This window comes from Haliotis asinina, chromosome 9 (genome assembly GCF_037392515.1).
Source record: "Haliotis asinina isolate JCU_RB_2024 chromosome 9, JCU_Hal_asi_v2, whole genome shotgun sequence".
NCBI classification, from domain to species: domain Eukaryota; kingdom Metazoa; phylum Mollusca; class Gastropoda; order Lepetellida; family Haliotidae; genus Haliotis; species Haliotis asinina.
In genome coordinates, this window is record NC_090288.1 from 16,838,775 (window position 1) to 16,910,863 (window position 72,089).

A 72,089-nucleotide genomic window follows, 5' to 3' on the forward strand; every position below is an offset into this window, starting at 1 on the left:
CTATCACGATGAATCGAGCCCAGGAGTCAAAATCTGGAATACTCTCGTCAGAAGAAATTGATTCTAGATGCCTGCGTTTTGAAACAGTGTGATTATGAGCCATGGTGACATATATATAAATTCAACAACCCTGCTCCCCACCCACCATGGAGTGTCAACAGGGACGGTGTCTAACTGCATCGGATTTCCAGCATGCAAACACCAGGGATACAGTGTTGCTATACTCCAGCAAATATGACTTGAATAGCAATACTTGTTTACTAAAACGATTGCCAGGCTGGTTCTACCCATAACAACTATTTAGAAACAGAGAGTATTCAGCGGTCAACATCGCCAGATTGGCCCATGAGCCACCGCCTTCTGGCATAGGACTCTAGGCAAACGGATAGTTTATAAGTTCAAATACAAAAACAGTCAGTTTCAGAAAAATGCACAATAAGATGCAATAGGTGCATTAATAATGTTGTCCATGCGCAGGGCATGGCGTCACCAGCCGATTGATAGAACCGGGCCAGTTCTACCACCCGTCTAGGTGAAGCTAGGGCCAAAGTGGTGTGTTGGGCAATAGGAACACAGTTGCAGGCTCCTATTACCCTCAACCACCAGGATCCCCTCCTCCACCGACACAGTGCTGCAACCCACGGCAACCGGGTTGGTGGACCAAATATACCCCGGGTCCACAACGGGGGTGTTGGCGAGCTCTTGGCGTTACCCAGCACCCACCACGAGGAGGTGGCTCGCCACGGGTGCCACATGAGTTTAAGCTGCCACATAGGAGCATGTGATGTTCTGAGATGTCTGTGCATATCGAAGGTAAGCCGCAGCACCAAACCCATGTTGTGAAGCATCAGAGAAGATGTCCATCTCAATTTCTTCAACCGATCTAGTAAGATCTGGATGATTTGGCAATTTTTTAAATCATCATGCCTCCACAACATTCCAACTTCGTAGTGTCCATCAATCAAACGTGTGGTTGAATCAAGAATAGCCTGTGCCCTTCTGTCTTCAGTAGACGATGGATGCTTACTGTCTCGTGTTATTCCAAAGGACTCTGTCAACCAGAAAGTTTCAATCTGATCACGTAAACACTTGTCTTGAGTCTGAGTATTTTGTCTTTTACACTCATCTCCAGAAACACCCATTAGTGACCAACCGAGTGATGTCCGTACTGCATATGGCTGGTTATCAAGGCCAGAAACAATACCAGTTTGTAAACGTGCTTCTGGGACATTAAGCCCTATTAAAAACTGGCACCCGTGGCGAGCCACCTCCTCGAGGTGGGTGTTGGGTAACACCAAGAGCTCGCCAACACCCTCGTTGTGGACCCGGGGGTATATTTGGTCCACCAACCCGTTTGCCATGGGTTGCGGCCCTGTGTCGGTGGAGTACGGGAGTCAGGGGGGTTGAGGGCATTGGGGGCCTGTGGCCACGTTCCCTTTGCTCAACACACCCATGCGACCCATACCTCACCCGAACGTGATGTTGAATGGGACCGGTTCAACCAATCGGCTGGTCACGCCAAGCCCTGAGTGTTACATTAAGGGACGTAAAAAAATTATATCCTTGTAAGTCTTGGCGAACTTTTGGACCTTTGTAATTTCAAATATACACCTTCATTTTTTTGCCTAGAGTCGTATGCCTAGAAGGCGGTGGCCAATGGGCCAATCTGGTAGAATGAATAAACTTTAATTTTTCTGCTGGAGTATATCATCCGGGTGTCCTTGGTGCTGCAAGCTGGAGATCCGCTTGTTTTTAGCAGTGTCCTTGTGATACTCTGTGGTGGGTGGGGAGCACGGATGATGAACCAATAAATACTAACCATGAAATACCAAACCCCTACCAAAAAGACAAAACGTCCACTTGACATTGATTCTGAAAATACTGAACACAGATCCACTAAATCAATTGACTACTGGCCGCCCGTTATCGTAATTGAGACTCTGGATAAGACACCATTGAAATTGAACCCTTTTGCGTGTCAACTGCAGTGGTGGCCATCTGACATCATCAAAAGCATGTCCAAAATTTGAGTAAGAGAGCAAAATCCTGAAAATGAAATGCACTGAAAATATCTCATACTTTGAAGCTTTAGAACTTGTTCTGGCTCAGTCAGGACCAGTTACAGGTCTCACATATTCTGCTGCGGTTTCTTCTCCTGTTCCTTTTGTTAAACAAAAACCCCTGCAACTGCTTCATTTTCTTGTCAGACAGAAATGTCTTGGGTAAATGACACTCATCTAACCTTTGATGACACAACTCAATCATCACAAGCTTGTCAGCGGTCATCTTTTCTCAGACAGTGAGGAGACCCACCCAGCACAAACTTTAGACATTGCTTCAAGTCCAGATACTCAGAGCGTTGCTAACCTTACAAACAAAGAAAGGAAAAAGACTAGAGCTCTTCAACATATAGAAGAGCATTCTCCTATAACACCTCCTGTGGCGGTTCAGAATCTTTTTGGCCCGCATGACATGGAGATCACTCCTTCACAAACTGGGTATAGGAGTGGCGCTGCCACGCGCTCATGATCTCCAGTTGCAGCTCCCTAAGCTTTTCTATGAAACTAATACAATGGAATTGCAGAGGCCTTAAGAACAAATATAACGACTTAAAACTATTATCACAAGATTGTACGCCATCGTACGCTTTTAGTCTACAAGAGGCATACCTGTACAGATCGATTTGAATTGCGTCGGTATAATGCATTTCATTCATTCTCACCTTCAGGTGACAAAGCTACTATCGGTGCCTCTATTTTCGTGAGGCAGGGTGTTATCCATAATCCGGTTGCTCTTAAAAGCAATCTTCAGGCTGTTGCTGTCCGTCTAACTCTACAGATAACCTTTACGCTTTGCTCTTTGTATACTGCTCCTTCTTCAGTTCTTCAGCAGTCTGATCTTCAGGATCTAACTGATCAACTTCCCCAAAAATGTATTATCATGAGTGACTGAGTGAATGAGTTAATATTTAACGTCACGTTCGCAATATCTCAGCCATAACGTGACGAGAACACTTAAATGAACACTTAAATAAAATATATGCATATTGTGAAAATCTGCCAAAGAAGGACAGTAAAACAACTAGAATATCACAATTTCAATTAAAACTAGCATACAAAGTTAGAACTAATATCACTAATATACTATGTACACAATACAATATAAAAACAGGCTATAGATCGCCAACAACAGAAGGTAGATCACCATACTAAGGACCATAGGGACTTACAGTACCTTCGCTACCTGCATGGACCCTAGCTGGATTTACATCATCCCTTCAGCTGCTGGCGAGTGTACAAAATGCTAACCAAAATTAAAACAACAAGAATACTACATTTAAAAACCTGGTAGATTTAAATTTACTGTGAATGTTTTTGGACTTAAGTATCCTCTTAGGAGGACAATACTTTTACAATACTTCAACTTCCCTTGAGGGTACAGGCACCCGTGGCGAGCCACCTCCTCGTGGTGGGTGCTGGGTAATGCTAAGAGCTCGCCGACACCCCCGTAGTGGACCCGGGGGGATATTTGGTCCACCAACCCGTTTGCCGTGGGTTGCGGCCCTGTGTCGGTGGAGGAGGGGATCCTGGTGGTTGAGGGCAATGGGAGCAGGACCAGTGTTCCTATTGCTCAACACACCACTTCGGCCCTGACGGGTGGTTGAATGGGCCCGGTTCAACAAATCGGCTGGTCATGCCAAGCCCTGTACATGGGTTTTATGTCATTGCACAGAATTTGATTTGGAATTGTTTACATTTTAGTCTTGGCTCCCTTTGTTCATAGAATATTATTTGACTTGATTTTTGATTACATGAACTTTGCCTGGAGTCTCATGCCCAGAAGGTGGTGGCTCATGGGCCAATCTGGTGGAACTGTTAATATTTTTAATGTTTCTGCTGGAGTATATCATCCGAGTATCCTTGGTGCTGTAAGCTGGAGGCCCGCTTGCTTTAGCATTGTCCTTGTGATACTCCGTGGTGGGTGGGGAGCTCGGATGACGAACCAATATACCAATAATCATGGATTACCAAACCCCTAACAAAAAAACAAAACAAAACGTCAACTGGAAAATGATGATCAACATCGACCCTCTATACAAATTGATCACTGGCCACGTTTTTTTGATCATTGAGACCCTTGACAAGACTCCTTTAAAATTAAATCCCTTTGGAATTTCAAAAGGTATCTCTGGCATTGCAGGTGAGGTAAAAGATATCAAACGATTGCGATCAGGTTCACTGCTGATTGAATGTAGCAGAAAACAACAAGCTACAAACCTATTATCAACTGATATGTTTGTCGGAGTTCCGGTACTAGTTTCTGCCCACAGAACACTGAATACAAGCAAAGGCATAGTTCGAGACCGTGAGCGTCTTCTAGCAGACATGACTGAGCTCGATATAATGTCCGTGATGAAAGATCAAGGAGTATCTTTCGTCAAACGTTTCACAACACGGCGAAATAATGAGACTGTCCAAACCAACACATATCTGTTTTCATTTTCAGCTCCAACACCCCAAAGTCAATCAAAGCAGGTTACTCCAATCTCAATGTTGACATATATTCCAAATCCTCTGCGCTGCTTTAAGTGTCAAAAGTACGGACATGGTGTTAATTACTTACACTGTTACATGTGCTCACTGTGCTGAGAATACACATGTAACCGAAGATTGTGACAGTATTCACAAAAAATGTGCAAACTGTTCAGGAAACCATTCATCCTTTTCGAAAGAATGTCCCATTTCGAAAAGGCAAATGGAAATTAACAAAATCAAATTTTCCAGGAACGTCAGTTTTGCTGAAGCAAGAAAGATTGTACAATCTACTGAGCACACTGAAACTTATGCCTCTGTCACAAAAACATCTGAAACCTTACCAAAAGGAACAACTACGCCAAAACTAACTTCGTCAAGCTCATGTCAGACTGACCTGACATGGGTAAATGCAGATATTCCTCAGTCAGATCTCTCCTGATCTTCCACAGTCTATCTCAGAACAGTCTACTCAGACAGACACAGCTCAGTCTACACAAAAGACCGTATCTCCTTCATCAAAGTCTTCTTCAGATCACAAATCATCATCATCACCATCTCAGTCACACTCAAAGTCTCAATCGACAGCTGATAGTCAGCCACCTGTTAAAAGTAAACCGAAGCCTAAGCCTGATGCTTCAAAACAACAAAGTGGCAGAGCTCCTAAAGGGTCACAGAACAAAATTCAATTGTTCAATAAATATGGGTCTCTTGAAGATATGGACGTTTCTGAAAACGTCCATTCTAGGGCACATAGCTTGTCGCCCTCCAAAAGAGTGCGGGGTAGATCCCCAATAAATCCCCCCAAAAGATAGTTTATTCCAATAATATTGTACAGTGGAACTGCAGAGGACTGAGGACTAATTTACATGAATTACAGCTATTGGTCCAAGATTTTACACCTTCAGCGTTATGTCTCCAAGAGACATATTTAAAACAAACAGATACATTTGACCTTCGTCAATTTAATGCATATCATTGTTTTTCACCTCCGGGTGATAGGGCCACTGGCGGATCATCCATTCTAGTCAGACAAAACGTTATTCAAAGCCCTGTTCCACTTATTACTAATATGCAGGCTGTTGCTGTGAGAATTACTTTACATGTAGCGTTTACGCTATGCTCTCTTTATATTTCACCGTCTTCGACGTTCACTAAAACTTATCTTCAAGCTCTATATGACCAACTCCCGAAGCCATGGACACAACCCACTCTGGGGTAGTGTAACTACAAACACTAAAGGTAAATCGTTGGACTTTTGTTCTGACAGTGATTTATGTATTTATAATGATGGTTCCAACACATATTTACACCCTGGTACAGGGACCTATTCTGCTCTTGACTTGTCATTGACAAATTCAGAACTACTAAATAAATTTGAATGGTCAGTCCACGATGACCTCTGTGGAAGTGACCATTTTCATACTGTATTAAAATCTGTAACTCCATCCGATGTTCCTCCATCATCAAGACGAAATTTTAAAAAGGCTAACTGGGCTTTATATGAAACACTGTGTGCTGAAAAACTTAAACCTGAACGTTTTATTGACGTTCCTGATGCTATTAAATGCTTTTCTGAAGAACTTAACTCCATTGCTGATGAGTGTATACCAAAGTCCTCTGTAGTTCCACACATAAGAAAACCATGGTTCAACGATGAGTGCAAACAAGCTAGGAAGGCAAGGAAAAAAGCAGAACATTATTTTCGTCGCCGTCCTATGGTGCATAATGTCAATAAATTTAAGATTTTAAATGCTAAAGCACGGCGTACTTTTAAACAGAACAAACGCCAATCTTGGCAAAATTATGTATCCAAAATAAATTCTCGGACACCCATGTCGAAGGTATGGAACATGATCCAGAAAATCAAAGGTAAAGGTACTAAATCTACTGTCCATCATCTTAAACATGGGGATCAATTGCTTACTGGTAAATCAGATATTGCTAATAAACTAGGTGAAACCCTTGCTAAACACTCTTCCTCTTCAAATTATGTACCAAAATTCCAGGAATATCAAAAACAAGAAGAAAAGAAAACTATTAATTTCAACTCAGATAGTGGGGAAGATTATAATGAAATGTTTTCTGTTCATGAACTCCATACTGCTCTTGATCAAGCCCATGACACTGCTACTGGAGCTGATAACATACATTATCAACTCCTGAAGCACTTACCAGAATCCTGTTTAGAGACGCTCTTGTATATATTTGATGATATTTGGACTTCCGGGAAATTTCCTTCTTCATGGCGTGATGCCATAGTAGTACCAATACCTAAATCTGGACGTGATCATACGGATCCGTCCAATTATCGTCCGATTTCATTAACAAGCTGTGTTTGCAAGACCATGGAACGCATGATAAATAATCGACTGGTTTGGTATTTGGAAACTAATAACCTTATCACAGATATACAATGTGGTTTCCGGAAAAACAGAAGTACTGTCGATCACTTAGTGCGTTTAGAATCATTTGTAAAAAACACAGTAATTAACAAACAACACGCTGTGTCTATCTTTTTTGATTTAGAAAAAGCATATGACACTACTTGGAAATATGGCATTTTACGAGATTTACATGACTTCGGTTTGCGAGGTCGTTTGCCTCAATTTATTGCCAACTTTTTAAATAACAGACAATTCCAGGTCCGTGTGGGTTCTACCCTGTCTGATCATTACAATCAGGATCAGGGTGTTCCAGAAGGCAGTATTTTGTCAGTCACTCTTTTTAGCATCAAGATCAACAGTTTATCAAAAGTTTTAAACGATTCAATTGATGGATCGGTATTTGTGGATGATTTTAATATTTCTTGTCGTGGTAAAAATATACATACCATTGAACGGCAATTGCAGTTGAGTTTAAACAAGATTAATAAATGGTGTCTTGAAAACGGCTTTAAATTTTCTAAATCGAAAACTAACTGCATAAATTTTTGTCGTAAATACAAACGACATAAAGACCCTGAACTGTCTCTCGATGGGACACCCCTTAAAGTTGTGAAGGCAGCCAAATTCTTGGGTCTAATCTTTGATTCACATTTAACGTTTTTACCACATATTAAATCACTTAAAACTAAATGCCTGAAAGCTCTTGACTTGTAGAAAGTGGTTTCAAATTCAAAATGGGGAGGGGATCAAGCTACCTTTCTCCATCTATATCGATCACTCGTTCGTTCTAAACTTGATTATGGCTCCATCGTCTATGGTGGAGCCTGCAAAAGCAATCTTAAACTTCTTGATCCTGTCCATCATCAAGGTCTAATGCTTTGTCTTGGGTCCTTCAGAACTTCACCTATTGTCTTTACGTTGAGGCCGATGAACCATCTCTTGCACAACGCCGTATCAAATTATCTTTACAATATATCACAAAACTATACTCTAACGAATCTAACCCTGCATATAACTGTGTCTTCAATCCCCTTTATGAGGATTTGTATAGCAAAAAGTCTTCTCTTGCTCCACCTCTTGGGCCAAGAATAAAGTCGTTGATTGCTGCTGCTGGTATTGAGCTGAACAATATAGCTCCTTCCCGTCTTCTTTCCTCTCCCCCTTGGCAGTTGGTTAGGCCACAGGTTGACCTAACATTAAAATCAGAAACTAATGAATTACAGTATAAACAAGAATATAATTAGTTGAAACATACATATAACAGTTACAAATCATTATTTACAGATGGGTCCAAAGACGGTGGTGCAGTTGCTTGTGCTACTGTCAGTGGATCCAGAACAATATCTTCTAGATTACCAGATAATAGTTCCACTTTTACAGCTGAAGCTAACGCCATATTAACAGCCCTTAAATATATTCAAAGACACCCGAAACGTAAACAGTATATAATATATTCCGACTCTCTTTCTTGCCTTCAGGCTATTAAAAATATCTCTTGTAAACATCCACTTTAAATTGAAATTATTGAACTGTATAATACTCTTGCTACTGGCCAATACGACATCGTCTTTTGTTGGTTACCCAGTCACGTAGGTATTTCCGATGTTGCTGCAAAAGCAGCACTCAACAAATCTGTAACACCACTTCTTCTTCCATATTCAGATTACAAAGCTTGCATTAGAACGTATATCCGTGATCAGATTCAGAAGAAGTGGGACACTCAAGTAGGTATCAATAAATTACATGAAATAAAACCGTATATTGGTTACACCTACTTGGGTTGTCAGTCCAGATTTGAGGAGGCCATCATGCGACGATGTCGTATTGGCCACACAAGATATACACATAAATATTTGCTTAAAGGTGAGGATCCTCCGTTTTGTATCCCTTGTGATGGAAGATTCACAGTCAAGCATATCCTGCTTGACTGTGTTGAGTATTCCATCACAAGGGATCAGTATTTTAATTCACGAACTCTTAAGGATCTTTTTAATAACACAAGCTGTCATTTAATCATTGCATTTTTAAAAGAATTAGATTTATTGACTGAATTGTAAATAGATAAATATTTTATTATTGGAAGTTTAAATTGGTAACTGTGCTTGTTGGTGGCTGTATCCTCAAAGGGGGTTGAAGTACTGTAAAACTATTGTCCCCCTGAGAGGGTACGTAAGTCCACAAACATTCAAAGTAAATTCAAACTTTCACGTTTTTAATCGTAGCATAAGTGTGTTTTTATTTGCATGGCTAGATTTCCCAAATTGCTGACGGCTGAGGGGATGATGTAAATCCAGCTAGGGTCCATGCAGGTAGCAAAGGTACAGTAAGTCCCCATGGACCCTAGTATGGTGATCTACACTCAGTTGTTAGCAATCTATAGCCCATTTTTATCTTGTATTGTCCTCTATAGATAAACTGTTTTAGGTATAGTTACTAGTTTTATATTCTCATCTGTGATATTCTACTTGTTTTACTGTCCCTCGTTGACAGGTTTTATATAATAGATAATTATATATATTTCATTTTAGTATTAAAGGTTCTCGTCACGATATGGCTGAGATATTGCCGATGTGACGTTAAACTTTAACTCACTCACTCACTCACTCACTTGAGGGCACAGCCACTAACAATTCGAGTTACTAATATAAACTACCAATCATTAAAATACATCTATTTACAGCACATACTACTCATAATTCAACCAAGAAATCAATTTCCTTTAAAAAACCAATGATTAAATGAGAATTAACAGTGTTAAAAAGATCCTTGACAGTTTTGACATTGAAATATTTATAATATTTATTTATATTCTTCTGCATCAGATCACGGATGTAAGTTCTAATGTCACAGATTTGTTGAGTGCTGCAAGATCGGCCATTGTGTTACCAGAAATGCCTACGTGGCTGGGTAACCAACAGAAGACGATGTCGTATTGGCCAGTACCAAGATTATTATACAATTCAATTATTTCAATTAAAAGTGGATGTTTACAAGAAATATTTTTAATAGCCTGAAGGCAAGAAAGAGAGTCAGAATAGATTATATACTGTTTATGTTTCGGATGTCTTTGAATATATTTACGAGTTGCCAGTATGGCGTTAGCTTCAGCTGTAAAAATGGAGCTGTTACCTGGAATTCTAGAAGATATTGTTCTGGATCCACTGACAGTAGCACAAGCTACTGCACCACCGTCCTTGGAACCATCCGTAAATAAGGGTTTGTAATTGCTATGTTTATGTTTTAATTGATTATATTCTTGTTTATACTGTAATTCATTAGTTTCTGATTTTTTAAATGAAGTTAATGTTAGATCAACTTGTGGCCTAACCAACTGCCAAGGTGGAGAAGAAAGAAGACGGGAGGGAGCTATGTTTTCCAGCTCAATGCCAGCCGAAGAAAGAAAGGATTTAATTCTGTGCCCAAGAGGTGGAACAAGAGAAGACCTCTTGTCGTATAAATTTTCATAAAGTGGATTAAACACACAATTATATGCAGGATTAGATTCATTAGAATATAATTTAGTAATGTATTGTAAAGACAATTTTATACGACGTTGTGTAAGAGATGGTTCATCGGCCTCAACATAGAGACTGTCAATAGGTGAAGTTCTGAACGACCCAAGACAAAGTCTTAGGCCTTGATGGTGGACAGAATCAAGAAGATTAAGGCTGCGTTTGCAGGCTCCACCATATACGATGGAGCCATAATCGAGTTTCGAACGGACCAGTGATCGATATAGGTGTAAGAGGGTAGTTTGATCCCCTCCCCACTTTGAGTTGGAAACAACTTTCAACAAATCTAGTGCCTTCAGGCATTTAGCTTTAAGGGATTTAATGTGCGGTAAGAAGGTTAAATGAGAATCGAAAATTAAACCCTAAAACTTGGCCTCCTTTACAAGTTTGATGGGAGTGCCATTTAAAGATAATTCAGGGTCCTGATGCGGATTACATTTTCTACAAACGTGTATACAATTAGTTTTGGACTTAGAAAATTTAAAACCGTTTTCAAGACACCATTTATTTATTTTATTTAAACACAACTGTAATTGCCGTTCAATAGTATGCATATTTTTACCACGACAGGAAATATTAACATCATCCACAAAAAGTGATCCATCAATTGAATCATTTAAAACCTTGGATAAACTGTTGATCTTAATACTAAATAAAGTGACGGACAAAATACTGCCTTGAGGGACACCCTGATCCTGATTGTAATGATCAGACAGGGTTGAACCCACTCGGACTTGAAATTGCCTGTCTTTTAAAAACTCTGATATAAAAAGAGGCAAACGACCTCTTAACCCAAAGTCATGTAAATCCTTTAAAATGCCATGCTTCCAGGTCGTATCGTAAGCTTTCTCAAGATCAAAGAGGCACCCGTGGCGAGCCACCTCCTCGTGGTGGGTGCTGGGTAATGCTATGAGCTCGCCGACACCCCCGTAGTGGACCCGGGGGGATATTTGGTCCACCAACCCGTTTGCCGTGGGTTGCGGCCCTGTGTCGGCGGAGAAAGGGATCCTGGTGGATACATATGCTATGATACATGTGTTTTTTTTTGTTTTGTTTTTAAAACACCACTTAAACTAAACCCTTTTGTAATCTCTAAGGGCATATATGGCATTGCAGGTGAGGTGAAGAATATAAAAGGTTTGTGTTCAGGATCTTTTCTGATTGAATGCAGCAGGAAACAACAAGCCACTAACTTGATGAATACAGAAACGTTTGCTGGAATCCAGGTTTCAGTTACTGAACACAGAACACTGAACAGCAGCAAAGGTATCATTAGAGACAGGGATCGTTTGTTGGCCGAAATGTCAGAACTGGACATCGTTTCTGAAATGAAGGATCAGGGAGTCACATATGTCAAGCGATTCACCACCCGGAAAAATAATGATGTCATTCCAACAAATACGTACCTCTTTTCCTTCTCTTCACCAAATCCTCCTAACTGTGTCAAGGTTGGTTACTGCACTATGTCAGTTGATGTTTACATTCCAAATCCTTTGCGATGTTTCAGATGCCAAACATATGGTCATGGTGTCAACAAAGCCAGTAACATGTGCTCACTGTAGCGAGACTTCACACGTAACTGAAGATTGTGAAAGTACGTTAAAAAAATGCACAAACTGTTCCGGTAATCATTCATCCTTTTCCAAAGACTGTACAGTATGGAAAAAACAAATGGAAATCAACAAAGTTAAATTTACTCAAAATATTAGCTTCGCTGATGCTAAAAAGATTGTTGAATCAACAGTACCCAATGTTTCATATGCATCAGTCATTAAGACACCGTCTGAAAGTTTGTCAAGAGTAAATTCGGCAGTCACTAGTTTTTCCATAGAGTGTCAAACAGATTTGACTTGGGTAACAGCTGACACCCGTCAACTTCTTATACCTGAAGAACAGTCTACTCAGACTTCGGAACCATGTATAAACAGTAGGATCCAAGTTCAGGATCAATCACAGTCATTGCCTCAGTCCACTCAGAAGACTCGTCCAGAAACAAGTTCAAAGAAAACAGTTAAAAATACAGTCAAGACTAGGGCAGAAACAGTGAAAAAAGGTGTCAGAGCTTCAAAGGGTTCGGAGAACCATCTTCAATTATTTAACAAATATGGTTCATTGGAGGACATGGATGTGTCAGAAAACATCCATCCCAGGGCACATAGCTTGTCGCCCTCAAAAAAAGCAAGGGGTAGATCCCCTATCCATCCACCTAAAAGATAGGTCATTTAACTAATATCGTACAGTGGAATTGTAGAGGTCTAAGAACTAACTTCAATGAACTACAGTTTTTAGTCCAGGATCTCACACCATCCGCATTCTGAATGAAACACATCTGAAACAGACAGATAATTTTAACTTACGCCAGTTTAACGTCTATCATTCTCTTTCCCCTCCGGGTGATAGGGCCACTGGAGGTTCTACTATTCTTATACGGCAAGATGTTATTCATAGCCCTGTTATTACTAAACACTAATCTCCAAGCTGTTGCAGTGCGACTGACTCTGGGTGTAGCATTTACACTATGTTCTCTGTATATTCCGCCTTCTTCAACACTTCAACATACTGACCTTCAATCACTCTATGACCAACTCCCAAAACCATGTGTTATTATGGGTGACCTAAACGGTCACAACCCACTCTGGGGCAGTACTAACACTAACACTAAAGGCAAAATAATTGAAGATTTCATTTCAAATAATGACCTGTGCATATTTAATGATGATTCAAGCACCTATCTGCATCCTGCAACTGGCACTTATTCTTCTCTGGATTTATCTCTTATCTTAACCTCCTCAATGAATTTGATTGGTCAGTTCATAATGACCTTTGTGGAAGTGACCACTTCCCAACTATCCTCTCAGAAATTACTCCATCCGATTCTCCATCGTTTACAAGATGGAACTTTTCGAAGGCTAACTGGTCTTTATATCAAAGTATGTGTCAATCAAAACTGCGACCTGAATGTTTCAGTGATATAACTGATCCAATTCACACTTTTGCTGACATTCTAAATAAAATAGCTGATGAGTGTATACCACAGTCCTCTACGACTCCACATGTACGAAAACCGTGGTTCAATGCAGATTGTAGACAGGCCAGAAAAGTGAGGAAAAAGGCAGAACATTATTTTCGCCGTCATCCAACTGTCCATAACCTAGACAAATTCAAAATACTGAATGCAAAGGCGCGTCGTACCTTTAAACAAAACAAACGACAATCGTGGAGAAATTATGTCTCCAAACTTAATTCACGCACGCCAGTGTCCAAAGTATGGAACATGGTTCAAAGAATTAAAGGTAAAGGTTCAAAATCTACTGTACGCCATCTCAAAGATGGTGATAATTTAATTACTGACAAATGTCAAATTGCAAATAAAATTGGCGAAACTCTTGCCAAAAATTCTTCATCAGCAAATTATGTCCCTGAGTTTCAGAGATATCAGAAACAACAGGAGAAGACAAGCATTCATTTTGAATCGGATAACGGTGAAGACTATAATGAAATGTTTTCATTACATGAGCTATATACTGCGCTTGAACAAGCTCATGACACAGCAGCAGGTGATGACAATATTCACTATCAGCTGCTGAAACATTTGCCTGAACCATGTCTGGTCACACTTTTAGATACCTTTGACAAAATATGGACATCTGGAAACTTTCCTCCTTCTTGGCGTAATGCCATTGTAATCCCTATACCCAAACCTGGTAAGGATCATACTGATCCTTCCAATTACAGACCCATCTCTTTAACCAGCTGTGTCTGCAAAACCATGGAACGAATGGTAAATAACAGATTAATTTGGTATCTGGAAACCAATAACCTCATTACAAATATTCAGTGTGGTTTTCGGAAGAATAGAAGTACCATTGATCATTTGGTACGTTTAGAATCCTTTGTCAAAAATGCTATAGTAAACATGCTGTATCGATATTCTTTGATCTCGAGAAAGCGTATGATACCACCTGGAAGCATGGCATTTTAAAGGATTTACATGATTTTGGGTTGAGAGGTCGTTTACCTCATTTTATATCACAGTTTTTAAAAGACAGACAGTTTCAAGTCCGAGTGGGTTCAACCCTGTCTGACCATTATAATCAGGATCATTGTGTCCCACAAGGCAGTATTTTGTCTGTCACATTATTTAGTATTAAGATAAACAGTTTATCCAAGGTTTTAAACGATTCCATTGATGGATCACTTTTTGTGGATTATTTTAATATTTCTTGTCGCGGTAAAAATATGCATACTATTGAAAGACAATTGCAGTTGTGTTTAAACAAAATAAATAAATGGTGTCTTGAAAACCTCATTACAAATTACGTTTAGTGTGGTGAATGTCTTTCTGAGGTGGTCCAGTTCATTGTTTAGGGCATCAGGATGGCAGAGGGCTTTGGCACGTCTGGTAAGGGTGGCGATGATAGCTTGCTTGATCTGAGGATGGTGGCAGGAGTTGTAGTGGATGTACTGGTCGGTGTGCGTCGGCTTGCGGTATACTGAGGTTCTGAGTCCATCGTCTGTGGCGTGGAGGGATACATCAAGGAAGGGCAGGTGTTGGTTGGTCTCAGTCTCCATGGTGAACTTGATGTGGCGACCGATACATTGGAGAAACGCTGAGACCAATCAAGTTGAGACCAACCAACACCTGCCCTTCCTTGATGTATCCCTCCACGCCACAGACGATGGACTCAGAACCTCAGTATACCGCAAGCCGACGCACACCGACCAGTACATCCACTACAACACCTGCCACCATCCTCAGATCAAGCAAGCTATCATCGCCACCCTTACCAGACGTGCCAAAGCCCTCTGCCATCCTGATGCCCTAAACAATGAACTGGACCACCTCAGAAAGACATTCACCACACTAAACGGTTACCCTCCCCAGCTCGTCACAGCCACCATCAACAAGACCCTCAAGGACCGAGAACCCCGCCTCAAGCCTTCTCCATCACCCATCAGAGTAACCATACCCTACCTTGGCCCCATCAGTCATCAAATATCACGCCTCATCAAGACCAAAGCCAGCATCGATGTCACCTTCTCCAGTGGCAAGACCATCAAGACCTACCTAAAAGCCAACGGTAAAGGACCCAGCTGTGAACACCCTAACCCGAGAGGATGCATCTACCAGATCCCTTGCAACGGTGGCGACCGATACATTGGAGAAACGCTGAGACCAATCAACACCAGAATGAAGGAACACCAGACCTCCGTCAGCAAACTCGACCAGAAATCGGCCATCTCTGAACACATTCTCAAGAACCCTGGACATTCAATCCGATGGGAGGACACTAGGATACTATCTACCAACAACAACAACTGGCGCCAAAGGAAACTGCAAGAAGCCATCGAGATCCGGAGACAGAAACCAGCAATCAACCGTGACCAAGGATTGTACCTACCAAGTGCCTGGGACTTATTGATAAATTAATCTCATCTATCTGTGTACATTCTATCTATGTAATCTATGTAATCCATGTATAGCCAATCTACCCGTGTACATCCTTATCTACTTGTGTTTGTACATCATCTACCCCCATGTAAACATGCCCATCAACCCTCATGCAGTCATGTACATCATCCTTTTCCCCAATCATGTGTTATGTAAACATCATCCACCATTGGCTTCCACCCTTTTCCCCTATCATGTACATCGTCCTAACCCCCTACCTGTGTTATGTAAACATATCCCATCATCTGTAATGTATTACCATTGGCTTCTATCATTGTTATCACAACTGTCGGTTTCCAATCAGCGCTTGTTTATACTGGCTTCCAGCTTTCGTTAAGTCATTCCACTTGTTACTTTGTTATTGCTTTACCTGTACATATAAATATAGCTCTGTACCCCATTCTCAATCACCTGATGAAGGAGTAAGCATTAACTCCGAAACGTTGTGTTCTCATATAAAGAAGTTGATATCCATAAAATCTTCATTCTTATGCATTTCACTTCTAAATGCCCTTCAAAGACTTAATATCTTCTAGAATTCCAGATAACAGCTCCATTTTTACTGCCGAAGCAAATGCAATATTGACAGCTCTTAAATATATTCAAAGACACCCCAAACGTAAACAATATATAATCTTTTCTGACTCTCTTTCTTGCCTTCAGGCTATTACAAATATTTCTTGTAAACATCCACTTTTAATAGAAATCATTGAATTGTATCATGATCTTGCTACCGGCCAATGCGACATCGTCTTTTGTTGGTTACCCAGCCACGTTGGCATTTCTGGGAACACACTCGCTGACCTTGCTGCTAAAGCAGCACTCAACAAATCTGTGACACCAATTCTCATTCCACACACTGATTATAAAGCTACCATTAGGTCTTACATTCGTGATCTGATGCAGAAAAGGTGGGACACTCAAGTCGGTATCAACAAATTACATGAAATACAACCCTACATTGGTTACACCTACTTGGGTTGTCAGTCCAGATTTGAAGAGGTCATCATGCGACGATGTCGCATTGGCCACACAAGATATACGCATGAATATTTGCTTAAAGGTGAAGATCCTCCGTTCTGTATCCCTTGTGATGAAAGAATCACAGTCAAGCACGTTTTGCTTGACTGTGTTGAATATTCCATCACAAGGGATAACTATTTTAAATCGGGAACTATGAAGGATCTTTTTAGTAACGTTAGTAATCATTTAATCATTGCGTTTTTAAAAGAATTAGATTTATTACATGACTTGTAAATAGATAAATATTTTAAGATTGGAAGTCGAATCAGGAACTACGATTGTTAGTGGCTGTATCCTCGAAGGGGGTTGAAGTACCGTAAAATATTGTCCTCCTGAGAGGGTACGTAAGTCCAAAAACTGTTGAAGTCAGATTTATTCTTCCACCTTTTTAGCCGTAGAATATGTGTCATTTTATTTTGTGGCTAATCTTGCATACAATCGCTAGCAGCTGAGGGGATGGTGTAAATCCAGCTAGGGACCATGCAGGTAGCAGAGGTATTGTAAGTCCCCATGGGCCCTAGTATGGTGATCTACCCTCTGTTGTTGGCGATCTATGGCCTGTTTTTATATTGTACTGTCCAAATAATGATACTGTTATATTTTTATAAGTTTCCACACTAGTTTTAATATTAACTGTGATAGTCTAGTGGTTTTACTGTCCTTCGTCGACAGGTTCTACATAATATGCACGCATATATATTTTTTATGTCACGTATGTTCTCGTCACGATATGGCTGCAACATTGCCGATGTGACGTTAAATCTTAACTCACTCACTCACTCAAGATCAAAGAAGATCGATACAGCATGTTGTTTATTTACTATAGCATTTTTAACGAAGGATTCTAAACGTACCAAATGATCAATGGTACTACGGTTTTTCCTAAAACCACACTGTATATTTGTGATCAGGTTATTGGTTTCAAGATACCAAGTTAATCTATTATTCACCATAGGTTCCATGGGTTTACAGACACAACTTGTTAAAGAGATTGGTCTGTAATTAGACGGATCGCTATGATCCCGGCCAGGTTTTGGAATGGGGACTACAATGGCATTTCGCCAGGAAACTTGGAAATTTCCTGATGTCCATATTGTATCAAAAATATTAAGCAACGTTTCGAGACATGATTCGGGCAAATGTTTCAATAGCTGAAAGTGGATATCATCAGCCCCTGTTGCTGTATCATGAGCTTGCTCAAAGGCGCACTGTACCTCATGTTGTGAAAATAATTCATTGTAATCTTCACCGTTGTCTGAGTTAAAATTTAATCTTTTCTTCTCCTGCTGTTTCTGAAACTTTTGAAACTCAGGGACATAAATGGATGAAGATGAATGCGTGGCGAGAGTTTCACCAAGTTTATTAGCAATGTCAGATTTATTAGTTAATAAGTTATCACCATCCTTCAGATGGTGGACAGTAGATCTAGAACCCTTGCCCTATATTCTTTGAATCATATTCCACACCTTTGACATAGGCGTGCGTGAATTTATTTTAGAAACGTAATTTCGCCATGACTGGCGCTTATTTTGTTTGAAAGTACGTCTGGCTTTGGCATGTAAAATGTTTACTTTATCTAAATTATGTACAGTAGGATGTCGGCGAAAATACTTTTCCGCTTTCTTCCTACACTTTCTGGCCTGTTTACATTCATTGTTGAACCATGGCTTACAAATGTGTGGAACTGCAGAGGACTTTGGTATAGTTTGGTCAGCAATGTTATTAAGTGTATCAGAAAACAGCTGTATAGGATCTTCGCTATTCACGAAAGCATCAGGTTTTAATTGTTCAGAACAATGTGTGTTATATAATGACCAATCAGTCCTAGAGAAGTTTCACCTGGATAAGGCTGGATCATCCCTTGGGATGATGCCTTTAAGAATGGTGGGGAAATTATCACTACCGCATAGGTCATCATGGACCTCCCATTCAAATTCATTATATAAATTAGAATCAGCAAGAGATATATCCACGGAAGAGTATGTTCCCGTAGCTGGATGTAAATAAGTGTCTGAATCATCATTAAAAATACATAAGTTATTATCGGATATGAATTCCTCGATGATTTTACCTTTAGTATTTGTGTTGACACTTCCCCAAAGTGGGTTGTGTCCGTTAAGATCACCCATGACGAGACATGGCTTCGGAAGTTGTTCATATAGATTTTGAAGATCTGATTGATGAATATTTGAAGAGGGAGGTACATACAAGCTGCACAGTGTCAGGGCCATATGTTAAGGTAAACGAACAGCAACAGTTTGTAAATTTGTATTTAGAGTGACAGGGCTATGAATGACGCTCTCATGAACCAAAAGAGTGAGTGAGTGAGTGAGTTAATATTTTACGTCACATCGGCATTATCTCAGCCATATCGTGACGAGAACATTTACATGAAATATATGCATGTGGTAAAATCTGTCAACGAAGGACAGTAAAACAACTAGAATATCACAATTTCAATTAAAACTAGCATGGAATGTTAAAACTAACAGCACTATTTAGACAATACAATATAAAAAACAGACTATAGATCGCCAACAACAGAAGGTAGATCACCACACTAGGGACCATGGGGACTGACAGTGCCTTTGCTTCCTACATGGACCCTAGTTGGATTTACACCATCCCTTCAGCTGCTGGCGATTGTACGAAAATTTAGCCAAAATTAAAAGAACATGAATACTACGATTAAAAACCTGGTAGACTTGAATTTACTGTGAATGTTTGTGGACTTACGTACCCTCTCAGGAGGACAATAATTTTACAATACTTCAACCCCCTTTGAGGGTACAGCCATCAACAATTCAAGTTACTAATCTAAACTACCAATAATTAAAATGCAACTATCTACAGAACATAATAATCAGAATTCATTCATGAAATCAATTTCTTTTAAAAATCCAATGATTAAATGAGCACTAACTGTGTTAAAAAGATCTGACATTGTTTTAACATTAAAATATTTATCCCTTGTGATGGAGAATTCAACACAGTGAAGCAGTCAAAAGTTTTAAATATCATGCAGCACATTATGCTGCAGCGTATGCTTGTGACCCCATATTCATAGCTTGTCTGCCTGAATGACTCCACATTATTGGTTAAGAAAACATGTCTTTACACAATAAGTAACATTCAGAAAATAGATTATGGCTTTCAAAGGCGAATTTCTTCATGTCTCTGCACTCTATCATATATCAATAAGCTGTTTTGTGATTGAAACTTTTGATGTCAAATGCTCAGTTTCTACTTTTTGATCTCTTCGCTTATCGAACATGGGGTTCAGTGTATTTCACCTCAAGCAATGTTTGACAGTTTTCTTTTCTCTAGCCATGGATATCGCAGACGAATGCTTGTTTGTAATGTTTGTTTTCTAAATTTCAGAAGCTGGAAAGCAGGAAGGCCGTGAAACGATTGACTGGCCGGAGAAGAAGCACACAGTTCTTCCTCTCTTGGGGAAAGAGCTAACATTTGTCAAACTAGGAAGCCAAGTGATATGTGTGTTTAAGAAAAATATTCTGTGCTCACTGCTAATTATTCCCTTGCTTTTGTTTCATTTACTAACTTGAATATTCCGAATATTATTTGTTTACAAACATATATATTGTTGAATATAAATAAACTTTTAATGAATTTGTGTTTTATTCTGTTGTTTGTCATCCTGAAGCCTTTTACCATTATGCAATTGTATAAAATACCTGATTTGCTACATGTGAGACATGAAACAACATCTCTTCCGGAGGACCGGGTAAAGGGCCGACAGGAGCAAGTTTCAGTTCATGGAAACTAGGTATTAAACTAGGTTGGAAACTACAACATGGAAACCAGGTTGAAACCTGCAATAAACTCATACATGGAAACCAGGTTGAAACCTACAATAAATTCATAAATGGAAACCAGGTTGAAACCTGCTATAAACTCATACATGGAAACCAGGTTGAAACCTGCAATAAACTCATACATGGAAACCAGGTTGAAACCTACAATAAACTCATATATGGAAACCAGGTTGAAACCTACAATAAACTCGTACATGGAAACCAACTGGATCCCGCTTGGAGGAGTGGGTAATGAAACGAACTGGAAACCATCCTGAAATGGTGCAGTTTCAGTTGCATGGAAACCACAATGAAACTATAGGAAACTCCCTGGAAACCAACTGGAAATGTTGGTTTCCATGACGTTTCTTCTCGGTTTCAGTGTTCCGGAAACCAGCTTATTTTTGCTGTGTCATGATAGGTGACATTCTTTTGAGCTTTCATTTTGATAATTTCATATTCACGTTTCCAGATTTCACATGACTTTGATGAAGACATATGGTCTCCAAGACAATTAACACATTTTGGAGAAGACAAACAGTCAGAACCTTCATGATCTTCTTCACCACATCTGTAGCATGTTGCACGATTCCTGCAAGATTGGGCACCGTGACCAAACTTTTGACACTTGTAACAACGAAGTGGATTTGGAATATATTGCTCTACTTCGATATTACAATATCCAGCTTTGACATACTTTGGGTGTTTCGGTAGTGAAAAAGAAATCAAATAAGTATTTGTATTGAAAGTTTCTCCATTTTTCTTAAAAGTGAATCGTTTGACATGAGTGACTCCTTGATTTTGTAGTTCAGTGGCGATTTCTGTTTCACTCATGTGGGCAAGCCACCGGTCTCTGTCTCTCAAGATGCCTTTGCTGCTGTTTAAAGACTTATGTGGAGAAACAGATACGGCAGTATTTGCAAGCTGTTTTGTACCTATGAGGGTAGCTGATTGTTTCGCTGTTTTACACTCTATGAGGAGAAACCCAGATCTAATTTTTGTAACAGCTTGGACATCACCAACAAGTCCATAAATTGCTTTTGATGTGGCAAATGGATTGAGTTTTAGAGGTTCACCGTCAGTAGAAGACACAACCAAATATCTACTCCATGTATCCGGTAATCTGTTTGTAGCACTGTCCTCGTTAGAGGACAAACACTCATCTAGTGCTCGTTTATGTTTTTTGGGTTGAGCCATGGTTAATAATAGAAAGTTCACCATCCCAGCTCCCCACCCTCCACCGAGTATCACATGGACAATGCTATATACCAGTGGCTCTCCGACTGGCAGCACCAAGGATACTGGAATGGTATACTCCAGCAGAAGATTAATTCAAAATTAATCGATCCACCAGATTGGCCCATGAGCCACCGCCTTCTGGGCAAAAGACTCTAGGCAAAGTTCAGAACATCAGTATTCAAATCTAAAAGTTTTATGTGAATGAAAAAGCCAAGGCCAAAATTGAAACAGTACAAAGTCAAATCTGTGCAATTACATAAATAATCCACGCACAGGGCTTGGCATGACCAACCGATTGGTCGAACCGGGCCCATTCGACCACCCGTCTAGGTGAAGTCAGGGCCAAAATGGTGTATTGAGCAACAGGAACACGGTTACAGGTCCCTATTGCCCTCAACCACCAGGATCCCTTCCTCCGCCGACACAGGGCCGCAACCCACGGCAAACGGGTTGGTGGACCAAATATCCCCCCGGGTCCACTACGGGGGTGTCGGCGAGCTCTTAGCGTTACCCAGCACCCACCACGAGGAGGTGGCTCGCCACGGGTGCCGAACCAAAAGAGAAGTGCCTCCAGTAGCTTTATCTACCACAGGAGAAAAAGAATGATAACAACTATATAGTCTCAAATTAAAGTTATCTGTATTTTTTTAGATATGTCTCTTGGAGACATAATGCTGACGGTTTAAGATCTTGTATGAGTAACTGTATTTCGTTTAAGTTACTCTTTAGTCCTCTGCAATTCCACTGAATCAAGGGCTAAGAACTTTTCATCTCTTAGGCGGATTAATTGGAGATCTCGCTCGCCCATTACGTTTAGGCGACAAACTTGTTGTTCTCTGAGGGATGCTCTCTGAAACATCCATCCCTTCAAATGATCCAAATTTATTGTAAAGTTTGATGGGATCATCAGAACCTTTTGATACTCTACTCGTTTCATTGTTTCGAGATGAGTCACGTTTATATCTGGATAAAGCATTTTTTCCTTTCTTGGAATATGAATTTGGTGCTGAGTCATTCTGTACCCCTGTTTGTTGATTTGGGGTTACAGAAGCAGGAGACGATACAGGAATCTGTACAGCGGAAGAAGGCTCAGCAGTAGTTTGTGTGCATGAATCGGACATGCAGGAGGGTTCTGGATTAATGGAATGTATCCACGTCAGATCTGTTTGGCAGCCAATAGAAGATGTTATCAATGCTGGTCTTTTAGTTACGGAGGTATAGGAACCATTAGGATCACAAGAAGGTACAAGTTTTCTAGCCTCGTTGCAGGTAATGTTCTGAACAGTTTTGATTTTATTAATCTGCATCTCTCTTTTCCATATGGGACACTCTTTTGACGATGACGAATGCTCACCAGAACAGTTAACACATTTTTTAAAGTTGCTATCGCAGTCCTCAGTAACATGTGATTTCTCACCACAGTGGGCACAAGTAATAGTACTTTTGCATGAATTTACCCCATGACCAAACTTTTGGCACTTAAAACACTTCAGTGGGTTGGGTATGTATTGTTCAACTGTAAGGCTGCAATAACCTGCTTTGATAGTTTTGGGTGGAGATGGAGAGACGAAAGAAAACAGGTATGTGTTTGTGTTAAGTACGTCTGAATTTTGGCGCCGAGTGAAACGTTTCACATTTGTCACACCTTGAGCTTTTAACTCACAAACTATGTCAAGCTCAGACATATCATCTAGGAGGTGATCACGGTCCTTTACAATGCCTTTACTTGAATTAAGTGACCTGTGACCTGTGAACAAATACAGAAACAGGGAGACCAGCTAATAAATCAACAGACAGCAAGTTGGTAGCTTGTTGTCTTTTGGCACATTCAATGAGAAGTGATCCAGACCTCATACGTTTAATAGTCTTAACATCTCCTGCTATACCATACACTCCTTTCGAAATCGCAAATGGATTCAGTTTGATAGGTTGCTTGTCCGGAGATTTTAGAACCAGAAATCTCGGCCAGTACTCAACTTGTGTAAGAGGTATGCAACCTTCATTCGCACCATGATCATTGTCAAGTTGACGCTTTTTTTCAAGGGGGTTTCAAGAGCCATGTCGAAATATTAAAGATTCATCACCCCAGCTTCCCAGCTCCCCACCCACCACGGAGTATCATAAAGACAATGCTATATACAAGTGGATCTCCAACTTGGAGCACCAAGGATACTGGGATGATATACTCCAGCAGAAGGATTAAATAGATAATCAGTCTACCAGATTGGCCCATGAGCCACCGCCTTCTGGGCATACGACTCTAGGCAAAAACATACATAACATGATACATTTGAAATTATGGAATCCAAATAATTTGGCCAAGCATGGAAAATCAAATCAACAGTTTCATAAAGTTTTGAGCATATCATAGTTTCAGCTCAGGGCTTGGCGTGACCAGCCGATTGATAGAACTGGGCCAGTTCTACCACCCGTCTAGGAGAAGTAAGGACCGAAGTGGTGTGTTGAGCAAAAGGAGATAAAATGTACAGTCTCCTACTGCCCTCAACCACCAGACTACCGTCCTCCACCGACACGGGACGCAACCCATGGCAAACAGGTTGCCCAATTTGGTCGCCTCTTACGACCAGCAATGGGGTGCTGTGGACACATTCTGCCCTGGGTCCACACGGGAGAAGAGCACTTAGCGTTACCCAGCACCCACCACGAGGAGGTGGCTCTTCATGGGTGCCTGTATTATCATGGGTGATCTTAACGGTCATAATTCTTTGTGGGAAAGTAGTGATATTAACAATAAAGGACAAATCCTTGAAGACTTCATTCTAATAATAAGCTATGCATATTTAATGATGCATAAGCCACTTATTTACATCCTGGTACAGGAACATATTCTGAACTTCATTTGTCACTCTCAGACCCAAATGTTTATAATGAGTTTGAATGGTCGGTCCATGATGACCTTTGTGGTAGTGACCATTTTCCCACAATTCTCTCAGCTATAAATCCTACTGATTACCCACCTGCAACAAGGTGGAATATTAATCAGGCTGATTGGCCTTTATTTCAAACACTTTACACTGACAAACTTAAATCTGAATTGTTTGTGAATGTCCAAGATCCTATTCACCTGTTCGCAGATACATTGAATATTATTCCCGAGGCATCTGTTGCTAAGTCCACTGCTAAAGCCCATTGCCGTAAACCATGGTTTGTAAAACAAACCAGGAAGTACAGGAAAAGGGCAGAGAAGTAATTTCGACACCACCCTACTGTTCACAATCTGAATTATGTAAAAATGGCTAATGCCAAGGCTCGACGTATTTTTGAAGTAAAGTGGGACACCCAAGTAGGTATCAATAAATTACATGCAATAAAACCCTTTATTGGGCACCCCTGGCGAGCCACCTCCTGGTGGTGGGTGCTGGGTAACACTAAGAGCTCGCCAACACCCCTGTTGTGGACCCGGGGGCATATTTGGTCCACCAACCCGTTTGCCGTGGTTTGGGACCTGTGTCGGTGGAAGAAGGGTTACTGGTGGTTGAGAGCATGGGAGCAGGACCAGCGTTCCTATTGCTCAATACACCACTTTGGCCCTGACTTCACCTAGACGGGTGGTTGAATGGGTCCGGTTCAACCAATCTGCTGGTCATGCTAAGCCCATGTGCATTGTATTTGTAATTACACAAATTTGATTTAAGTGAGTGACTGAGTGAGTTAATATTTAACGTCACATCGGCAGTATTGCAGCCATATCGTGACGAGAGCATTCTTAAAAATGTAATCTATGCATATGATAAAAACCTGTCGACGAAGGACAGTAAAACATCTAGAATATCACAATGAGAAATAAAACTAGCGTGAAAAATTAAAACTAATATCCCTATTCAGACATAAAACATAAAAACGGGCTATATAGATCACCATCAACTGAAGGTAGATCACCATACTAGGGGCCATGGGGACGTACAGTACTTCTGCTACCTGCATGGTCCCTAGCTGGATTTACACAATCCTCTCAGCTGCTGGTGACTGTATGCAAGATTAGCCACAAATTAAAATGACAGAAATATTAAGACTAAAAAACAGGAAGATCAAATTTGACTTCAAATGTTTTGGGACTTACGTACCCTCTCAGGACAATAATTTTACAGTGCTTTACCCCCCCTCGAGGATACAGCCACTAACACGCTAAGTTCCTAATTCAAACTTCCTAGCATAAAACATTTATATATTTACAATTCATTTAGCAAATCTAATTCTTTTAAAAATGCAATAATTAAATCAGAGCAAACATTATTAAAAAGATCCTTCAAATTTCTTGAATTAAAATATTTATCCCTTGTGATGGAATATTCAACACAGTCAAGCAGGACATGCTTGACTGTGATTCTCTCATCACAAGGGATACAAAACGGAGGATCCTCACCTTTCAATTAGTATTCATGAGTATATCTCGTATGGCCAATACGACATCACCGCATAATGACCTCCTCAAATCTGGACTGAGAACCCAAGTAAGTATAACCGATAGAAGGTTTTATTTCATGTAATTTATTTATACCTACCTGGGTGTCCCACTTCTTCTGCATCAGATCACGGATATAAGATCTTATTGTAGCTTTATAATCTGAGTATGGAATAAGAAGTGGTGTCATAGATTTGTTGAGTGCCGCCTTAGCAGCAAGATCGGCCATTGTGTTACCGGAAATGCCAACGGGACAAGGTAACCAACAAAGGACGATGTCGCACTGGCCAGTAGCAAGATTATTGTACAATTCAATAATTTCTATTAAAAGTGGATGTTTACAAGAGATGTTTTTTAATAGCCTCAAGGCAAGAAAGAGAGTCGGAATCTATTATATACTGTTTACGTTTCGGTACGTTTTGAATCTATTTAAGTGAGTTAATATTTAACGTCACATCGGCAATATCTCAGCCATATCGTGACGAGAACATTAACAATGAAAAAGAGCATATATACATCATAAAAACCCGTCAACGAAGGACAGTAAAACAACTAGAAAATCACAATTTCAATTAAAACTGGCATGGAAAGTTAAAACTAATAGCACTATTTAGACAATACAATATAAAAACACTATAGATCGCCAACAACAGAAGGTAGATCACCACACTAGGAACCATGGGGACTTACAGTACCTTTGCTACCTACATGAACCCAAGTTGGATTTACACCATATCTTCAGCTGCTGGCGATTGTACGAAAAGTTAGCCTATCTCACAATGACCTGTGCATATTTAATGACGACTCAAGCTCACACCTGCATCCAGTCACTGGCACATATTCTTTATCCCTGTCGGTTTCAGATTTTAACCTATTGAATGAATTTGAATGGAAAGTTCACAATGACCATTGCGGAAGTGACCAATTCCCAACAATTCTTTCAGAAACAACTCCATCTGCTTCTCCATCATTTACAAGATATAATTTTTAGAAGGATAATTGGTCCTTGTATCAAACTATGTGTAACTCGAAACTACGACCAGAATGTTTCAATAATGTCCATTCAGACATTTTCTGACATTTCAAATGAAATTGCTGATGAGTGTATACCTAAGTCCTCTACGACTCCACATGTACGACCATGGTTTAATACAGATTGTAGACAAGCCAGGAAAGCGAGGGAAAAGGCAGAAAATTATTTCCGTCACCATCCAACTGTCCATAGCTTGAATAAATTTAAAATATTAAATGAGATGGCACGTCGTTCTTTCGGTCAAAATAAACGGCTTTCTTGGAGGAACTATGTCTCCAAACTCACGCACGCCTATGTCCAAGATATTGAACATGGTTCAGAGAATAAAAGGCAAAGGTTCAAAATCAGCTGTTCACCATCTCAAAGATGGAGAAAAAATTATTAACTGACAAAACTCAAATTGCAAATGAAATTGGCAAAACTCTTGCCAAGAATTCATCATCAGCGATTTATGTCCCAGAGTTTCAGAAATATCAGAAACAAGAGGAAAAGAAGAAACCTAATTTTTAATCAGATAATGGTGAAGATTATAATGAAGTCTTATATACGAGTTATACGAGTTATATACAGCTCTTGAGCAAGCTCACGACACTGCAGCGGAAGATGACAATATTCATTATCAGTTCCTGAAACACTTGCCTGAACCATGTTAGATGACAATTTTAGGTATATTTGATCAAATATGGACGTCTGGAAAATATCCTCCTTCGTGGCGTAATGCCATTGTAGTCCCGATACTAAAGCCTGGCAGGGATCATACAGATCCGTCTAATTACAGACCAATATCTCTCACTAGCTGTGTCTGTAAAACCATGGAACGTATGGTGAATAATAGATTAGTTTGGTATCTTGAAACCAATAACCTTATCACAAATATTCAATGTGGTTTCAGGAAAAACCGTAGTACCATTGATCATCTGGTATGACTAGAATCCTTTGTTAAAAATGCTCTGGTAAATAAACATGCAGTATTGATTTTCTTTCATCTCGAGAAAACATACGATACCACCTGGAAATATGGCATTTTAAAGGATTTACATGACTTCAGTTTAAGGGGTCGTTTACCTCCTTTTATATCACAATTCTTAAAGGACAGGCAATTTCAAGTCCGCGTTGGTTCAACCCTGTCTGACCATTATAATCAGGACCAGGGTGTTCCACAAGGCAGTATTTTATCTGTAACACTAGTACTATTTACTATCACGATAAACAGTTTATCCAAGGTTTTTAAATACGTCAATCGATGGATCACTTTTTGTGGATGATTTTAATATTTCTTGTCGTGGGAAAAATATGCATACTGTTGAACGGCAACTGCAATTGTGCTTAAAAAATAAACAAATGGTGTCTTGAAAACGGCTTTCAATTTTCTAAATCAAAAACCAATTGTATACGTTTCTGAAGAAAATACAAACCGCATAAAGACTAAGAATTGTTTTCAAATAGCACTCCCATCAAAGTCGTTAAGGAGGGTCTGATTTTCGACTCACATTTAACTTTTGTCCCCCATATCAAGTCCCTACACAGTCCATCACCAAGGTCTAAGACTTTGTCTTGGGTCCTTCAGAACTTCACCTCTACGTTGAGGCACACGAACTATCTACGAACCTCTACTTGGTGGCGAGTGGTCCTGTGCGTAGTGCTCAGGTCACCATCAGTTAAGCACCGTCGAGCTCGGACAGTCCTTGGATGGGTGGCCGTGTTTGGCAGTTTAACTCCTGAGAGTTTCTAGGGCTTCGGTCCTGCCCCGCAACGAAGCACATGGGAAACATGTGGTCTCACCTTAGGCAAGTGAGTTTGTTCAAATTTGTCTCTGTTCGCCCAGCAGAAAATGGGTACCCGGTGAGATAGAGTCTTGTGACTATAACCTTCTAGCGCTTAAGAGGGCAGCTTGGGTTATCCAGGGTAATGATAATCAGATTCTGATTAGAGCGTCCAGTGAGCAACTGGTCAGATGGATACTAGGCGCTATATAAGTGAATTATTATCATTATTATTATCTCTTACCCAACGCCGTATCCTAACAATATATTTCAAAGTTGTATTCTAACGAGTCTAAGCCTGCATTTCACTGTGTGTTTAATTCTCCTTATGAAGATTTGTATAACGAGAACTCATCTCTTGTTCCGCCTCTTGAGCTGAGAATTATGCCTTTCATTACTGCTGCCGGCACTGAGCTGGATAATATAGCTCCTTCCCGTCTTCTTTCTTCTCCTCCTTGGCAGTTGGGTAGGCCACAAGCTGACTTAACGTTAACTACATTTTAAAAAATCAGAAACTAATGACTTACAATATAAACAAGAATATCATCAATTACAAAACAAATATAACAATTACAAATCCTTATTTACAGACGGGTCCAAGGACGGTGGCGCAGTAGCTCCAGAACAATATCTTCTAGACTACCAGATAGCGGCTGTATTTTCACAGCAGAAGTAAACGCCATATTAAAGGCTCTTAAATATATTCAAAGACACCCTAAACAGTATATAATCTATTCGGACTCTCTTTCTTGTTTTCAGGCAATTAAATATATTTCTTGTAAACATCCACTTTTAATAGAAATTATTGAATTGTATAATGATCTTGCCACAGGCCAATACGACGTCGTCTTTTGTTGGTTACCCAGTCACGTTGGAATCTCTGGTGACACAATGGCCGATCTTGCTGCCAAGGCAGCTCCCAACAAATCTGTGACACCACTTCGTATTCCATATTCTGACTACAAAGCTAGCATTAGAGCTTACACCCATGATCTGATGCAGAAGAAGTGGGACACCCAAGTAGGTATAAATACATTACATGAAATAAAACCGTATACTGGTTACACCTACTTGGGTTGTCAGTGCAGATTTGAAGAGGTTATTTTACGACGATGTTGTACTGGCCATACAAGATATACACATAAATATTTGCTTAAAGGCGAGGATCCTCCGTTTTGAATCCCTTGTGATGAAAGAATCACAGTCAAGCATATCCTGCAGGTCTATGCAGAAAGCAAATGTACTGTAAGTCCCAATGGTCCTTAGTATGGTGATCTAACTTCAGTTGTTGGCAACCTATAGCTCATTTTGTATTGTATTGTCCTCTATAGATACATTTTTAGGTCTAATCACTAGTATTACATTCTACTCGGTGATCTTCTAGTTAGTTTTACTGTCCTTCGTTGACAGGTTTTTACAATGCATGTGCTATTAACTTATTTGTATGTTTATAATTAATCGTTCTCGTCACGACATGGCTGCAATATTGCCGATGTGACGTTAAATATTAACTCACTCACTCACTGGTGGTATCTAGTTTGACACACCTGGTAGTTCCAGATCTGGTGCGAAAACAAACATGATGCTGTGGGCACGTTTCACAGAGATGTTGCTGAAATGGAATACTATGCATGTGAAAGGACCGAATCTTTTCAAGGTTTGCGAATCACAGTTTACACGCTTCCGAAGGGTAATGTAGGATTAGGAGGCAACGTGTGTCTGTATTCATGGCGGCCGATCATGGCTAATTTTCAGCAAACACCTGTCATCATTGTTTGATAGTGATCCATTGATCAAGACTGGGTATTCTTTGCGTCCTACGTTCTCCATGAGCTATAGTTAAATCTTTCCTGTTTATGTCATCGGTTCCCAATTGCGCAGATATCTGTCGGTTACTTACTCACTCACTTTCCTATTTATGTTTCAGGTTTCCAGTATTCAACAAATATGAATCTATCAAGTTGACACATGAAATGAGAGCTAAAACTCGATATAACTGAGAAACGAGGAGGTATGTCGATTGTAGCCGTAATAACAAACTAGTTTTGCTGTGTTGAGTTTTCGGAAAACAGAGGCACCCGTGCTGAGCTACCTCCTCGTGGTGGGTGCTGGGTAACGCCAACAGCTCACCAACCCCCGTGTGGACCCGGTTCAGCAAGGTCCATAGCACCCCGTTACTGGTCGCAAGGAGAGGCCGAATTGGGCAACCCGTTTGCCGTGGGTTTGCGTCCCGTATCGGTGGAGGACGGGATCCTGGTGGTTGAGGGCAATCGGGCCTATAACCATGGTCAGTTTGCCTAACACACCACTTCGGCCCTTCCTTCACCTAGACGGGTGGTTGAATGGGCCCGATTCAAGCAATCGGCTGGTCATGCCAAGCCCTGTGCATGGACTATATATATTTGTCATTGCACAACTTTGATTTGAACGTTTAATTTCGGTCTTGGCTTAATTATTCATCGATAGTTTCTGATTTTGAAATGCATTTTTGACGTTCTCAACTTTGCCTAGAGTCTTGTGCCTTTGAGGGCAGTGGCTCATGGGCCAATCTGGTAGAATAATTATTTATAATTCTTCTGCTAGAGTATCTCATCCGGGTATCCTTGGTGCTGCAAGTTGGACACCCACTTGCAGTTGGACACGTCCACTTGATATTGACCCTGTTGATACTGACCACAGACCGTCTGCATCGACTGAGTATTGGCCACGTTTCCTTGAAACTGAAACTCCTGACAAGACACCATTACAGTTGAACCCTTTTGCAGTATCTAAGGGTATTCAAAGTATTGCTGGGGATGTTAAAAACATTAGACGCTCACGTTCGGGTGTACCGCTAGTTGAGTGCGGGAATTTACAGCAAGCAACCAATCTGATGAGTATTAAATCTTTCCTGGGCATTCCGGTCGCGGTCTCTGTTCACAAAACCCTAAACACAAGTAAAGGTATTGTCAGAGATCGTGATCGACTGTTTGCTGATATGTCAGAACTTGACATAGCCTGCGAAATGAAAGATCAAGGTGTGATGTATGTCAAGCTTTTTTCAACCCGGAAAAATAATGAAACTATCCAAACAAACACATATCTCTTTTCCTTCTCGTCTCCAAATGCTCCTAAGTCAGTAAAGGTAGGTTACTGTAACATCTAAGTTGAAACCAACCCGCTCATGTGTTTCAATTGCCAGAAATATGTACACGGTGTATCTACCTGTACATTGTCTGTTGTGTGTGCTCATTGTGGTGAGAAGACACACACAACAGAAGATTGTGACAGTGATTTTATAATATGTACCAACTGCTCAGGCGACCATTCATCTTCTGCGAAACAGTGTCCAATTTCGAAAGAGCAAATGGCGATTAACAGAATAAAGTTTACCCAAAATATCTCTTTTTCTGAAGCAAAGAAACTGGATCTGACCTTACAGAAAGTTATGCTACAGTAGCAACCACATCATCTGTGTACAGCTCTAAAATAACAAAATCGTCCACAAGCTGCCAAACTACCTTGACTTGGGTCAATCCTGCGACTCTCCATAGATGCTATACCCTGCTACATCATCACAGACTGAGAAATCACTTCCTAGTACATCCAAGTCTTCTTCTGATCACGAATCATCATCATCTCGGTGACACTCAAAATCTCAGTCGACAGCTGATAGTCAACAAACTGTTAAAAGTAAACCTAAGCCTAAGCCTAAACCTGATGCTTCAAAAAACACAAAGTGGCAGAGCTCCTAAAGGGCCACAAAATTACATTCAATTGTTCAATAAATATGGGTCTCTTGAAGACATGGACGTTTCTGAAAACGCCCATTCTAGGGCGCATAGCTTGTCACCCTCCAAAAGAGTGCGGGGTAGATCCGCAATAAATTCCCCCAAAAGATAGTTTATTCCAATAATATTGTACAGTGGAACTGCAGAGGACTGAGGACTAATTTACATGAATTACAGCTATTAGTCCAAGATTTTACATCATCAGGGATATGTCTCCAAGTGACATATTTAAAACAAACAGATACATTTGACCTTCGTCAATTTAATGCATATCATTGTTTTTCACCTCCGGGTGATAGAGACACTGGCGGATCGTCCATTCTAGTCAGACAAAACATCATACATAGCCCTGTCTCACTTGTTACTAATATGCAGGCTGTTGCAGTGAAAATTACTTTACATGTAGCATTTACACTATGCTCTCTCTATATTTCGCCGTCTTCGACGTTTCACAAAACTGATCTTCAAGCTCTCTATAATCAATTCCCGAAGCCCTGTATTATAATGGAAGATTTAAATTGTTGGAGGACTTTTATTCTGACAATGATTTATGTATTCATAATGATGGTTCCAACACATATTTACTTCCTGGTACAGGGACCTATTCTGCTCTCGACTTGTCACTCACAAATTCAGAACTACCAAATGAATTTGAATGGTCAGTCCACGATGACCATTTTCCTACTATACTGAACTCTGTAACTCCATCTGATGTTCCTCCATCATCAAGGCGGAATTTTAAAAAGGTTAACTGGGCTTTATATGAAACACTATGTGCGGAGAAACTTAAACCTGAATGTTTTATTGACGTTCCTGCTGCTAATAAATGCTTTTCGGATGAATTGAACTCCATAGCTGATGAGTGTATACCAAATTCCACTGCAGTTCCACATATTCGAAAACCATGGTTCAACGATGGGCGCATACAAGCTAGAAAGGCATGGAAAAAAGCAGAACATTATTTCCGTCGTCATCCCATGGTGCATAATTTAAATAAATTTAAAATTTTAAATGCTAAAGCGCGGCGTACTTTTAAACAGAACAAACGCCAATCTTGGCAAAATTATGTATCCAAAATTAATTCTCGGACACCCATGTCCAAGGTATGGAACATGGTCCAGAAAATCAAAGGTAGAGGTACTAAATCTGGTGTCCATCATCTGAAACTTAGAGATCAATTAATTACTGATAAATCAGATATTGCTAATAAACTGAGTGAAACCTCGCTAAACTCTCTTCCTCTTCGAATTATGGACCTACATTCCAGCAGTATCAAAGACAGCAAGAAAAAAGAACTCTAAATTTCAACTCAGTATAATGGGGAAGATTATAATGAAACATTTTCTATTCATGAACTCCATACTGCTCTTGATCAAGCTCAAGCTCATTATCAACTCCTGAAACATTTACCAGAATCCTGTTTAGAGATGCTCGTATATATTTTTGATGATACTTGGACTTCTGGGAAGTTTCCTTCTTCATGGCGTGACGCCATAGTAGTACCAATACCTAAACCTGGACGTGATCATACCGTACTTGGAAACAAATAATTTCATAATAGACATGCAATGTGGTTTCCGTAAAAACAGAAGTACAGTCGACCACTTAATGCGTTTGGAATCATTTGTAAAAAACGCACTATTTAATAAACAACATGTTGTGTCTATCTCTTTTTATCTAGAAAAAGCATATGACACAACCTGGAAATATGGCATTTTGAGAAATTTACATAATTTCGGTTTCCGAGGTCGTTTGCCTGAATTCATAGCCAGCTTTTTCAATAACAGACAATTTCAAGTCCGAGTGGGTTCTACCCTGTCTGATCATTACAATCAGGATCAGGGTGTTCCGCAAGGCAGTATTTTGTCACACTTTTCAGTATAAAGATTAACAATTTGTCAAAACTTTTAAACGATTCAATTGATGGATTGTTATTTGTGGATGATTTTAATATTTCTTGTCGTGGTAAAAATATGCATACCATTGAACGGCAACTGCAGTTTTGTTTAAACAAGATTAATAAATGGTGTCTTGAACACGGCTTTAAATTTTCTAAATCGAAAACTAACTGCATACATTTTTGTCGTAAATACAAACCACATAAAGACCCTGGCACACCAATTAAAGTTGTGAAGGAAGCTAAGTTCTTGGGTCTCATTTTTGACTCACACTTAACGTTTTTACCGCATATTAAGTCACTTAAAACTAAATGCCTGAAAGCACTTGACTCATTGAAAGTAGTTTCAAATTCTAAATGTGGGAGGGATCAAGCTACCCATCTCCATCTATATTGATCTCACGTGCGTTCTAAACTTGATTATGGCCCCATCGTCTATGGTGGAGCCTGCAAAAGGAACTTAAAACTATTAGATTCAGTCCATCATCAAGGTCTAAGACTTTGTCTTGGCTGCTTTCGAACTTCACCTATTGACAGCCTGTATGTCGAGGCTGATGAACCATCTCTAGAGCAGCGACGTGTAAAATCAACTTTACAGTATGTGACAAAACTATATGCAAATGAGTCAAACCCTGCATATAACTGTGTTTTCAATCCTCTGTATGAGGATTTATACAATAAGAAATCTTCTCTTGTTCCGTCTCTTGGTTTAAGAATAAAACCACTTATTTCTGCTGCCAGTATTGAGCTGGATAATGTAGCCCCTTCCCTTCTTCTTTTTTTCTCCTCCTTGGCAGTTGGTTAGGCCACAAGTTGACCTAACATTAACATTAACATTAGCAGCAAGATCGGCCATTTTCTTCCCAGAAATGCCTACCTGGCTGGATAAGCAACAGAAGACGATGTCGCACTGGCCAGTAGCAAGATCATTTATGCAATTCAATAATGTCAGTTATGAGTGGATGTTTGCAAGAAATAGTTTTAATAGCCTGAAGACAAGGAAGAGAGTCGGAATAGACTATATACTGTTTATGTTTAGGGTGTCTCAATATGATGGCCGATCTTGCGGCAAAAGCAGCACTCAACAAATCCGTGACACCACTTCGTAAATCGTACATTGGTTACACCTACTTGGGTTGTCAGTCCAGATTTGAGGAGGTCATCATGCGACGGTGTCGCATTGGCCACACAAAATATACACATGAATATCTGCTTAAAGGTAAGGATCCTCCTTTTTGTATCCCTTGTGATGAAAGAATCACGGTCAAGCATGTCTTGCTTGACTGTATTGAGTATTCCATCACAAGGGATACATATTTCAAATCCCAATCTATGAAGGATCTTTCTAATAATGTCAGTTATCATTTAATTATTTTCGTTTTTAAAGGAATTAGATTTTTTAAGTGACTTGTAAATAATTACATATTTTATGATAGGTAGTTTATATTCGTAACTGAGATTTTTAGTGGATGTACCCTAAAAGGGTGTTGAAGTATTATTGTAAAATTGTAGTATTGTCCTCCTGAGAGGGTACGTAGGTCCCGATACATTCAAAGTAAATTTAAGCTTACCAGGATTTTTAAATGTAGTATTTTTGTTATTTTAATTTTGGCTAAGATTTCCTACAATCGTCTGCGACTGAAGGGATGGTGTAAATCCAGCTAGGCTTCATGCAGGTAACAAAGGCACTGTACGTCCGCGTGGTCCCTAGTGTGGTGACCTACCGTCAGCTGTTGGCGATCTATAGGCTATTTTTATGTTGTGTTGTCCCTTTGAGATAAAATGTTTTATATATAAGTACTAGTTTTACATGTATATCTGTGATATTCTAGTTATTTTACTGTCCTTTGTCGAGAGATTTTTTAATATATGCATACATTCCATTTAAATGTTAAATGTTCTCGTCACGATATGGCTGAGATACTGCCGATGTGAAGTTAAATATTAGTTCACTCACTCACTAACTTTCCACATTAATTTTATTCAAATTGTGATATTCTAGTTGTTTTACTGTCCTTCGTCGACAGGTTTTACAATATACATATAGTCCTTTTCATTGTTAAATGTTCTCGTCACGATATGGCTGAGATATTGCCGATGTGACGTTAAATATTAACTCACTCACTCACCCTGAAAACAGAAGTCATTTAATAAATTGCCAAAAGAACTTCCATATTTATAAGTATTTCATTGGTACATGTTGCCTAGAAGGTGCAGATGTTTTGGCGCGCCACTGTATTCACGCTGCCGACTGGCTGATCCCACACGTCACATAAGGTGTGTTTTGTCCGCGGTAGCGTCATATTGATCATATGATCCTTCCGAAGAGTGTTCCCCATGGACCCTCGCATGGTGATCTACCTTCAGCTGCTCGTGATATATATAGCCCGTGTTTAATCGTGTCTTGTCCAAATAGTACTATCAGTTTTACTGTTCCACACTAGTTTTATCCGTAACTGTGATATTATAGTTGTTTTTATGATAGGCACATATCCCATTTCAGTTTCAAATCTGTTCTCGTCACGATATGGCTGAAATATTGCCGATGTGACGTTAAATATTAACTCACTAGCTCACTCACTTATAGCAAACAGAAAAAGTGGAACCATGTTTTTTTCTGAATCCGTACACAATAGCAAGTATTACTGGCACTCACTCAAAAATATCATTCACTAATTCGCTTTTCATTTAAGACACTTCATCTTTCAAACAATCCAACTTGGTGCTATCCATTTGTGAAATACAAACTACATGAACCAATTACTTCCCCTCTTGCAGAGCAGAGACGGAGCCAGAAAGGTCTCTGGATTGTGGCCATGACAATATACTGATAACTGTGGAAGCGCTCCCTTAAATTCGTAATTTCAAATGTCTCAGGACTGTAAGAATGCGGCGGAAAACTAAACTCACTCACTCACTCACTCACTCACTCTCACAGGACTGTAGCATAACAGCTTACCTGAACACATGACATCGTAGATGAGAATGTTATTAGATAAATCTGTTGAACATGTATATTCATAAAACGTCTCTAATTAATGCTTTTTGTTGCAAAGAAATGACTGACATATCAGATGACAAGACTCATTGGCGGGAGATAACTTCACTCTTAAATGGCGTTGTTTTATTGATTTTGGTGTCTGTATATCATCGGCCATCTTTTCAGAACTCTCATCGCTGAATCATTAGTGCGTGTGTGTTGCTGAAAGATTGTGCTAGAAACCGTGCATTCAAGTCAGAAGATGAAGCGCCTGGACAACTTAAAAAATGTGTGTGTTACATTTATTCTTCATTCAGTGTTTGTAGTGGTCACGATGGAAATAGACCAGCTGCTAACGTTTCATCCATTTGACGTTGATTTGTGCCAATACAAGTGCATGGCGTACGGCTTTTGCAAGAGTTTTGTGTATAAAGGTAAAACACTTACCTGTGATTTATCATGTGAGATTCACAAGCCACAGAAGACAGATGGATTCACCATTTTCCACGTGAAATGCAGTGTAAGTTAGCATGACACGTACAGTGATTTAATCATATGAATGGTCTTGTTTTCTGGAAAGCAGAATGTTTGATCTTGAATGTTTGATAAGGTAGTTTGAAGATTTTATACTTGTTTATGCCAGATGCAATCCCTATTGCTGACTTACCGCATATTCCCGAATTATTTCATGTGAACAACTGTCTAGACTAAGCGTAGGTCTATGACGGGTGCCTCCGGTGGGACCGGATATCCTCACCGTGTATCATTGCTGTTACATAGTGATTCATACACACATGCCCTGTAGAAACGGGTGCATACTTGGTCCACCAACCTGTTGGCCGTGAGTTGCACCCGGTGCTATCAATCGGCTGGTCATACCAGGCCCTGTGCACTGACTTTATGTAATTGCACAAAACTTTATTTGGAACTATACCATTTGTGGTCATGGCACCTTTTGTTCATGTAATATCTTTTGATGAACTTTTACTTCTTTCGCTTGAGTATATCATCCAAGTATCCTTGGTGCTGCAAGTCGGAGACCCGCTTGTGTTCAGCATTGTCCGTGGTGGGTGGGGAGCTCGGATGATGAAACATCCCCACACACACACACACAAAAAAAAAAAAACGGAACAAACGTCGACTTGACAACGATCATGACGACCAACGACCTTCCAAATCAATCGACTATTCGCCACGATTGTTGGTTATGGAAACCGTAAGCAAACACCACTGAAACTTAACCCTTTTGCCATTTTCAAGGGTATACATACTGAAGCTGAACCACGCGTATACATGGCACTGCATTGGGGAGGTATAAAAAAAACTCTTGCTTACAGGCTGTCTGTTGGAATGCAGCAGAAAACAGCAAGCAACTAACCTCATGGCAACAGAAGTTGACATTCAGAAACAGAACTCTGAACACTAGCAAAGGCATAATCAGAGACAGAGAAGGATTGTTTGCTGATATGTCAGAGTTAGATACTGTTTCTAAACTGAAAGACCAGTGAATGATTTATGTTAAAATATTCACGACCTGCAAAAACAATGAAACGGTCCAAGCAAATACTTATCTGTTCTCCCTCCCATCTCCGAATCCCACAGTCTGTTAAAGCAGGTTACTGTAGTATTTCAGTTGACCTGTACATCCCAAATCCTGAGATGTTTTAGATGTTAACATTATGGGCACGATGTTCGTAATTTTACCAAACCCATAACATGCGCACACTGTATTAAGAATACTCACGTCACAGTGGCCATAAAAAGTGTACAGGTTGTTTGGGAAACCATTCTTCTTTCTCCAAAGGGTGTCCAATCTTGAAAAAACAAATGGAAATCAATAAACTTAAATGCACCCAGAACATCAGCTTTTCTCACGCCCAAACCTTGTGGGATCTCCAGCACACACTGAATCGTTTGCATCAGTTGTCAGAACTTCTGAATACATCTCAAAAGTATTTACCTCGTCGATACATTGCCCAACAGGGTTAAAACAAATAATGTTGCCGCCGAACAGTCTACTCAAACCTTGACATCTTCTGTCAACACTCAGTTGCTATCCCGTCACAGTCCTATAGTCAGACTCCATCTGTATCTGGAGAGCAATCTTTGTCTCAGTCAACTCACAAATGACGATCAAAAACTCAAAGGATATTGTTCAAAGTAAAACTGACTCAAGAACAGATTCTTCAAAAAAGAGTGGCAGACCCCAAAAAGATATTATTTTTTGCAAAAGCATTGTGCAGTGGAACTGTAGAGGTGGAACTGTAGAGGTGTACGGCACAGCTATTAGTCCAGAATTTAACACCATCAGCATTCTGTTTGCAGGAAACGTATCCGAAACAGACAGTTTTACATCACGTCAATTCAAAGGCTATCATTGTTTTTTCTGTCCCGAGTGATCAGGTCACGGAAGGATCTTCTACCCTTGTGGGACAGGATATTATACACAGCCCTGTTATACTCAAAACTAATCTTCAAGCTGTAGCAATACGACTTACTCTTGGTGTTGCGTTCACTTTATGGTCTCTGTATATTGAACCTTCGTCAGCACTTCGGCAGGCTGATCTTCAGTCACTCTACGATGATCCACTGAAGCCCTGTGTCATCAAGGGTGACTTTAACAGCCACAACCCTCCTTGGGGGGAGGTACACACACCAATAGTAAAGGTAAAATACTTGAGGAGTTTATACCTCACAATGACCTGTGCATATTTAATGACGACTCAAGCACGTACATGCATCCAGCCACTGGCACATATTCTTAGATCTGTCGGTTTCAGATTTTAACCTATTGAATGAATTTGAATGGAAAGTTCACAATGACCATTGCGGAAGTGACCACTTCCCAACAATTCTTTCAGAAACAACTCCATCTGCTTCTCCATCATTTACAAGACATAATTTTTAGAAGGGCAATTGGTCCTTGTATCAAACTATGTGTAACTCGAAACTGCAACCATAATGTTTCAGTGATGTACTTGATTCCATTCAGTCCTTTTCTGACATTTTAAATGAAATTGCTGATGAGCGTATACCTAAGTCCTCTACGACTCCACATGTACGACCACGGTTTAATACAGATTGTAGACAAGCCAGAAAAGCGAGGGAAAAGGCAGAAAAGTATTTCCGTCACCATCCAACTGTCCATAACTTGAATAAATATAAAATTCTAAATGCGAAGGCACGTCGTTCCTTCAAAAAAACAAATGGCTTTCTTGGAGGAACTATGTCTCCAACTTAACTCACGCACGCCTTTGTCCAAGGTGTGGAACATGGTTCAGAGAATAAAAGGCAAAGGTTCAAACTCAGTTGGTTCACCATCTTAAAGACGGAGATAAGTTACTAACCGACAAAGTTACTAACTGTCAAAACTAAAATTGCAAATAATTGGTCAAACGCTTGCCAAAAATTCATCATCGGCGAATTAAGACCCTGAGTTTTAGAAATATCAGAAACAAGAGCAAAACACAAAACTTAATTTCAATTCCAATAATGATGAAGATTATAATGAAGTATTTTCATTACAAGAGCTATTTATATACAGCTCTTGAACAACTTCATGACAGTGTAGCGGGTGATGACAATATTCATTATCAGCTACTGAAACACTTGCCTGAACCATGTCTGGTCACGCTTTTAGATATATGTGATAAAATATGGACGTCTGGAAAATTTCCTCTTTCATGGCGTAACCCTATCACAAATATTCAATGTGGTTTCAGAAACAATCGTAGTACCATTGATCATCTGGTACAAGAATCTTTTGTTAAAAATGCTCTGGTAAATAAACAACATGCAGTACTGATATTCTCTGATCTTGAGAAAGTGTACGATACCACATGGAATCATGGCATTTTGATTTACATGACTTCGGTTTAAAGGGTCGTTTACCTCTTTTTATATCACAATTTTTAAAGGACAGGCAATTTCAAGTCCGAGTGGGTTCAGCCATGTCTGACCATTATAATTTAGGATCAGGGTGTCCCATAAGTCTGTGTTTTGTCTGTAACACTTTTTAATATCAAGATAAACAGTTTATCCAATGTTTTAAATGATTCAGTTGATGGTTCACTTTTTGTGGATAATTTAATATTTCTTGTCGTGGTAAAAATATGCAGACAATTGAACCACAACTGCGACTGACTTAATTAAAAGTCTTGAAAACGGCTATATTTGGTCTTTAATGTCACGTATGTTCTCGTCACGATATGGCTGCAATATTGCCGATGTAACGTTAAATATTAACTAACACACTCACTCTTGAAAACGGCTTTAAATTTTCTAAATCAAAAACCAATTGCATACATTTCTGCCGTAAATATAAACCACATAAGGACCCAGAATTGTTTTCAAATGGCACCCCCATCAAAGTTGTAAATGAGGCCTAGTTCTTAGGTCTGATTTTCGACTCACATTTAACTTTTCTTCCGCATATCAAATCCCTTAAAAGTAAACGCCTGAAGGCACTTGACTTAGCTTTTTAATATGCTACAATACTATGTGGTAGCAAAACAAATCCTGCATATAAATGTGTTTCATTCCTTTCTGTGAGCATTTGCACACCAAGAAATCTCTTGTTCCGACTCTTGGCACAAGGGTCAAACTTTTCCCTTCTGCTGTGGCACCCGTGGCGAGCCACCTCCTCGTGGTGGGTGCTGGGTAACGCTAAGAGCTCGCCGACACCCCCGTAGTGGACCCGGGGGGATATTTGGTCCACCAACCCGTTTGCCGTGGGTTGCGGCCCTGTGTCGGCGGAGGAAGGGATCCTGGTGGTTGAGGGCAATAGGGACCTGTAACCGTGTTCCTGTAGCTCAATACACCATTTTGGCCCTGACTTCGCCTAGACGGGTGGTCGAATGGGCCCGGTTCAACCAATCGGTTGGTCATGCCAAGCCCTGTGCGTGGATTATTTATGTAATTGCACAGATTTGACTTTGTACTGTTTCAATTTTGGCCTTGGCTTTTTCATTCACATAAAACTTTTAGATTTGAATACTGATGTTCTGAACTTTGCCTAGAGTCTTTTGCCCAGAAGGCGGTGGCTCATGGGCCAGTCTGGTGGATCGATTAATTTTGAATTAATCTTCTGCTGGAGTATACCATTCCAGTATCCTTGGTGCTGCCAGTCGGAGAGCCACTGGTATATAGCATTGTCCATGTGATACTCGGTGGAGGGTGGGGAGCTGGGATGGTGAACTTTCTATTATTAACCATGGCTCAACCCAAAAAACATAAACGAGCACTAGATGAGTGTTTGTCCTCTAACGAGGACAGTGCTACAAACAGATTACCGGATACATGGAGTAGATTTTTGGTTGTGTCTTCTACTGACGGTGAACCTCTAAAACTCAATCCATTTGCCACATCAAAAGCAATTTATGGACTTGTTGGTGATGTCCAAGCTGTTACAAAAATTAGATCTGGGTTTCTCCTCATAGAGTGTAAAACAGCGAAACAATCAGCTACCCTCATAGGTACAAAACAGCTTACAAATACCGCCGTATCTGTTTCTCCACATAAGTCTTTAAACAGCAGCAAAGGCATCTTGAGAGACAGAGACCGATGGCTTGCCCACATGAGTGAAACAGAAATCGCCACTGAACTACAAAATCAAGGAGTCACTCATGTCAAACGATTCACTTTTAAGAAAAATGGAGAAACTTTCAATACAAATACTTATTTGATTTCTTTTTCACAACCGAAACACCCAAAGTGTATCAAAACTGGATATTGTAATATCGAAGTGGAGCAATATATTCCAAATCCACTTCGTTGTTACAAGTGTCAAAAGTTTGGTCACGGTGCCCAATCTTGCAGGAATCGTGCAACATGCTACAGATGTGGTGAAGAAGATCATGAAGGTTCTGACTGTTTGTCTTCTCCAAAATGTGTTAATTGTCTCGGAGACCATATGTCTTCATCAAAGTCATGTGAAATCTGGAAACGTGAATATGAAATTATCAAAATGAAAACTCAAAAGAATGTCACCTATCATGAGGCAAAACGTTTAGTAAATGCAGCCTTGCCTCAGTCATCAAGTATAACATACTCTGCTGTCGTTGCTCGCCCTCATGCTAAATCTGTTCAGTCTGTTTCATGTCAGACAGATATCACCTGGGTTAAAGCTGACAAACATACTTTAAGTACATCAGATTCTGCTGTTGATAAGAATCATGCAACATCAGCTTGCCAGACTGACTCACAAACAGTATCTCCTGCAGTGAACGATCCTTGTCATAAAGTAGATTATAGACAAAAATCTGATCGAGTACAAAAGGGATCACGTGATCCTGTACAAGTCTATAACAAGTTTCAACTTTTAGAAGACATGGACGTCTCTCCTCATCCCCGTGCACAAGATAGAAGCAGTTCGCCTCGGAAGGGGAAAAGTCGGTCCCCAGTACTACCACCTGCTATTAAATGAACAGTAATTCCTTATTCCAATGGAATTGCAGAGGACTTAGGACCAATTTTAATGAAGTACAACTACTAGCACAGGATTATAAACGATCAGCATTTAGTTTTCAAGAAACAAACTGATAAATTCGAATTGCGTAAATACCATTCTTATCATTCTTTTTCACCCCCTGGTGACAAAGCCACTGGTGGATCTTCCATATTGGTGAGACATGGTACTATTCATAGCCCTGTTCCACTTAAAACCAATCTTCAGGCTGTTGCTGTTCGTCTTACTTTACATATAACCCTTACCCTTTGTTCCTTGTATATCTCCCCTTCTTCCATTCTCCATCAGAATGATCTTCAAGATTTGTATGACCAATTACCAAAACCCTGTATCATAATGGGTGATCTCAATGGACATAACCCATTATGGGGAAGTCCTGATACCAACAGTAAAGGCAAAGTTCTTGAAGAGTTTATATCTGATAATAATTTATGTATATTCAGTGATGGTTCTGACACGTATTTACATCCTGGAACGGGAACATATTCGTCTTTAGACCTGTCACTCACTGATTCAAACGTTTATAATGAGTTTGAATGGTCAGTCCACAATGATCTTTGTGGTAGTGACCATTTTCCTACAGTACTTACAGCAATTAACCCTTCCGATGATCCGCCTGTAACAAGATCGAATTTTTCAAAGGCCATTATTTCAGGCCACCTGCCTTATAGAACTTAAACCAGACCTTTTCATGGATGTACCTGATCCAATTAAAATGTTCTCAGACAAACTAAAACATATAGCTGATGAAACTATTCCTAAGTCCTCTGTAAATCCGCACATCCGTAAACCATGGTTTAATGATGAATGCAAACAGGCTAGGAAAAAGAGGAAGAAAGCAGAGAAATATTTTCGTCTCCATCCCACTGTTCATAACTTAAATAATGTAAAAATCAGTAACGCTAAAGCTCGACGAACGTTTAAACACATTAAACGTCATACTTGGAAAAATTTCGTTTCCAAAATACATTCCCGTACTCCTATGTCAAGGGTATGGAATATGATCCAAAAAATTAAAGGCAAGGGTTCCAAATCCAGTAGTATTCAGCATCTCAAAAATTGATAATAGCATACTAACTGAAAAATGAGATATTGCAAACAAGTTGGGTGAAACTTTGGCTAAACATTCGTCCTCCTCAAATTATCATCCAAAATTCCAGACTTATCAAACACACCAAGAGAAGAAACCAGTAAATTTTAAATCTGATAATGGTGAAGATTATAATGAGGTATTTTCATTGCATCAACTTCATGCTGCGCTATCACAGGCTCACGATACTGCAACAGGACCTGATGATATCCATTACCAACTCTTAAAACACTTGCCTGAATCATGTCTCGAAACGTTACTTGGCATTTTTGACCATATTTGGATAACACAACATTTTCCCCCTTCATGGCGAAAAGCCATAGTTGTTCCTATTCCAAAGCCTGGGAGGGATCATACAGATCCATCAAACTACCGACCTATTTCCTTAACTAGCTGCGTTTGCAAAACCATGGAGCGAATGGTAAATAATCGCTTAGTTTCGTTTTTGGAAACCAACAATCTGATTACTGATATACAATGTGGTTTTCGTAAAAACCGAAGCACAATTGACCACTTGGTTCGTTTGGAATCATTTGTAAAAAATTCTTTCATTAAAAAACAACATGCAGTATCAATCTTTTTTGATCTCGAAAAAGCATATGATACTACTTGGAAGCATGGTATTTTGAAAGATTTACATTCTTTTGGGTTGAGAGGTCGCTTGCCTCAGTTTATATCTAATTTTTTAAATGACAGACAGTTTCAAGTACGTGTGGGATCAACCCTCTCAGATTATTTTCATCAAGATCAGGGTGTTCCACAAGGCAGTATTTTGTCTGTGACTTTATTTAGTATTAAAATCAATAGTCTTTCTAAGGTTTTAAGTGATACAGTAGATGGATCACTATTTGTGGATGATTTTAATGTTTCTTGTAGAGGTAGAAATATGCATACAATAGAGAGGCAAATACAAATCTGTCTCAATAAAATTGAAAAATGGTCACTTGAAAACGGGTTTAAATTTTCTATAACAAAAACAAATTGTTTGCATTTCTGCAGAAAGTACAAACCGCATAAAGATCCAGAACTATTTCTGAATGGCACCCCCATCAAAGTAGTAAAGGAGCCCAAGTTCTTGGGTCTTATTTTCGACTCACATCTAACTTTTCTACCCCACATTAAATCCCTTAAAACTAAATGCCTGAAGGCACTTGATCTGTTAAAAGTTGTTTCCAATTCAAAGTGGGGAGGAGACCAAACTACCCTACTCCATTTATACAGATCTCTCATCCATTCGAAACTTGATTACGGCTCCATCGTTTATGGTGGAGCCTGTAAAAGCAACCTTAAACTACTTGATTCTATCCACCATCAAGGTCTAAGACTATGTCTTGGGTCATTTAGAACTTCTCCTATTGACAGTCTTTACGTCGAGGCCGATGAGCCATCTCTTACTCAACGACGTATAAAACTCTCCTTACAGTATATAACAAATTAAAACTATATTCTAATGAGGCCAATCCTGCATTTAATTGTGTTTTTAATCCTCTTTATGAGGATCTATACAATAAAAACTCTTCTCTTGTTCCGCCTCTGGGACTTAGAGTAAAACCTTTTCTGTCTGTTTGCGGCATTGAGCTAGCCAATATATCTCCTTCCCGTCTACTTTCGTCTCCACCTTGGCAGTTAGTTAGACCCGAAGTTGACCTAACACTGACGAGGTTTAAAAATTCAGAAACAAATGAATTACAATATAAACAAGAATATAATCAATTAAAAAGTAACTATAATACATACAAATCTTTATTTACAGATGGGTCCAAGGACGGAGGCGCAGTAGCTTATGCCACTGTCATTGGATCCAGAACAATATCTTCTAGATTACCAGACAACAGTTCTATTTTTACCGCTGAGGCTAACGCCATATTAACAGCTCTTAAATATATTCAAAGACGCCATAAACATAAACAATATATAATCTATTCCGACTCTCTCTCTTGCCTTCAGGCGATTAAAACTCTTTCTTGTAGACATCCACTTTTAATTGAAATTATTGAATTATATAATGATCTTGCTACTGGCCAGTACGACATCGTCTTCTGTTGGTTACCCAGCCACGTAGGCATTTCTGGTAACACACTGGCTGACCTTGCTGCTAAAGCAGCACTCAACAAATCTGTGACGCCTCTTCTTATTCTATATTCAGATTACAAAGCTTGCATTAGATCTTATATCCGTGACCCGTTGCAGAAGAAGTGGGACACCCAAGTAGGTATAAATAAATTACATGAAATAAAACCATATCTTGGTTACACCTACTTGGGTCGTCGGTCCAGATTTGAAGAGGTTATTTTGAGACGATGACGTATAGGCCACACAAGATATACCCATAAATATTTGCTTAAAGGGGAGGATCCTCCATTTTGCATCCCTTGTGATGTGAGAACCACGGTCAAGCATATCCTGCTTGACTGTGTTGAATTCTCCATCACAAGGGATAAATATTTTAATGTTAAAACAATGTCAGATCTTTTTAACACAGTTAGTGCTCATTTAATCATTGGATTTTTGAAAGAAATTGATTTCATGAATGAATTCTGATTATTATGTTCTGTAGATAGTTGCATTTTAATTATTGGTAGTTTAGATTAGTAACTTGAATTGTTGATGGCTGTACCCTCAAAGGGGGTTGAAGTATTGTAAAATTATTGTCCTCCTGAGAGGGTACGTAAGTCCACAAACATTCACAGTAAATTTAAGTCTACCAGGTTTTTAATCGTAGTATTCATGTTCTTTTAATTTTGGCTAAATTTTCGTACAATCGCCAGCAGCTGAAGGGATGGTGTAAATCCAACTAGGGTCCATGTAGGAAGCAAAGGCACTGTAAGTCCCCATGGTCCCTAGTGTGGTGATCTACCTTCTGTTGTTGGCGATCTATAGTCTGTTTTTTATATTGTATTGTCTAAATAGTGCTATTAGTTTTAACATTCCATGCTAGTTTTAATTGAAATTGTGATATTCTAGTTGTTTTACTGTCCTTCGTTGACAGATTTTACCACATGCATATATTTCATGTAAATGTTCTCGTCACGATATGGCTGAGATAATGCCGAAGTGACGTAAAATATTAACTCACTCACTCACTCACCCTTCTGCTGCTGGCATGTGGGTAGATAATATACTCTGATTATTAAGCTGTTATTAGATCTTATAACCATGATCTGATGCAAAAGAAGTGGGACACCCAAGTAGGTATCAATAAATTACACCCAATCAAGGCAACTATCCGTTATACTTGCTTGGGTTGTCAGTCCAGATTTGAATTTGTTTTCCTTTCTATGACGGTTACTGTACCCATTGATGACACCGTGCACGAAGTCAACAAAAGCATGCTAAAGGCAATACATCTGTCACAAATTATAATATGGTTTATTTTCAGGCATTTATCTCCTGAAAATACCTGCCAAGTTTCGTTTCCCTGTCAACACCTGTTTCTCGAACAGACGGAAATAAAATCACATCCCCCTCACATCGTGGCGCGGAACAAAAACTCCTGACAGAGTGAATAACGGAAATCACTTTTGTGTCATGTATCTATGAGCCTTAAAATGAAGCAGATTTCATGGCTGACAACGTCTTGTATATTGCACAGAGCGACGATTCAAAATTGATTGTTACTCTTTTATCAAGCTGAAAGTGACTACACAAAATGATGAAAAGTTCATATACATACACTAACGGAATAACGGAACTGCATTATTTTGATGTTTTGCCATATTTTTATGCAAGAGATGATGACATGATTTGTGCTCTTTTCCTTAATCACTGTTTAACTTTTGACAGTATGAGATCGTTATCTGTATAATTTGACATTAGGCATCGTGACTCATCCTTGAATAGATATGGCGTCGAAAGTAGGTTCACTAATTCAGCAACGCTTGTGTCCACCATTGGTATTGATGCAGGTTTTGACAACGACGACGCGTATACGGCACTAAGCAATTGAAGAAAGCTTGAGGAATGACTTTCAGTGTCTGAATTAACCCTTGTTCCAATTGAGCTTAGTCAATGGCTGATTCGGAAATGGTTTGACGTAAACGTCTATCCATTTCATCCAAAACATGTTCCTCAGTAAGGAACGATCAAACAACTGGCAAGGGGAATACTGTAGTATTCTTCTGTCTCGCGTCAGCATACTGTTCAGCATCGCCGTCTGTACACGTTTGCCCTGCGATCTGCGCTGTCCATAACTCTCGACTCATCAGTGAATAAAACACCATCCCAATCCTGCCCCATGTGCTATAGATTCTGAATGCACCAGGCTCGACGTTACCCAACACCCACCTCGTTGTAGTCGATGACGTTCGAACACAAATGGATGTATTGCAATCCGTTGTGCTCCCTCGATCGCTTCCTGGAACTCACTGGAGGTAAGCCAGGAATGGTCAAAGCAGTAATACTGGCAGTCTGGAATCGATTCTTTAGATGGATCAGCCGAATCTGGTTGTCTTGCTGGCGTGGTGTGATGGATACACGGTCCGAGGCAAATCTCTCGTGATGCCATAATGCTCCATTCAAGTGAGATCGTGCTGCGATGGACACCGAAATCTCTGGCCATTTCATTGTGGATCATTTCAACATATGTCATATTTGGGATTCACTTTCTTAGTAAAGTACAAATTCTAGTACTTTTTTTCGGTTGAGTCCCATCCGGGATTCGAACCCGCACCCTCAGAGTCAGGCACCTAATCACCAGCACACAAAGTCAGCCGCCTAGCCCGCTCAGCCACCGCGACTTCCAAAAGTGAAAGTCGGACAACTGGTAGTCTAGACTGCGTACTTTGTGTACCCCTCTGATGAGTGGAAGTCGCGGTGGCTGAGCGGGCTAGGCGGCTGACTTTGTGTGCTGGTGATTAGGTGCCTGACTCTGAGGGTGCGGGTTCGAATCCCGGATGGGACTCAACCGAAAAAAGTACTAGAATTTGTACTTTACTAAGAAAGTGAATCCCAAATATGACATATGTTGCATTTGACCACTTTCTAAATGGCATCGTGTAATCATGGATCATTTCAGTCTCGAAGAGACACCGATTTTCAGTAAGACGTGGCATGACGCATACCGTTGACGTACTTAGGTTGAAATTAACGCGTTGTCCACAAAATTCAAAGGTTAGAGAATAATCTATCGTTCTTCAGTATTCTGTATCAGGTGTGTGAACTTCATACGTCAAAAAGCATTAAAAAGAGAGTAAGTTCATTGTACACGAAATGCACGTGCCACGCACGATAGGTGACACTCCGTGCAAAGTGCTTTGTTACATGTTAGTTCAGGGTATTTAATATTCCGACCAACCATTATTCAGGGTACTTTACTTTCCAGCCAATCATTGTTCAGGGTACTTAATATTTCGACCAACCATTGTACCAGGTGCGCAATATTCCGATTTGCCATTGTTGCATGTACTTAGTAATATTCCGACCAAGCATTGTTCATGGTACTTCAATATACTCCTCAAAAAAGTAGGGGAACCTGAACTTTGACGCCTGGCAGGAAGGAAACCCACTAAGGAACGTTACAATGACATTCATCTTGTGTATGCAACATCATTTTACGTTATCACCACACGCAAATACAATGAATGGGAATCACGTGCACGGGAGCCTCCTGCACGTGCATGGGTTGTCAATATAAATCTTGACATTTTTCAGGCCGATCGATTAATCACTGTAGACCATTTTTGCCGATGATTTCTTGCATCTGTGCATGGTCAGGGTTTTCAGGTTCAAATCACTCACTACTGACTGCAAAAAGTAAACCTGAATATTTTATTTCAAACTCATGTCACATAACAAGGGGGGTAACTGAACGAACAGCTTTGCTTTGAATGAAATCCATGTTGTGGTGCATCCATTATAACATTCAGTCCCATATATCACCCAATTTCGACAATCGTACACGGAAAGTACAGTCCCCCTCCTCTTTTGAAGAGTACTTTTCCAAATTGCCAGCAACATTAAAAATGTTTTTGTTGGAAATGTTCTTTTAAACAACATCGCAATCCTACGGATTTTCTGAATATTCATGTAATCTGTATGCCCACATGAAACACATGAGTCCTCCACATTTGAAAACTAACGATCTTTTTGTATGTTTCATGCTTCTGACCAAAGGTCCCAAACGGCAGCTGTTCTTCGGAGGTGGTTTTTCCGGCTATGAGATGTCTGAAGACTCGATCTGGGAAGTACATCTGGATCCAAGAGAATGTTGCTGGTGGGTTGCGGTATTTACGCCTTTTTAAACAGTATAACACAGCACATAGCAACCAGATCTACCGTTTATTCAGTTACAATTAGATCCACAAAGACCCATGTCAGAATTGGTCTCCAGAAACCCATGCTTGTCGTAATAGGCGCCTAACGGGATCAGGTGGTCAGGTTGGCTGAAACGTCATCTTATCCCAGTTGTGTCGACTGATGCTCACGTTGTTGAAGACAAGTCAGACAAGCCTCTCTTTGACGTCCACTTCTGGATCGGAAAATCATGCAGGTAAATCACGGTCTTGACCTACAGTATGTGTGCTGGATATGACCCCTGATCACTGAATTGTCTGATCCAGAATCGAATACGATTAGATCGCCGCCAAATAGCTAGAATATTGCGTTAAACAACAAACAAAACACTTACAAACAGTCAAAAATATATTTTACAGAATTATTGAAATTATCAGGAGAAACTCTCCTTATTAGCCACCTCCTCGTGGTGAGGACTGGATAACGCAAAGAGTTCTTCATACATTATCAACTTCTGAAGCATTTACCAGAATCCTGCCTAGAAACTCTTCTAAATATTTTTTATGATATTTGGACATCGGGTAACTTTCCTCCCTCATGGTGTGACGCCATAGTAGTACTAATACCTAAACCACGACGTGATCATACTGATCCGTCCAATTATCGACCTATTTCACTAACTAGCTGTGTTTGCAAGACCATGGAACGCATGATAAATAATCGACTTGTTTGGTACTTGGAAACTAATAACCTTATCACAGAGATACAATGTGGTTTCCGTAAAAACAGAAGTACAGGCGATCACTTAGTGCGTTTGGAACCATTTGTGAGAAACGCGCTGATTAATAAACAACACGCTCTGTCTATCTTTTTGATTTTAAGAAAGCATATGCCACAACCTGGAAATATAGCATTTTGAGAGATTTACATGATTTCGGTTTCCGAGGTCGTTTGCCTGAATCCTTAGCCAACTTTTTAAATAACAGACAATTCCAAGTCCGCGTGGGTTCTACCCTGTCTGACCATCACAATCAGTATAAAGATCAACAGTTTATCAAAGGTTTTAAACGATTCAAGTGATGGATCGCTATTTGTGGATGATTTTAATATTTCTTGTCGTGGTAAAAATATGCATACCACTGAACGGCAACTGCAGTTGTGCTTAAACAAAATAAATAAATGGTGTCCTGAAAACGGCTTTACATTTTCGAAGTCGAGAACTAATTGTATCCATTTCTAGAGAAAATACAAACCACCTCCTATCAAAGTTGTTAAGGAGGCCAAGTTCCCATTTCACTTTTCGTCCGCACATCAAATCCCTAAAAACTCAATGCCTGAATGCACTTGATTTATTAAAAGTCGTTTCTAATTCAAAATGGGGAGGTGATCAAATTACCCTCCAACACCTATATAGATCACTTTGTTCGTTCGAAGCTTGATTATGGCTCAGTTGCATATGGTGGAGCCTGCAAGAGCAACTTAAAACTATTAGATTCTGTTCATCATCAAGGTCTAAGACTTGGCCTTGGCTTTTTTCGAACCTAACCTGTTGACAGCCTGTGCGTCGAGACTGATGAACCATCGCTTGAACAACGCCGTATAAACTTAGCTTTACAGTATGTAACAAAACTATATTCGAATGAGTCAAACCCTGCATATAACTGTGTTTTCAATCCTCTGTATGAAGATTTATACAACAATAAATCTTCTCTTGTTCCACCTCTTGGTTTCAGAATAAAACCATTTATTTCTGCTGCCGGCATTGAGCTGGATAATATAGCTCCTTTCCGTCTTCTTTCGTCTCCTTCTTGGAGGTTAGATCACAGGTTGACTTAGCATTAACTACATTTAAAAAATCAGAAACTAATGACTTACAGTATAAACAAGAATAAAATCAATTAAAACATATATAGCAATTATATATTCTTATTTACAGATGGATCTAAGGACGGTGGCGCAGTAGCTTGTGTCACTGTCATTGGATCCAGAACAATACCTTCTAGATTACCGGACAGCAGTTCTATTTTTACAGCTAAAGCTAACGCCATATTAACGGCTCTTAAATAAGACACACGAAACATAAACAGTATATAATCTATTCCGACTCTCTTTCTTGTCTTCAGGCTATTAAAACTATTTCTTGTAAACATCCACTCATAATTGACATTATTGAATTGCATAATGATCTTGTTACTGGCCAATGCGACATCGTCTTCTGTTGGTCACCCAGCCATGTAGGCATTTCTGGGAACACAATGGCCGATCTTGCTGCTAAGGCAGCACTCAAGAAATCTGTGACACCACTTCTTATCCCATACACTGACTACCATTAGATCTTACATCCGTGATATGATGCAGAAGTGGGACACCCAAGTGGTCATTAATAAATTACGTACAATGAAACCTTATATTGGTTATACCTACTCGAATATTCCATCACAAGGGATAAATATTTCAAATCACGAACTATGAAGGATCGTTTTAGTAACATAATTTCTCGTTAAATTCTAGCATTTTTAAAAGACTTAGATTTGATAACAGACTTGTAAATAGTTCAATATTTTATTATTGGAAGTTTAAATCGATAACTAAGATTGTTAGTGGCTGTCAACAGGGTTTTAATTTCTTATATTCCTTCATCCCACAATGTCATTATTACTTTGATTACACGATACCATTTAGAAAGTGGTCAAATGCAACAGATGTCGTATTTGGGATTTCACTTTCTTAGTAAAGTACAAATTCTATACCTCTTTGGTTGACTCCCATCCGGGATTCGAACCCGCACCCTCAGAGTCGGGCGCCTAATTGCCAGCACACAAAGTCAGCCGCCTAACCCGATCAGTCACCGCGACTTCCACAAAAAATGAAAGTCGGACAACTGGTAGTCTAGACTGCGTACTTTGTGTACCCCGTGATAAGTGTGAACTGGCACGGCTCCCACGGCCGAAAGCTATGATTACAGTATGCCATTTAGAAAGTGGTCGAATGCAACATATGTCATATTTAGGATTTCACTTTTCCAGTAAAGTACAAATTCTAGTACTTTTTTGGTGATTAGGTGCCCGACTCTGAGGGTGCGGGTTCAATCCCCAATGGGACTCAACCAAAAAATGCACTAGAATTTGTACTTTACAGAGAAAGTGAAATCCCAATTATGACACATGTTGTGATTATTACTTGTTCTTGTCACAGTTGCATGGCTGCAATATTGCCCATGTGACAATAAATATTAACTCACTCACTCACTCACTCACTCACTCACCCACTCCCTCACTCTTTCATAGCATTGTGACTTCATAAGCAGTCATGGGCAGAGTTAGCAGCTAAGCCTTACTGTCCAGTTCAGCTCAACCTGATGAGGGGATAGGATAAACCCCGAAACGTCGTGAAAATAAACTCTAGAAGTTGCTATCCATAAACTTTTTCCTGTATCTACCCTCTCACTCTTTCTAAAACAAGCATAAAGTGTCAAAGTTAACCAAAGTTGCGACAATGTAATATTTTGCGATTCGTCGTATTGTTGCTAAGTCTCATTGTTGCGGTTTGAACTTTGAACAACGTAACAACGCGCAACAATGTCCATTCTAAGATTCTGGATTCTGTGTAATTACAGGGAATAACACCGAGATAACAACGATTCCGGCTAATGATGAGCTGCAAAACAAAAATCGGAATCCATGGCTACCCATTGGTGAGTGGGCCTCATTAATCTATATTTGTCACAAAACAATGTTTAACTTTTAGTGTTTGAAAATCTTAAACTTTCTACCAACTTCAACGTAAATACCCAAACAGACTGCACATGAATGAACCAAAAACAAACCCTGTGATTATAAAAACATAAACGGGAATACGACACAACTAATTTGATAATCTCCAATTTTTTAAAAATATTGCACGTTTTCAATAAACCAGTTTTTTTTCAGATTGAACTGTAATGAAGCGACAATTGAGCATTTGCTGCAATGTCGAATTGCCGAAATAAAAGCGATATTTGTCCAGTTATCGCACTTTGACCAGTTATCGCACTTTGTGTCGCATTGTCGCCCCATCTGAAACATATAAGAATCTTTAGCAGTCACATTGTATAATTACAGGAATGGATGACAGCACGTTTGATGATGATGAACTGCAAAACAAAAATCGGAACCCGTGGCTATTATTTGGTAAGTGGGAGACACTAATCCACATTTGCCTCCGCTTCATATCATCATTTAAAATAATTTATTGATGACACATTCCGTCACCAGTTTAGAAGTAATTAATATAACAAACTGCAAAGGGGTGATGCACGAAACACGGGGAGTATAAAGACATACGTTGAAATACCATCAAATTGACTTACGACTGAGCTGTAACACAGCCATATTTTGTCATTTGTCGCAATGTTGGTTTGTCGCGCCAAAAGATTTTGTATTCAACGCCAAATGACCAAATGTCGTTTTCAGGTTTGACTCTTATTTAGCATTCTCGACCTATCTACATAAAGCAAGCGTAAAATGTACGATAACACGACAATGTTCCGTAATAATAAGAGTGCATATTTATAACGGGCTCATTTCCACACGTGCAGCATGCTCAAGGCGTAACAATTAAAAACTTAGGAGGAAGGAATGATAGCGAAGGTTAATAGGATCCATAGAACTGGGGGGAAATGTTTTGAGACTCGATTTGAAAGACTCAAAAGAATGCTTCAGATCTTGGGAAAGAGAGTTCTACACATAGGGGGCATTATGTTCAAAGGATCCCTGTTATTAGCTCCGATATGTATGAAGATTGCCTCTGCAGAGATTTCAACAAAAGACAAAGAATTTTGCTTTTATTGGAAGCTACTGGAAATTTCCTAGAACAAGAGTGATGCGGATTTTATTTAGGATTGAGGGTTTCTATGTACTGCTGTATTCTACACCTTTTGAAGTTTGGCATGGGCGACATTAGGGAGGCGTACATAGAAGCTGTTACATTAGTCGCGTCTACTTTGTATCAGGCATCTAGCTAGACCAAGAAACAGCTTCCACGGTGATCGAAGGACGAATCACTCGGAATTTCAAATAGCAAGTCTTGCAGACGTTATTGTGAGCTTCAATGGAGAGGGTTCCATTGCCGTGTTTGAAAAATTAATGGTGCGGATGTTCATCTTTTGGAGCAGCTGCTTGGTGTTTCAAAAGGATCGCTTCGGTTTTATCATTGTTCAATTTGAGTTCATCAAAGACTTCAGTCTTTGAACTATCGACTTTATCATGGAGAGCTTCAGGCGAGTTCTGCAATTGGTTGTATATTCATAAGCAAGGACTGATGAAGGAGTCGGTGTTGGACATATTTAAAACAAACAGATACATTTGACCTTCGTCATTTTAATGCATATCATTGTTTTCCACCTCCGGGTGATAGAGCCACTGGCGGGTCATCCATTCTAGTCAGACAAAACGTTATTCAAAGCCCTGTTGCACTTAATACTAATATGCAGGCTGTTGCTGTGAGAATTACTTTACATGTAGCGTTTACGCTATGCTCTCTTTATATTTCGCCATCTTCGACGTTTGCCAAAACTGATCTTCAAGCCCTGTATGACCAAATCCCGAAGCCCTGTATTATAATGGGAGGTTTAAATGGCCACAACCCACTCTGGGGTAGTGTAACTACAAACACTAAAGGTAAGTTGTTGGAGGACTTTTGTTCTGACAACGATTTATGTATTTATAATGTTGGCTCCAATACGTATTTATACCCTGGTACAGGGACCTATTCTGCTCTTGACCTGTCACTCACAAATTCAGAACTACTTAATGAATTCGAATGGTCAGTCCACGATGACCTCTGTGGAAGTGACCATTTTCCTACTATATTAAAAGCTGTAACTCCATCTGATGTTCCTCCATCATCAAGGCAGAATTTTAAAAAGGCTAACTGGGCTTTATATGAAACACTGCGTGCTGAAAAACTTAAACCTGAAAGTTTTATTGACGTTCCTGATGCTATTAAATCTTTTTCTGATGAATTGAATTCCATAGCTGATGCGTGTATACCAAATTCCTCTGTAGTTCCACACATAAGAAAACCATGGTTCAACGATGAGTGCAAACAAGCTAGGAAGGCAAACAAGAAAGCTGAACATTATTTCCGTCGCCATCCTATGGTGCATAATTTAAATAAATTTTAAATTTTAAATGCTAAAGCACGGCGTACTTTTAAACAAAATAAACGCCAATCTTGGCAAAATTATGTGTCCAAAATAAATTCTCGGACACCCATGTCCAAGGTATGGAACATGGTCCAGAAAATCAAAGGTAAAGGTACTAAATCTACTGTCCATCATCTTAAACATGGAGATCAACTGCTTACTGATAAATCAGATATTGCCAATAAACTAGGTGAAACCTTGCTAAACACTCTTCCTCTTCAAATTATGTACCAAAATTCCAGCAATATCAAAACAAGAAGAAAAGAAAACTATTAATTTCAATTCTGATAATGGTGAAGATTATAATGAAACGTTTTCTATTCATGAACTCCATACTGCCCTTGATCAAGCTCATGACACTGCTACTGGAGCTGATAACATACATTATCAACTCCTGAAGCACTTACCGGAATCCTGCCTAGAAACTCTTCTCAATAGTTTTGATGATATTTGGACATCGGGTAACTTTCCTCCGTCATGGCGTGACGCCATAGTAGTACCAATACCTAAACCTGGACGTGATCATACGGATCCGTCCAATTATCGATCAATTTCACTAACTAGCTGTGTTTGCAAGACCATGGAACGCATGATAAATAATCGACTTGTTTGGTACTTGGAAACAAATAATCTTATCACAGATATACAATGTGGTTTCCGTAAAAACAGAAGTACTGTCGATCACTTAGTGCGACTGGAATCATTTGTTAAAAACGCACTAATTAATAAACAACATGCTGTGTCTATCTTTTTTTATCTTGAAAAAGCATATGACACAACCTGGAAACATGGTATTTTGAGGGATTTACATGACTTTGGTTTCCGAGGTCGTTTGCCTCAATTTATTGCCAACTTTTTAAATGACAGACAATTCCAGGTCCGTGTGGGTTCTACCCTGTCTGATCATTACAATCAGGATCGGGGTGTTCCACAAGGCAGTATTTTATCTGTCACTCTTTTTAGCATCAAGATCAACAGTTTATCAAAAGTTATAAACGATTCAATTGATGGATCGCTTTTCGTGGATGATTTTAATATTTCTTGCCGAGGTAAAAATATGCATACTATTGAACGGCAACTGCAGTTGTGTTTAAACAAAATAAATAAATGGTGTCTTGAAAACGGCTTTACATTGTCGAAGTCCAAAACTAATTTATACATTTTTGCAGACCATATAAGCCACATAAGGACCCAGAACTATCTCTAGATGGCACTCCCATCAAAGTTGTAAAGGAGGCCAAGTTCTTGGGATTAATTTTTGACTCACATTTAACGTTTCTACCACATATCAAATCCCTCAAAACTAAATGCCTGAAGGCACTTGACTTGTTGAAAGTCGTTTCAAATTCTAAATGGGGAGGGGACCAAGCTACCCTCCTGCAACTTTATCGATCACTGATCCGGTCAAAACTTGATTATGGCTCCATTGTATATGGTGGAGCCTGTAAAAGCAACCTGAAACTTTTAGATTCTGTTCACCATCAAGGTCTATGACTTTGTCTTGGCTCCTTTCGAACTTCACCTGTTGACAGCCTGTACGTTGAGGCCGATGAGCCATCTCTTGAACAGCGACGTATCAAATTAGCTTTACAGTATGTAACAAAATTATATTCCAGTGAGTCAAACCCTGCATATAACTGTGTTTTCAGTCCTCTGTGTGAGGACTTATACAATATGAAATCTTCTCTTGTACCGCCTCTTGGTTTAAGAATTAAACCATTTCTTGCTGCTGCCGGCATTGAGCTGGAAAATATAGCTCCTTCCCGTCTTCTTTCTTCTTCTCCTTGGCAGTTGGTTAGGCCCCAAGTGGACCTAACACTGACCACATTTACAAAATCAGAAACTAATGACTTACAGTATAAACAAGAATATAATGAATTGAAACATAAATATAGCAGTTATAAATTGTTATTTACAGATGGGTCCAAGGACGGTGGCGCAGTGGCTTGTGCCACTGTCATTGGATCCAGAACAATATCTTCTAGATTACCAGACAACAGTTCTATTTTTACCGCTGAGGCTAACGCCATATTAACAGCTCTTAAATATATTCAAAGACGCCATAAACATAAACAATATATAATCTATTCCGACTCTCTTTCTTGCCTTCAGGCGATTAAAAATCTTTCTTGTAAACATCCACTTTTAATTGAAATTATTGAATTATATAATGATCTTGCTACTGGCCAGTATGACATCGTCTTCTGTTGGTTACCCAGCCACGTTGGCATTTCCGGTAATGCAATGGCCGATCTTGCTGCTAAGGAAGCACTCAACAAATCTCTGACACCACTTCGTATTCCTTATTCTGACTACAAAGCTAGCATTAGAGCTTACACTCGTGATCTGATGCAGAAGAAGTGGGACACCCAAGTAGGTATAAATAAACTACATGAAATAAAACCCTACATTGGTTATACATACTTGGGTTGTCAGTCCAGATTTGAAGAAGTCATTTTGCGACGATGTCGTATTGGCCATACAAGATACACTCATGCATACCTTTTAAAAGGTGAGGATCCTCCGTTTTGTATCCCTTGTGATGAGAGAGTCACGGTCAAGCATATCCTGCTTGACTGTGTTGAATTCTCCATCACAAGGGATAAATATTTTAATGTTAAAACAATGTCAGATCTTTTTAACACAGTTAGTGCTCATTTAATCATTGGATTTTTAAAAGAAATTGATTTCATGAATGAATTCTGATTATTATGTTCTGTAGATAGTTGCATTTTAATTATTGGTAGTTTAGATTAGTAACTTGAATTGTTGATGGCTGTACCCTCAAAGGGGGTTGAAGTATTGTAAAATTATTGTCCTCCTGAGAGGGTACGTAAGTCCACAAACATTCCATGTAAATTTAAATCTACCAGGTTTTTAATCGTAGTATTCTTGTTGTTTTAATTTTGGCTAGCATATTGTACACACGCCAGCGGCTGAAGGGATGATGTAAATCCAACTAGGGTCCATGCAGGTAGCAAAGGTACTGTAAGTCCCCATGGTCCCTAGTTTGGTGATCTACCTTCAGTTGTTGGCGATCTATAGCCTGATTTTATAGTGTATTGTCCTAGTGGTGATGTTGTTCTTAACTTTCCATGCTAGTTTTAATTCCATTTGTGATATTCTAGTTGTTTTGCTGTCCTTCGTTGACAGGTTTTATAGTAGACATATAATTAATTTTGATATTAGATGTTCTCGTCACGATATGGCTGAGATATTGCCGATGTGACGTTAAATTTTAACTCACTCACTCACTGGTTTTGGTTGTATTTGGTTAGAACATGCAACTGGCAATGTGAATATGTTTATTAGACAGTTTCTTATGCGGGTTATTGATATGTTTAAGCAGGAATGGCATTCAACTATTAATGAAAGTTCAAGATATGATTCATATCTTCAGTGAAAGTCGTTACTTGAGCCAGAGCGTTATCTAGCTCACCTTCGCTAAAGAAAATGTTCGCAATGCTTTTAAACGTTTTGGATTAGGCCTTAATAATTTATGAATTAACCGTGGAAGATATGTGTCAGTGGAGAAAACACAAAGATTATGTCTATTTTGCTACATTATTGAAGTCGAATTACATTTTATGTTTATTTGCCCTATGTATGAAAATCTAAGAATCAAGTGTCTGCCACAACTGTCTATCTCAAATCATGGATCAACTACTGTCTTCCTTACTTTTCTGCAAAGAACCGGCAAAACAACACAATGTAGCCCTATTTATTTACATTGAATTTTTGTTAAGAAAAGAATAGATTAGTTAGAAAGTTTATCATATGTGCCATTGTTAAGATGTATCCCTTTTTGTATATGGGGCTGTGGTCTTTCATAAAGAATTGAACTGAATTGTCTTGAACTGAGTGGGATCACCCCCAGCAGCAATACACACCGTTTTATCGATGTCGTCAGCCGACGAATGACGTCATTCGGAATCATATTCCACTGGTTCATGAGAGTGTCTGCAAGATGTCGGTTCGATGAGGGTCGTGGTCGTCTTCTCATCTGGCGTGCTCTATGAGATTCAAGTCCGGTGAGCATGCTCACCAAGGAAGAACTTAGATATTCTGGGCGTTCAAGAAGTTCTGGACAATTTGCGCTGTGTGGACCAATCGTTGTCACTTTCGTACTAGCCAGCGGCGTACAGTTCCTGCCCACTGTAACCTACGGCGACGATGTTCCTGGGTCAACACCCATTCACGCTAGGGACGTCGAACTCAAGCGTGCTACCTGCTGCACGTAGATGTCGTAGGACGGTACGTCGTCTAAGAGCCGTTGCCGCCGTTTCCGTTGGCGTGATGACCGGCTGCGCACGGCGTCTTCCGTTGGGATCGTCAGACGTGGATTGCCTGATCGTGGCCTGTCGTGGGTGCTGTCAGTCTGTCTGTAACGCTGGAACAGCATGATGATGGTACCACGTGTACAGCCAATTCAGGGCCCTTGAATATGTCTATTGTTGGCGCCGATCTGCCTCATATCAATGACCCTGTCTCTCTTACGGTATTAGCCGTGGCATAAGTTCGGTGGTTTTCTGTCTGTTGAGATGCATGGCCACCGATTCGGTGTCTGTTTACACCAGTTCACGAGAAACGTTGCAAAATTTCCACGATGCACGTTTTGCCAATTTTCGCAAATTTACGTGCTTCTAACCAGCCAACATGCTGCTTTGGGGCACATAATTAGTCAGTGTGTGGGCGAACCGTTTTGACCTAAAAGGATTTTACCAACAACTTTGCAAAAAAAATCAAAATGAAAAGTGTTCGCTTTCTTTTGCCCATGAGTTTACAATTATTCAAATATGGTGATAATTTAGTAGTAGCTATTTAGAGCTAAAATATGTCTGTGAAATTGTGGTGATCACACAATTCGCACTGTGATCAAGGTCACCGCTACCATACATGGACTGAAGCAAAAGGTAACATGAGTTCAACAACATAAGGAGACAGATGATCCTTTAGATACCACTGAAAGTCGGATGAAATGAGGGGGAAAACTAGGAGCAGCCAAAGTTTATTTTGTTTGTTAGTTATTTAAAGCTGTAGTCAACAATATTCCACATTGTTCTTCACATCCATCATGTAAAACAAACTGTTTACATTTTGGAACTCCTAAACTTATTGATTGTTATATTATCACTGGAGTGCTCGTTTGCATGCTAACTTCGGGATATTTATTACAACCTGCGCAGTTTATGTGATTGCTTCAATATTGGAATATTTTCTTGTAATTACACCAATGTGTACACTAATGTATACCAAAGCGGTTGACGTAATGTACTATTATCGTCCCCCCATCCTCCGAGAGGATGTCGTAAGTATATTCCTTCAGAGAATGTTGTTATTCCTACCACAGTTGTAACCGGAGTTTATTTGTTAAATTTAACTATGTTCTTTGAATTATCATGCATTCACCAGCAGCGTGAGGAATTATGTGCGTCTTGCTGGAGAACCATACTGGGAGACGTCACGATATGGCTTAAATATTGAGGATGTGACGTTAAATATAAACTCACTCACTCATCCATACTGGGAGAGGACGTGTTGGTTGTTCCCACCGTCACCATTGACCTTGTTTACGGGCCATATAAAACCCCACGTTGCATTATGTTGCTGAATAATGACTTCATATTTTATAATGATATCAAACTGGTTATATATGTTATCTGTGATAATCTCGTTGTCATATTTTCGTTCGATGACGTATCGATATATATCAGATATATCAAACATTTCATAGACATGTATAAATTAAACCGTGGTGAAGTGATTTATGCTCTGAGGTAAATACAACGTTTTGTATGCCTAATGGTCACTTTAAACGACATGTTAGAACTTGCAGTGATGCAACTGATTCAATATTGGTTGAGTTTGAATGAAATGAAACTTTGTCAAAATCAGCGAAAAACAACGGTGCTGAAACAAGCACCATGTTTGATTTAAACACCCAAACACCACAGACCAGTGCATGTCCACGATATACTTGTCATGTAGCATATACAAAAGAGTATAAATGACTTCACCACCTGTCTGTATATACGTTACTATCAAATATTAGGGCGTTCACGTACTCTTAGTATAACTCTCTGTCATATGGCTGAAAAATTGCAATCGTAAATAAATGCGGTCAATCACGATGGCATTTACACTTGCACCTACACCCTTTTGTTGATGCTACAGGAGACGATCCGCCAGCTGACATGAACGCTACTCGTTCGGACAATGTTACAACTAAGGTGAATGGTCTTGTGATGGTAGAGGCAAAAGGCAGTGGTACAGAATCAATACGAGACAGTATAACAGCAAACCTAAATGGCAGCTTTACAATAAAACCAATCGACAGTCTTACAGCAAAACCAGAACAGACTGTTACAATAAAACCAAAAGACAACGTTAATTCAAAGCCAAACGACAGTCTTATACTGAAAGGACAAACACGTGTTACAGCAAAACGAAAAGATAGCGTTTCAGTAAAACCAAAACAGAGTGTTACAGCAAAACCAAAAGAGAGTGTTACAGCAAAACCAAAAGATAGCATTTCAGTAAAACCAAAAGAGAGTGTTACAGCAAACCCAAAAGATAGCATTTCGGTAAAACCAAAAGAGAGTGTTACAGGAATACCAAAAGCCACGGTTGCAGCAAAACGAAAAGGCAATCGAACAGCAAAACTAAACGACAGTTTTACAAGAAAAACAAACGACAGTCTTATAGTGAAAGGACAAAAACCTGTTACAGTAAATCCAAAAGACAGGATTACAGTAAAAGGAAGAGAGAGTGTCATATTAAAACCAAAAGGCACGGTTACAAGAAAACGAAAGGGCAATGGCACAGCGAAACGAAAGAAACAAACCAGAAAGGACAATGCGAAAACAAAACGAAAAAGAAATCGCACAGGGAAACGAAAAGGCAATCGGACAGCAAAACAAAACAATACGAAACGAGAACCAAAATACAATGCCAAAACAAAACGAAAAGGCAATCGCACAACAAAAAGAAAAGGCAATCAAACAGCGAAACGAAAAGGCAGAGTTACAGCGGAGAAACATCTTACAAGTAAAGAAGGTAGTGTTGACAACTGTGAGAGAGGGGAGTTCCTGTGCGGAACTGAGTCATTCCAACATTGTGGCCACTCCTGGAAATGGATCGGAAGTCAAGGAACGTGTATCAAGTCGACTTGGGAAATAACAGTAATATTGTTTCATTTTACTTTCTAAATGTTGACTGAGATTAAATGGGCGATGCATAATAAAGTTATTTTAATCTACACGAAATGGCTAATTCGACAGCGTAAATAAACAAAGAACAAAAACTCCATCGTAGAAATTTACGCTGTCTTTTTCATATTTTCATATGCAAGTTTTAGGCATAAACCTAGATCACATACAAGTATGCACCCATTTATTTACCAGTTTAAGTATATGAAAGGACAAATGTTCGAATCTATGACTCGGAAACACAAGAGGTCTCTCACTGGTCAATTTCCACGTGTGCGGGAGCACAACAAACAAACATGGCAGACAGGAAAGCATTTCTAAAACTATGTTCGGGTTTTCCGAACACAACAACATATCAACTGTCAACACAATATCCCGCAATATCTGCACATGTGGAAACTGACCAGTGAGAGCGTCTTATGCTTCCGAGTCACGCAGAGATGTTTACCGAAGAGATGCCACACGTCTTTTCAAAGAATGAGGGTAGTGCGTTTGCGAGGGTCAGCGTTCAAAAATGACAAGCAAGCAGACAAATTGAATTCTATGGGCAGGGAGGTGAAAGACTAACCTACAAGTTTGACACATTTTTTGGGATGAAAAACGTAAGGTTTAATTGAACCGCACGTTAAAATAGTCGGGCTGTGCGGTTTTCGATCAGGCTTCTAGGATCGCGAGAGTCATCCCTTGTCTATTTTATGTAATGAGTGTAGCGTTAGAATTTCCTAAAACATCCATTTCTTCACTGATTTCTTTTACATCTGAAATATATGTATATTATTGCATCTATACGATTATACATTATACGATTGCAAAAGTCCAGATTTATATATTTGAAAATTATTGTCCAAACAGAGATTCGCACCCCTGTGGATGAAAGCATGAAGGGGGTGGGTGATCCTGGCACAGTAAGTCCGTGTAAGCTCGTCACCAGCACGTGACCTTGCCCCTTCTGCTCGCACCCCAGACAGCGCATGGGACCTCTCCCGGGGAGCGCTGCTTTGTCAGGTCCATTAAGAACCTTTCGGATAATATGAGGTTTATCTTCAAGTATTTCATAGATTTTTTCGGGAAATACTTTGATACCAGTCGTTTTGACGTATGTTTCATAAAACCAGAATTCTTCATGTTATTAACACAAAACATACAGTTTTAGAATAAGTGATGACAATAACTTTTTGTTGCACTAAGTGATAACGAAATCGTTATAAAAGAATTTTTACGTGTTTTGTGATTTTTTTTGTGACAAAGAATGCAGGAGATACATTTCATTACTTACATAACGATTTCCTTATCATCTAAAGCAACCGGAAAGGTCACACATTGTTTACAATAATTGTTATATTTAGAGGCCGTATGTTGAAACAAGAAGGGAGCATCTCATCCATAGCGATATTTATTGTGTATCCCATCTATTATATCCCTGTACTATGTTACGTGCATGTGCAATGTACTAACAAGGCATTTGTTATTCAAAAGCCAGGCAAACAATCTTTCGTTCTCGCGGAAAAAGCTTGATAGTTTAGAAATGTTGATGTTTAACTGAACATGAGCCTTGGGTAATACAGACAGCTGTGCCAGGATCACTCGAACCCTCCATGTTGCATTCATCTTTAAAACATTATAAAAGATAACATTCAATCACATTCCTCAGGAATAACGGTTAACAAGTTATATTAATCTCATATCTATATTTATGATTTGATGGATTTTAGTTTATCCTCAATGTGTTAACATTGATTCATGTATTTTATTTTGCCGTTAGGATGAGGACATTAATCAGTCACAATATGGATCTGATGAAGAGTTCCGGGTATCCGTCACCGCTACGTATCTTGGGTATCACGGCAGGTAAATATTGTGATGATCTCGGGTAGATCGTACAAAGTACTTCCTCTATTACGCGTGAAGGCATGGATCGACGCATGGTTCATCCAGCATCAAGCTTTCAACCAACGAATTAAGTAATACCGATCCTACGAGCATCGTCGATACGAGCTACGCAGCATCGAGCAACACAGACACCATCCTTTCAACTATCTTGCTCCTTCAAAGTCAATAATGACTCTCAGTGGCGCGTTACACATGATCATTTCATGAGAAGGATGCGTGTCACAACACTGCTAAGTGAACAAATCTTTAAAGATAGATAGGGAAGCTACCTCATTCACATCCATTCTGCAAAACTTCACCAGGGCTGATTGGCCATCATATGAAACTCTGTGTGTTGAACATTTAAAGCATGACCGTTTCAGGAACAGTCAAGATCCTATACAGTCGTTTTCATATCTTCTAAATGACATTCCACAGTCCTCTGCAACTCCACACATTCGCAAACCATGGTTTAATGAGTGTAAACAGGCCAGAAAGAGTAGGAAGAAAGCTGAAAAATATGTTCGCAAACATCCGAAGGTCCATAATGTAAACAAAGTTAAAATCTTCAATGCCAAGGCAAGACGTGCCTTTAAACTGAATAAGGGTCGGTCGTGGAGGAACTATATTTCCCAAATAAATTCTCGCACACCAATTTCAAAGGTGTGGAACATGATCCAAAGGATAAAAGGTAAAGGATCAAAATCAACTGTTCATCATCTAAAGTATGGTGATAATGTATTAAGTAATAAAGATGACATACCAAATAAAATTGGCGAAACACTTGCCAAACATTCTTCAGCATCTAATTATATTCCTGGGTTTCAAAAGTATCAGAAACAACAAGAAAAGAATCAATTCTAACTCAAACAACGGTGAAGATTATAACGAATTATTTTCGTTAAATGACTCCATACCGCCATTGAGCAAGCTCATGATACAGCAACTGGGGCTGATAATTATCAGCACATTATGATGCACATACATTATCAGCTCCTGAAGCATTTGCCTGAATCGTGTTTAGAAATCCTTTTCGAAATTTTGTATCAAATATGGACCTCCCTAACGTTATGCAATTGTAGTCCCTATTCCGAAGCCTGGCCGGGATCATACTGATCCGTCTAACTACAGACCAATCTCCTTAACAAGTTGTGTCTGTAAAACCAAGGAGCGAATGGTAAACAATACATTAACACGGTATCTTGAAACCAATAATCTTATAACAAATATTCAATGTGGTTTCAGGAAAAATCGTAGTACCATTGATCATTTGTTACGGTTAGAATCCTTTGTCAAAAATGCTCTGGTAAATAAACAACATGCAGTATCGATGTTCTTTGATCTCGTGAAATCATACAATACAACCTGGAAGCATGGCATTTTATAGGATTTACATGACTTCGGTTTAAGGGGTCGTTTACCTCTTTTTATATCATAATTTTTACAAGACAGGCAGTTTCAAGTCCGAGTGGGTGCAACCCTGTGTGGCCATTATCACTTTATGTGGATGAATTTAATATTTCTGCAGTTGTGTTTAAATAAAATAAATAAATGGTGTCTTGAAAACAGCTTTAAATTTTCTAAATCAAAAACTAATTGCATACATTTCTGTCCTAAATATGAGCCACATAAGGACCCAGAACCGTTTTTAAATGGCACTCCCATCAAAGTTGTCAAGGAAGTCAAGTTCCTAGGTCTGATTTCCGATTCACATTTAACGTTTCTTCCGCATTTCAAATCCCTAAAAACTAAATGCCTGAAGGCACTTGATTTATTGAAAGTTGTTTCTAACTCAAAGTGGGGAGGGGATGAAGCTACCCGTTTACACCTATACAGGTCACTTGTCCGTTCAAACCTTGATTATGGCTGAACTGCATATGGTGGAGCCTGCAGAAGCAACTTCAAACTATTAGATTCTGTCCATCATCAAGATCTCAGACTTTATCTTGGCGCCTTCGAACTTCACCTGTTGACAGCCTGTACCATCTCTTGAGCAGCGACATATAAAATTAGCTTAATAGTATATTACAAAACTATATTCCAATTAGTCAAACCCTGCATAAAACTGTGTTTTCAATCCTCTGTATAAGGATTTATACAACAATAAATCTTCTCTTGTTCCACCTCTTGATTTAAGAATACAACCGTTTGCTTTTGCTGCCGGCATTGACCTGAATAATATAGCTCCCTCCCGTTTTCTTTCTTCTCCTCCTTGGTAAATAGTTAGGCCCCAAGTTGACCACATTTAAAAATCAGAAACTAATGAACTACAATATAAACAAGAATTCAGTCAATTACGTACTAAATATAACGCATATAAACCCTTATTTACAGATGGGTCCAAGGACGGTGGCGCAGTAGCTTGTGCCACTGTCATTGGATCCAGAACAATATCTTCTAGATTACCGGATAATAGCTCTATTTTCACAGCGGAAGCTAACGCCATATTAACGACTCTTAAATATACTCATGGAAGAATTTAAGGGAACGCATGAAATAGCTGTGACTTTTAATCTTTTAATCAGTAAGAGAAAAGTTCATACAGATGAAAAGGTGGGTGGGTCCCCCATGTCTCTGGAGAACTGCTTGCCATCGTCGTGGCATGCTGCGAATGAGTGTACGGATGGTTCCAGTCAGAATTCTACGCCATTCTTCCTGGAGAGCCATGGAAAGTTCATCCACATTGTTGGGTTGAACAGGTCTGTCCCGAACATTGCGGCCAAGAACATCCCAAAGATGTTCGATGGGGTTAAGGTCAGGCCTTTTAGCCGGCCATTGCAACACCCGGACACCTGCAGTCCTCAGTCTGACCCGACAAACATGAGCGATGTGAGGGCGGGAATTGCCATGCTGGAACATTCGACCTGCTGTACGCGCAAAAGGGATCACAGTCGGGTTCAAGATCTCGTCACAATAGCATACACATGTTATCCTGCCATCAACACGCACAAGATCTGTTTTGTAGTTAAAGGTAAACCCGCCCCACACCATAACAGAGCCCCCTCCATAACGATCATGCTGTTTGATGGTGCAGGCACTGTGACGTTCCCCAACGCGTCTCCAAACTCGAATTCGACCGTCATTATGGTCTAGTGTGTACCTGCTCCCATCACTAACCATGGTGCTTCTCCATTGACGTACGGTTCTTCCTTGTGATATATACTAGTGGTTTTACTGTTCTTCGTCAGCAGGGTTTTAGTTTCTTATACTTATTCATTCTATAATTACTTCTCAATATTACTTGTTCTCGTCACGATATGGCTGCAATATTGCCGATGTGACGATAAATATTAACTCACTCACTCCATTCTATATGTTGACGGTTTGCTGAGCACTCTTATATTTTCAGACAGTCGATTGATCTAGACTTCAGAGAGGAACCATGTTTACACTTTGGTGTCGACATGAGAAGCGGATATATAGCGTTCGCTGCGAGGTATTTCAACAACTACGGACAACCAGTACAAACAAACATATTGACACAAACAAGGTTTCCCTTTAGGATGAACGTGGAATATATCGTTGATATCACCGTGCAAAATGACTTATGCAAGGTATGTAAATATGTATAGACATCGATGAGTTGGGATTGAAACGTATGCGTTCAGGACTAATAGTCGTTCCGTTTTCATTATCCCCACGACATGTAATACGGGGAGGATGCAGTCAACGAGTCGTCTTGTCTGTCCGTCCGTATTTTTTTTTTGTTTCCGGAGAATAAAAACTATTAAATAAATCTTTTTTTAAAAATGTTTAGACATATCAGTCAGAACCTAAAGTGGTGCCTTTTGCCATTTGCAGATATTTGGCATTTTTGTTTTCACGGTTTCTACAGAAACGATTTGGAATTATTGAGATCGATTTGATCATGAAGAGTTATTTACAAAAGACCGGGTCCACATGCATGTCATGCCAAAGTATAAATGCTCGAAACAATGAGTGACTTAGTAAAAATATATTTATTTCAGCCATATCGAGACTAAATCAAGTTATATATTTATGATGTTTAAACGTATATTATAAGCACCTGTCAACAAAGGACAGTAAATCAACTGGACTATCACAGATATAAATTTAAAAATAGTAAATCAGTGTAACAATAGACGATGCAATATAAAACAGGCTATAGATCGCCAACAACTGAAGGTAGATCTAATTACACAATGCCATTCAGAAAATGGTCAAATGGAAATGAAAATTCTAGCACTTGTACTTTACTATGAAAGTGTAATCCCAGCATGATCTATTCACGATATGACTGTAAAATTGCCGATGTTATGTAAATCTTAACTCACTCACTTAACCTTAGTTGCTGGAGAACGTCTAGGTCCTTTTTATAATGTTATGGACTGGTAAATTGTTTCAAACTAGTTTAATCATAATTTGTGATAGTCTAGTTTTTTTTATAATTGCATTTATTTTATAATTATTTATTTTTATTTATTATGAACCCGTCAAGATCTGGGTTAGAAATGATCTTCATTAACCCAAACTTGTCGTATTAGGTCACATACAAGATCAGGTAGACAGGCTCGATGACCTGATTGACACATGACTACGTATCCCAAAGGATGATTGATGATCATTCAGTTGGTCACTGGAGTGGCTGGTCAAGCCACGATTATTTACAGACGGCCGCCATGTAGCTTGGATATTGTTAAGTGCGGTGTAAAAATCTACTCACTCATTATTCTCTGTATATGAAATATAGCCGATGTGAGGCAAAATGTAACGATTAATCTAGTCGCCGTGTTTGTGGTTTTGATTCAAACGCATCGAAGCCATCAAACCTGACCTTGTCGTTTTGGACAGAACCAGCAAAATCATTGCATGACATGATTTTCTGTTACTTTTGACATTAATATGACTGACACGGGTACCGGTTTGAATTACGAGAATATGTTTACAATGCCAAATTTAACAATTCTGTTCATAAAACACACTTGGTTTATTGTATTCAAAGAGTTGTCTTTATTAATTAGTGAATTACTTTAGAGTCCGTTTAAAGTCTCAAAACAATGCTGTTAATCTTAAATGAAATAGACAACTCCCCATCTTTGTATCTTTCTGAGATAAACACCAAAAGAATGAATTACTTACAATGACACGTGACAGTATGACGTTTCCAGCTCAAATGACTTCCATGTAGAAACACACATTGTAAGAGAGAGAAGATAATCCAGTCAGTTTTATGATTTCCGGGGTCACAACCAAT